The 72,089-nt window shown below is 39.7% G+C and overlaps 1 protein-coding gene and 5 non-coding genes across 6 annotated transcripts; 1 reads left to right on the top strand and 5 right to left on the bottom strand.

Annotated features, from left to right (window-relative positions):
• Positions 1–50,520: 50,520 nt before the first annotated feature.
• On the bottom strand, positions 50,521–50,594 carry Trnai-aau. Its single transcript has one exon. It is a non-coding gene; the product is annotated as a tRNA-Ile (tRNA).
• A 1,238-nt stretch (positions 50,595–51,832) lies between these two features.
• Positions 51,833–51,906, bottom strand: Trnai-aau. The gene has a single exon. It is a non-coding gene; the product is annotated as a tRNA-Ile (tRNA).
• A 1,291-nt stretch (positions 51,907–53,197) lies between these two features.
• On the top strand, positions 53,198–56,163 carry LOC124165617. The gene is made up of 2 exons (XM_046543080.1): positions 53,198–53,331; positions 54,906–56,163. Exons 1-2 carry the CDS (start codon positions 53,320–53,322, stop codon positions 55,857–55,859), a joined length of 966 nt encoding a protein of 321 aa, XP_046399036.1. The 5' UTR covers positions 53,198–53,319; the 3' UTR covers positions 55,860–56,163.
• Positions 56,164–56,943: 780 nt separating this feature from the next.
• Positions 56,944–57,025, bottom strand: Trnal-aag. Its single transcript has one exon. It is a non-coding gene; the product is annotated as a tRNA-Leu (tRNA).
• Positions 57,026–59,856: 2,831 nt separating this feature from the next.
• Positions 59,857–59,930, bottom strand: Trnai-aau. Its single transcript has one exon. It is a non-coding gene; the product is annotated as a tRNA-Ile (tRNA).
• Positions 59,931–62,538: 2,608 nt separating this feature from the next.
• Trnai-aau lies at positions 62,539–62,612 on the bottom strand. Its single transcript has one exon. It is a non-coding gene; the product is annotated as a tRNA-Ile (tRNA).
• Between the last annotated feature and the right edge of the window lie 9,477 nt (positions 62,613–72,089).

Here is a 72,089-nt window from a genome sequence, read left to right as displayed (position 1 = left end):
ATGAATTGCCTATTCGGGTACGTGTGATCCCCTTTGCGTTGAGTGCTGGATGATTACGTGAAAACCAATTACCCTTCCGATTTGTGTTTTCAAATATACATCGATACAAAGATATACTAGCTTCCGCTCGTTGAGGGGGGGGGGGCTACTCGTTGATGATGATGGGCTACCCCCCCCCCCCCCCCCATGGTCCCTCAGAAAAGGCCTGCGGCCTTTTCTAGTCACTATGTCAGTTCTTACAGTTTTTTTCTGCTGCTTTTGCTCCTAAAGTATAGTTTTTTTCAGAGATATCTAATCTACTTATATTGAATCATAGGAATACAAAGAGTTCTCGGCTTTCAGACTTTCTGACTGCTACAAGGTGCGGACTAATAGCTACCACAAAGACTTTCGTGCCATTAAAAAGTGTTCCCGTGTTGTTCAAATTCTTCATTACCGTCCATTTTTTACCCCCAAATTCCCCAAAAAGCAGAGGCATAGAGGCAGTTGGAAACACTGTAAAAGATAGAATATGTACGGCCGTATTCATAGATTTCCGCTAAAACACGCTAGTAGGGCGACTAACTTAGTCGGCTACTAAGACCTTTTAGTCGCCTACTAAGATATGGTATTCATGGATTCTATTGCGTGAGCTACTACGAGCTACTAACTTAGTATGCTACTAGCCAGCTCGACAGCCGATACTCGGTAGCGATTTGGGTTCAACCCGCTAGGCTACGCTTGACAACACTGCATCTGACTCCTCCGCGGCGCGGAAAATTCGTAAAACTTTCAAACAAAAGCAATTGATTCAGCAAAATGCATTGAAATTTTTACTTCATAGCGGATAATTCGATGCGATATCGCATTGCAGACATATTTTTTGATTGCTGTACACAAAAATTATGCAATACAATTGGGAAAGGGTAGATTTATGAGTAATACAGAAGCATTTGTATGTTTGAGATGCAGTTATTGTTGTACAAACGGCCGTGTATTCATTGATCATATACATTAGATATTGTTTGCACTTCCGATATTTGTTTCCATTAGTGTATGCGTGATTAGTATGGAAAAACATAACTAGCAACGTCAGTATTATACATATCTGTATTCGGAAAGCAGAAATACACCTCAATGTCGGAGTAGAAACGAAAACTTTTGCAATGGAGAAATGAAACGTTAAGAAAATAACGTTGAGATAAATGTGTGAATGATACACATTTATTATGTTACAAACACCTACGTGCGAGCAATTAGTAACATCTGTTTGGAACTCCTAAAATGTTAGTCAAGGAAACAACAATCTGCTTCGCTACATTTAAATATTTCAAATATTGACAGCGTGCGGAAATATACGACATATACTTTACTAGAGGTGGTTAATGTAAAAAACAAAGCATAATTAACGTAACTTGTTTTACTTATTTATTGCTGATCATATCACAAATAGCACTACAACACACACAACATTTCACTTCACATTTCACGAGCTGTCTTTATGACACTTATAATCCGTACATTCTGAATCAACTGGTTCAATGAAAAGCTTGACTCACACTTAATTTAAAACACTATAACGTAACTCTAGTAAACAATGATAATCAGTTTTCCAATCACTCTGCACACACCAAAAGAATTTGCACTCGTTGACGTTCGAAAGAATTCTTCACATCTCACTTCCCACTCATCACTAATGATTTAGAATCAGTTGATGTTATTTCACATTACCAGACAATGAAATAAATAGGCTGAAACAAATTTTTAAACCAGAAATTGTAACATCAACAAACTTCCAATCTCACTCTCCACTATCACTCGTACCGTAACCAAAACAAAAACAACAGCGCAGCGAAATACGCGAAATGTAAACACTGCCGAAAACTCACGATAAAGTGACTAGAATTAGGAATATAATCAAACAAATTATAAGCGTACAAACGAATGAAAATTTATAATTGTTTGCTGTATCCCTGAAGAACAACTGCTTCAAATATAAAACATATCCCCTTCGCAACAGCTAGTAGATACCTTTGATCGAAATGGTTAAACCAGTATGAAAGAAATAAATAATTTTGTCGAAGCTCATACACTCACAAATCACTTCACTTGTCGCTTCACTCTTTACTTCATCGTCTATATGCAATCAATTCACTTAGGGGCGCACTGAATGTACAAATTGTGTTCACTTACACTAGAGGCACAAGTTCATTGCAAGTCGTAGCTTCCTCGCAGCTACGAAAAACTTTAAATTCCTGTCAACAATTACACTACATACGTTGCCTGCCTTACTTGGAGAATGGATTCTCGTATTCCATTTTGGCACAAATGCATAAAAACTCTATAACAGTATACAAATAAAACCGGAGTTCGATCATCCACAACGGTCCGCCATATTTAGTAGCTCCCTTAGACAAGGCCGGAGGGCGACTAAGAACCGGCTACTAAGATAGTAGCATACTAAGCTTAGTAGCCCTTACTAACGATCTATGAATACCATTTTGCTAGTATGCTACTACTTAGAACGCTACTTGGGCGTTAGTAGCTTACTAAGGAAACTATGAATACGGCCGGTAGTGTTTCGACATTTTTTCCAAGTATAGTCTCTTTCACCCCAAAAATTTGTATGAGTCAGTCATTCAGTGATCGGAAGTGGATTTTATATTATATATGCTCCTTTCAATTAGTGCTTTCAAATGTGTTCTCAGAAAAATAAATATACAAAGGCTGAGCAATGTCCGTCCGGTCTAGCTAGAATACTACGTGAATGCACTGTCCACTGTCTCCGCTCAGGGTCACAGTCTTCCGCCCGTGACAGTGATGCGGAGTCCTCACATTTCTCGACGACATCATTTCTTTTGTTTTTTTTCTAATTCGCTAAGCTTTCGATCGTCCCCGAAGGTCAATCTCTTTCCAGTCGCTCGCTCGGTGACCCAATGCCTTCGTTGAACAGTCACGCGCCGTGCACACTTGGGTTCGTGAGGGGTTATCATCAGCCGCGTTCGCAGACATTCATGCGCTTGGCGAGGATAAAAAAGACTCAAAAAGCTGTGCTCGCGATATCTGATTCGATTTCTTCGTTGCTAAAACCATAAACAAAAAACAATTTTATGAAAACGGCTCGAAACGGAAGTATCGGTGGCGGCGGGGTAACGTCCTCGCCTGCCAAGCAAGAGGTCACGGGTTCGAGTCCCGCCAGAGTTCATCTACATCGACATAATACCCCGCAAGCCGCCAAAAAGGCGTGTGGCAGGGGGTGTTAGGACACCAGCCGTCTACGTATAAAAAATGAAGTGCTCTACGAAGTTGGGACTAGCATTTATTAAAGTCCTTTATGCCTCGGGGGAAAAACGAATTCCCATATCTATCCGTGCGGCAAAACATCTCTCTTAATTCATCTCTTCTATCGGAGCTGGAAATACAGTGTGGCTCTAATATTATGTTCTCCGTGTCACTCTTAAAGATATCCATTCTCAATGGTTCAAGCAATCTAAGCATAGCGCGCAGCCTCCGAGTTTCCAGCGGCTCCCAGCCTTATTCGCTTAACATCTGCGTAACGCTGTCTGTACGCCCGTAGCAGTTTTTGACGAAACGCGCATCTTTCGGGTAAGTTTCCCCTGTCCAGGGCATGGTTGTTTGTGTACGTGTACTTGTTAAATTTGTTGAATACCCCGATGTCAAATGGCTAATAGGAGCTGCATTCGGTGTTTTTTTTTAGAAATAAGAAAGTCAATGTTGTGGGTCGGTCCACTCCATTGATGTTCCGCCGCCGCTGATTAGCTGAATAAGGTAGTTTCCTTCATCAAAGAAAATGAAAGGCATTGTTTGCGATTCGTTACCCACCATTAGTGTATTCATAATATACAAATTATTTGGTTTTAGAAATCCCAGTTCAGACGAATGGTAATGGTCAATTTTATCCTCATTTGAAAAAGGCCAGATTGGCGCCAATGCGATGCCACTCCACGAGACGTCACAGGGACCTAGTTTCTATACGAGTAGATAGGAGTTTTACATCGTCAGAGGTTACCAATGCATGCATGAGGCACATAGCTCAGGGAAACATCTCTTAATAACCACCTATCTATGTACCTGGTAGCAAGGTAGCTTTTTGGTCCATGAAAACCTATGGCTGGAACTGTCCTTGAGAGAGAAGGAAAAAATGATATTTAGGCTCAGGCGATGAATGTGTGAGCGATAATAACATCTGCGCAAAGTAACGTGTATTTACTTTGAATTAACTGATACGCTGGTGTCAAAGATAAAAGCATTGATAGCCGGTGAAGAAATAGTATGTGAAAAATTGAATTGAAGTGGCAGATACTTCGTGGAGATCCATTATAAGATAGTCTTGATAATGCTGCAGTGCAATGAAACATGTCGACTCGGTTGAAATAAAGTTTTATGAGGAAAATTTTTTATGTGACGCGAAAGTGCAAAGCACCATCACTTTATATCTTAAATAATATGCGGATGAATTGTTTATACTTTGAGAGATTTAATATGTATTTCTTCATCTGAATCCTCAGAAAACGTATTCCATCTACATTTTAATATTAAGCTAGGAATGTATCAAATTTCTTTTATAGTTATGTGTATGCGTGTCAAACACATATTGTTTACATTCTTCATGTTAGGAGTTGCTAATTACTGCAGACAGTTCACTTGAATTAGCAAGCAGATACTAATAGAAGATTCTATTTTGACCGCAATAATTACTTAACATTCGACGAAAATAAAAAAAATGTGGTGCCTATCGCTGGAGCTATCATTCTGAGGGACGGAAAAAAATGATCGTCTGATTCAGACTTGAAGAAAAATTGGTTGTTGAAGAAATTTATAATAATAATTATGCATATTTACTCCATCACTGTTCACATCATTTAAGTACAAATAACTCGGAGCTTTAGGCAGCCTACAAAGGTACAAACACCTGATCAGATTGATTTTCGACGAGTTCATTTGGTGGAAATTCATCGGTAGTAATAAAACAAACAGCTGCAGTGATTTCTCAGACTTCATAATTTTCTCAATCGGTTCCATTCTTTTACATCACTAGTGACAGCTCTTGATAATAATGTGAAAATATTGAAACCGGTAGAGCAAATTTAAAAAAAATGGAAAATTACTACAGCTGTTTGTCCTATCGAAGGAGCTATCATTCTGAAGGATGCAAGAAGTGGTCGTATGATTCAGACTTGAAGAAAAAACAATTGTTGGAGACTTTTATAATAATGATTATATAAATAATAATGATAATGTATATTAACTCCATCACTGCTTACATTGCTCATTAAGTACATTTGACTCGGGCCTTAATGCAGCCTCAAAGTTACAAGCCCCTGTACAATGTACATAGACTGCCTCCCGTAAATAAATACATGCCATTGCTTGTGTTGTTGTACGATAACTGAAATTATTGACGGATGTCCTCTTAAACAGACATTCAATACCGCCGCCTTTATACGATGACCTTCACATTAAAAAAGAAATGAACATCAGGGCGAGTTAAGTAGGCACCTTCCGTTTTGTTCTAAGCGGTCGATTCCATCTACGTAATGGCATTATCTCGAGGCTTGTATGTTGCCCTGTTATGCACGCAGTCACAACGTCACGTCGCTCGCTCGCTTCACCCTCACGACCACCAACAATGCACTTTTCCACCCCCACCCCCTTCCTCGCTATTCACGAACGAAGCGTCCCCGAGAAAACCTTGGAAGCCCAGCAACTCCCCCGCTTGTGGAGAAGGATCAAAAGGAAGGGAGCGAATAGGTGGTGGGAAAGATAACAATAGCCAAGCCCTCTGTATAGCAGAAGATGAGTACTGTCATCGCGAGTTTTCACGTCCCCGAGCCACGTAGTACAAAGGAGATATTCTGCATTTCTGACTTTGGGGTCTTTCGTAGACGTCATAGATTTATCCAAATACGGGCGTTGATTGGAAGTCCAATAAGTGACGGCCTAGAACGCGTTCGCATAGAACTCACCGTTCACATTTCGCTGGAGTAAGTCAATATTTGAGTGAGTCATTGTTCAGTTGAGTGAGTCAATGGTAGACTAGTGATGAGTCGCTCGCTCGCGGACACCATAAAAAAACATGGCGTCGTGGGACTGCCGATGGAAGTGAAAACTTTTTATTTTAAAAAATTTGGACGTTGATTGATGCTAAAAAATGTCACAAGAAGCCTATGCTACTAACTGGATTAGGAATATAAACTCGGAAAAGCCAAGTTACTCGCCAAAACTCAAGACAATATGTTTTATAACTATTGCTATGAACAAAATCGACTAACTATTGTCAACACTAAACGCAGCGATCCTTTCTGCTTCAGAGTATATTTTCATACCTGAGGAACGAGCAAATTCAAAACTATTTCTCTCTTTATTTCCCTCTATTTTCGTTTACAGCGAGGCGGTGACGAGTTTGAAGTGACGTTCACGCAAGTTCAGAGTTTTTTACCAATCTGAAAAAAGTGCCTAAAGCGCCATAAATAGTTTTCACTCCAAAAATTTTTCTCCACGTGTTTCCTTTTTTATATATCTACAATATACAATTGTAAACACTTCACATTTATAAATTAATTTTATGGCACAACATTCGAATAGGCTACTCAAATTGAACGCATAAAAAGAAATTGAGTTATATTGTACTAACCTTCGCTATGCTTGTATCGGGTACATTCTCCTGCAAGAGTATGGACTGGTGACCGTGATGCGAGTCTAATGGTTTGTACCCCTCCACAAGTACTGTGTATATAGCGAGTATACTGTGTGTATACAGAATATACAAAATTAAACATACATGTAGTAGCGGTGACGTTGACGGTGTCGCGAGTCCAATGTCTTTAACCCATCTACAAAAGTGCTCAACGCACCAGAAGAAGTTTTCACTTCAAAAATCACGAATATAACACAAGAGGATCCTCAAGTGGGCCTCTAAATGTGTTGTCAACCACCGCGCATTTAAATGGGTTCACAGAAGTCGCCACTCGAGTCGCTGACGGACAAATTGATCCGAGTCTCACGGGGAAATAAGGTATAATTAAGGGTGCCAACCGAAATTAATATACAGGATGATTTGATCTATCAAGTTTAATACTTTTCAATCCTATTCCTCTCGATTACAAACATTGAGCTGCTAAAAATTGGAAAATGGTGAATCGCATTGCATACATCACCGCGCCGCGGACATTTTTGAAAACCGATTAAGATGCGATCGATGTGGCAACAGAAATCAGCCTTCTGTGGCAGAGAATTGGACCTCCGCTATGCAGTCTCCTTGAAAAAAATCCTTGATGTGTGAGTTGTCCAGAGGGAAGGAACTGGCCCCCTTACCCAGAATGCATTTTAACCACACTCCTGGGGCTAAGTCTGAGGTGAGCTCTACCCTCACCTATCCAAAACCAGCCTTCGGGTTGATTTATTGAGTGATTCAGTAATTCGGAATGATTGAAGGTTTCAATAATTCGCAAGAATTATTGAAATTTCGGTCTCACACCTTGCGATTTATTCTTATAGCGTTGTTTATCTAGACAATAAATTCTTGATCAAAACCAATTAACACTCTGCCTGCCACGGACATAGTATTACGTCTTAGTAATATTACTGTAGATTGCCTGGTACGTAATTTTGCATGTGAAACAACATTTTTTATGATTTCCTTCGATAAAATAGTTCATATTGAGCATATTAAAAATTATAATGCATTTAATGGCTGTAGATCAATTGTTTCAACTTCTTTATTCTTTCAAAAACAGTATGTTAACGTAGTTACATGCTATATTTAAAAATCAGCAAATAATTTTATACATAACTCATTCATAAAATAAAACCAAAGCTCATTCTTATTGAAATACTCCTCGTAATAAATGTTAATTTTCTGCTGATGTCTGAAAAAAATTATATGATTTCAGTCAAAATGTCCAAATTTTTCAGAAAGGCTTTTCAATTATCGTCCGCCACTCAAAGTGTTAACGACTGTGATACATGAAGAAATAACAGTTATTAACAAAGCAATGTTTGGATAGAAGATGAGGAGTTTTGAGTCGAGGGACCAAGAACACATTGAAACCTATTAGTATGAAAAAAAATTGTTTGAGACGACAAATTCGAAAATTAAAAACATGAACTGTTAGTAATTCTGTTTTCATATAAACCAAGCTAAAACCTCACCATTATTTTATGATAACCCTGTATACTACATCAGTTACTAAGCCGTTGCCAAGTTTTGGCTTTCCATGCGAGTAGTCGTGTCGCGGTCCACGGTTACGTGGAGCGATGCACGCTTGGTGAGAGGTTACTCCTCCCTCATGAATAAGCACGTATTATTTTTGCTGCTATGTGTATGTGTATTTAAGACCGAGTGGTTTGCATCTGGGGATCATGTTGCACGCTGCAAAAGTTTTCGTGAAACATTATCAAGTGATTTATTTCTCACTATAGATATGTCGTTCCATCAAGTGAAGCCTGAATAATTATGCATATCTAGATAATATAATATTATTGCATGAAGCTATTTTTGATTTCATTGTATTCTGTTTGTTTCGTTGTAAGACTATTATAAAATTATTTTGCTACAATAATTATTTGCATTGTTCTGTTAAAATGAAATGAGCTGCTACAAATTCCGAAATAAATTCCTAACCACAGACATGTCTTCGAGGCTACCTTTATTTTTGTTCTCTTACTACTTGAAAAGTACCTGAAAATGTCGAAACCGGTAGAGTTCTTTTATAAATACTGTGTGGAATTAAAAAAGTTCATTTTTGAATCTATCGTGTCACCATTCCACGAAGTTAACTCGCAAACCATTGACTTGCTACCTAAAGCTGCCCTTGGACGTTAAAAAAAGCCAGAGAATTATTTGTGAAAGTTATTTTAGTGTTTTGGGAAGTAATAAAATTTATTACTATTATAATTATATAGACGTAGGTTGCCCGAAGCATAAAGACATTGGAAAAAATACGGTCGTGAGAACAGCAGGGAAAGAAAACTGAGAAGGATTAGGAGGGGTTAGCATTAAATATTATAATCGCCAACGAAGCGGGCACGTGCACTGCGCCACCCGAGGCGACCTCTATGTGACGAGATGCGAAGGTTGCAGAGGCCAACGGGATGTTTTCCCTGTGCTGGACTACACTGAGGTTCCGTTCCCACGGCAATTACGTGCAAATGCAATCAAAGGAGCGAGGAGAAGATTGAAAAGAAGCGAATGAAGATATTCTTCCACGCGATTAATCTAAACCAGTAGAAGATAATCGATCATAAAAGCTTAGTTAACGCGTGGAAGTTGACCGCAACAAAAACCGTTGATGACATAATAGTAATCGGTGAGTAGTATTTGCGGTGATATAAATTGCATTAGAAGTAGGCGCATTAATATTTTCGACACTGTTCACAGTATATCAATACTTACTGTTCACACTGGGTAATACTAACAATAATTTTGTACTTTCTCATCAAATTAAATTAGGACTATACGGTCCTTTATTACAATGAAGTTCATGAGCATGCACATACATCCATGACAAGGATAGTGGAAAATCCCTTCAGGCGAGATTCGTATCGCATACCCTTCCATTAACAGGCAAGGACCTCGCCACCACCGTGGCCGGCAAAAATAAGCTTGCAGATGACATCGAACCCGGGCCCCAGGGCAGTAGGCAACAATTCTACGGACTAGGATAATCGTTCCCCTCGCTTAGCTGACGAAGTTGACTGGTACAGCGTTTTATTTCTGCTTAAATCGCCTCCACGAATCACTTCTCCATTATTCTTCCAATATATTTCCTGTTTAATGACCTGCAGGTTGCACAATGAAGGAAAGTAGGTACAAAAATATGTGATACACTGCGCATTACAATTTTTACGACGTGGAAAAAGGCATTGACGATGTGATATTAATTGATGAGAGTATTAACGGTGATACAATTTCCATTAATACTTACGACACTGCTCAGAATACATTAAAACCTACTGTTCTCAGTGGATCGCACTTCCTGACCACACAAACGAGTCGAAACGTAAATAACTTGATAGTTAAAAAAAACTCTAGAAATTGAATTTTTTCATTGCTAACAAAGGCTACTAGAATATTGAAAATTTGCTGACAATCGTTGAGGATGGGATTAAATATGTTACGTTCTTGAGTCGAATTTTCGAATAACCAAAATATTACCAAAACACAACGGAAATGAAACCATTGTAACGTCGATCACTAGTAGCCATCTTTCGACATTATTTATTTATTTTCATTTGTTCAACAGAATTATTTCCCAAAAGATTAGTCTTCCATCTTTATTTTTTTTTTAATTTCCCTCCTCCAAATACTAAAAAAAAAACGTCGGAAACACAACATAATCACGTAGCTAGTCTTTGAACGAAACCCCACCAATGCAAAAGACACAACAACGCAAAAGAGCTGGCAACTTCGACGTCCAATAATAAGTAGTCAAACGTTACACCACCAATAATTGTAACATCATGAATGTGCCAAAATCGAAACGGAGGTTGCTGCAATTTCTTTTAGAGACTTCCGCTACATGCAGCAGCTCGAAACTGTGTGAAAATGAACAAAACACAATCGACACAACTTCCTTTCATTATTCCTTTCCAATTTACGGATTCTTCCTTCTCTCACATAACTCATATTTGCTTTATTCGACAAATTCCCAAGTTATCACGATTTCCCGCAGAAAAAAACTTTTACCACACTTTCCGTTCTTTCCTCACTCCTACGAATCCCCATCACAACTCTTTCCGGCTCGGTTAAAAAAAAAGAGTTGTAACTTTATGAGGAAACCAGAGAAGTTTCTCTCAAACAGAAATTTTTCCCATCAAAGTCTTTTTCTCTTCACCTCTTACATATTTTCACCCTCTTTCAGAAATAGCCTCATCCCAAAACTTCTATCCAGACTTATCCTCTTTTCAAACCTGCATTCTTCACCGTTTGCCCTGTTTACGCAATATATGTCAAGTAGCAATGCTGCTCACTGGAAGCCTTTCGGAATATAAATTTGAATGTCTTATCAACAAAGACACGGACCGGCGCGGCATCAGAAACGTATGTACACGCACCTTATTTTCATGCAGTCAACTTTTTTCCGGAGAGATATCGTGGAATAAAATGGTACACAAAAATATCGTACAGTCAACTTAAATTAATGGTTCCATTAAATTGAGTTAAATTAAGTGGACAGTATGATATTTTTGTGCATTATTTATTTTAGAGGCAAACGTCTGGAAGTTAAAGTTCTCTCCTGCACAAAGGCAAATACTAATCCCAACAGCTTTCTTTCCATTTGTTAAAACATTCCCGGGGGCTATTCTGCAGTCCTAACTCCTCACACCCTCCGCCCACCCCTCCCACCTGAAATATATAAAAAGGCAGCAAAAACCAATCCCAACATTATTCCCTTGAAAAAGTGACCAGCAGTTGGTCGCGAAACGTCGGGGCAATCTCCAGTACGACACGCGGCATACACCCGTATGTGACTTATTTTTCATTATATACGTAATTGTTTAGCATAAAACATGCTACAATCAGGTGTAATTAAGTTATCTACTAGCTCGAAAATGTAGCATAGTTTTTACCTTCATAGTTCAATATGCCGATGCTGGTAATGTGGAAGCACAACACTGGAGTAAATGTGGAAACGTTTCCCACATTTCCCTCACCTAAATGTTTTCTGTCGACTATATCACCTTTTCACTCGTTTCAGAAGCCGATGAGGATTATTGGCCCCAAGCTCAAGTGTAAATGATGATGGGAAAATTGGGATGTCCAATGTATGATAAAAGCAATTCTTTCCGTAAGATAAAATAAGAACATACTTTTTTGCGCCATTTCTGAAAATGAGAACTACATTTGTGACTTTGCAAGTGAATATTTTATTGATAATTCCTTTTTTTTAAGCCTTCGCGTTGATTTTTCAATAAATAATAAGTAGATGATCTGATACTTCACTTTAATATAGTATTATAGCCAGAAGACAAACTTTTCCACATTACCAGCACATTTTGAAAATCTAATTAAAGTGTCAATTTATAATTTACTATTATTTTTCCGAAATAAACGATAAATTTAGCATAAAACCAAAATCTGTTATAAAGGGTAGTATCTTTGTTAGGTTTTTTTTCATGGATTAAGAAAAAATCCACTACAAAACAAGGTAGTTATAGCATAATTTAAAACAGGGTTTCCACTTTTGCATCCCTTCCTCTAACATATAATAATACTTAATATCCTAAAGAATATACGTCAAATCGCTCCTTGCTGGATCGGTCCGGGGCCGTTGGACTGTGTGTGAAGGGGCATATACATCGCAAATGAGGCATCATTCACGAGTTCGTTTACACAAATAATGTTGATTTAAAATTTAAAGGTGTACCGCTGAGCAATGCTAAGAGTAAATTTTTTTTTCAGATCTGTGCCTGTCAGGCACATTGCGCTTGAACTCAGAAATTCCAATATGGCGCTTGGCGAAAGTAAACCGAGCTTTTGGCGATGGATTACTAGCTTTAAAAATATGCTAGCATCTTGAAATTGCTATATATATTTGCTAGCATCTCAGGGTGTTATGAATTAGGCCCCGTTCAATATTTTCCTCCAAGAAAAATATTAAAAAATTACAACGTATATAAATATTCACCCCGAATGAATCCTTCTCCTGTTTTTGACTGTTTAAAAAACGAACGAACTACTAATAGGCTAGTGATACGTCAATTCAGTAAGACGAAATACGTCCGTTTGAATGAAAGTGGCGGGTTTTCTCAATCTCGACCGTTTGAATAAGCGTACTCGCGACTTCAGCGTATTAAGAACTGGTGTCGTTTCGGTTTCTCAGCGGCACGGAAGCAGGCGAAGAACGAGAAGGAAAGGTGTTCGCGATTGAGCAACAAGGAGGGGGTTTTAAAGTAGCCCAGTGCAACCAGTTCCATCCCCGTCCCCGTCCATAAATAAGTTTCCTGATAAGATGCGCCGCACGAGGAGGCAATGTCGAAAGCGAGATTCGTGCACGAGAAACGGGCGATGGGAGACACTCTCACACAAGGAAGACAAAGCGAGATTTCTTTGGCATCGCGTTAGTTATACAACAGGCTACGAATACCTCCCGCTCCGACCGTACTTATGGCGATGGATTGATACCTTAAAAAATAAGCTAACACCTTGAAATGTTCAGGGTGTATTAATTAGGCCCCGTGCAATATTTTCCTCAACGTCAAATGTTTAAAAAAAAAACATCGTTATAAAAATAATAATAATAAAATAACTATAATAATTATTATAGTGTCGTACATACACCAAAGGATGAAGTTCACCATGAAAAAACCAGTTCCAACACCAAGCCTCAGTGGTGGAACTGGTTAACACGTCTGACCGGCAATCGGGAGATCCGGGTTCGAATCCCGGCTATGTCAAATATTTTTTCACGATGAACTTCATCCTTTGGTGTATTTAACTTTGCACCCGTGCGCGTGACTGCGTACTAAGTCACTTGTTCCTGCAGTGCATTATAATGTCGTCTTCATTTCAAGCGAATTTAGGACTATTAAGTCCTTTCTTACCATTTTACTTGTTTGACAATCACATACACCCATGCCCTGGATGGTGATAAATCCACCCATCTCTATAGAAGCCCGGGACTTTATCCCGGCGCCACCGAGGCCGGCAAATCGTAGAGAATTTTCAACCCGAATGAATCCTTTTCGGGTTTCCAACCGGGTTAGGGCCGGCATATTGTAGGCTGACGATGCGTGGGGAGACTTTGTCGATATCTTTAAGACAGAATATCAAATAAAGGCGTTGAACAAGTCTCCCAACGAAACGTCGGTCTAAAACATGAAGATCATAACCCAATTGGAAACCCCAAAAGAGTTCACTCTAATCATTTACCGGGGAAAACTCAGATACCTCAATGTTTAACCCATTTTCGCCCACCGTAGCCACATGGCTACATTTACCATTCTGACCATAAGAGGCCATTGAAGAAAACCAGCATTTTCCTTTTTGATATCGAACTGTCTCAATACAGGATATTTCAGGAGGAATCTGCAATACTTCGGGAGGTTGTGGAGGACACAATTATAAAGATTTTTTTGTCAGTAAACATGGGGTCGCAACTCCTTAGTTACTTAGGCAATGCAACGCAAACATATTTTGATGCACTCAGCAGTTGCCATGAGAACGTTTTTTCTAATGTATTCAGCGATGTTTTATTTAATACTCTGTATTTTTAAGGACGTTATATAATTAAGAATGGATGAAAATTATAACTGTCTGAAACAATTAAATTACCACAAATGTTGAAACGGCTGAATACCCAAGAAAACACGTCTTAATGATAATTGCATGCTTGCGTTGCCATACTTCAGTAACTAAGAGGTTGAGACCCCATGTTTATGGACAAAAAACGCTTAAAATTGTCTCCCCCACCACCTCTTGAAATATTTCATATTCCTGCTGAAACAACAACAGGAATCAAATACGATTTAGCGTTTTAGGCCAGGGTCCTCGCCCTAGATCCATGATCTTCCACGATAACCGGTTTTGTAGACTAGATAGAGATTTTTCCCTTCCCAGAGTCACCTACTGGTCATTGCATTGAGCTCTGAGGGCTGTGATCGAAGCTTTGCTACCGTTAATCCCATTTCACCCCCCAAGGTATGGCCGTATCCGCTTACAAATTTACCATCCTCCCTCTTTTCCCTATCACCTTCCTCCCAAACCCTATCCCCAATCAACTCTACCTCCCTAACACTGCCCTATCTCCTGACAAACCCTAACATAAATCCCGATTTCTCCACTATCTCTACCTTACCCTTCAACCAACAGCTCTCCGAACCTAATTCCCAAAGCCTAAGTCCGTTGGACCAATGATTTGGGACCCTTTGGTCTTCGGAGAGCTGTCGCAAGAGCGAAGGGGTGGATAAGGGTACGACGATTCATTAGCTCCAAACTTTTTCTTTTTATCTCTCCCAATTCCCTGTGACTCCAGAACCCGCCTTCGCGATAGACTATCTTCCGAGGACCAGCGCTGGAACGGTGTTTACAATCTACTCGAACCAATGGGCGTTTTTATCTTTCCGGGAACCCTTTTAATCAAATGAAAGCTTAAGTTGGTTCCAGGACCTGGTTCCCTATAATTCAAGACGTAAACTCACACTTGAATTAAATATTTTTATTGCCTACCTCATGCGTATTAGATCGATTGTTGGCGAGTTCACTAACAATAATAGCCCGGTCAAAATAGACATTGACCCTTGCATAAATTCCCAATAAGCTGAAAATGTACAGGAATGATAGGAATGCCACTCTTATGATATCCTGAAAAGTCCCCATCGATCCCGTGTGCGCAAAATATTTTATTCAAGGACAAAGGTCACAAAAATGGGTTTTTTGCATTTTTTGGCCAAACGGTTATTTTTGCGATAAAAATTGCTCTGACCAAAATTGTAGATCAGGAAATTATCTACAAAATTGTTAATGTACTCTTTGCTCTGATATATACCATTTCTGAGAAAAAGTCATTCGAAAGTTAGCTGGAGGTGTCCACTAATGTTCGGAGAGAGCAACAATATAGTCATGCAAATTACGGAGAATACTAGCCCAGCTAACTTTCGAATGGGGTTTTCTCAGAAACGGTAAACCTTATAGAATATAGTACCGTAGCAATTATGTAGATAATTTCCTTGTCTACAATTTCGGTAAGAGTGATTTCTGTCGTTAAACTAACCGTTTGGCCAAAAAATACGAAAAACCAATTTTTGTGAATTTTGAACTTGAATAAAATTTTTTGCACACACGGGATCGATGGGAACTTTCCAGGATTTCATAAGAATGGTATTAGTAGCGTTTTTGTAAATTTTCAGCTTGTTGGAAATTTATGTAAGGGTAGCCCTATTTTTTGGGCTAATTTGACCGGGATATAAGTGGAATATCATTGTACGTAATAAAAAACAAACAGCTGTAGTAATTTTACAAACTATTTTATTCGCTCCACCGCTTTCAACAGTGCTGTAGTTGGGCCGTAACGGCGAACCCCCTAAAATCCAAACTCGTCATAGGCGTACTGGTTAAACTACCTTTTCAAATCAATAAAAAAATAGCCCTACTGTAAATTGTCCAACGGATTTCAGAAAGAAAAATCGGAAATGATTATTTACTTGTTCAGAGTTATCTCGCAGCACAACTTGGAAATAACTGGGCCCATAAGAATTGGGAGTTTGACATTTTAATAGCGCCCAGATGTATAATACATGTTCAGCTCAGCTGAAGAAACAGCGTGTCGAAAATGTGGCCCACTCAACGAAGTCCGCAACGAGTCCACCTGGAAACTCCATAAGTGATTTTTGATGATTACTGCCTAAAAATTTTTCCCAACTACAGCACTGGCTTTCAACGTTTACGTGTCATTACCAAGGGCTGTCTCAGTTTCTGATGCTAGTTTTCGCGGCGTTAAGGATCGCAATAGTTAGGGTAGATTTCCGAGCTCCATCCGCGTTTTCATTTTTGATGGCGACGTTTCGCCAACTGTGCTAAGGAATCATCCTGTCCGCGTCAACGTCAGTAGGCGTTCTCAGGCCAGTTGCCTGAGGACGCCTACAGATGCTAACGCAGAGAGACCCGAAAGTAAACCCGAAGAGAATGCAGAGATCATCTGATCAACGCCGCGAAAATCTTCGAACCGCAGACAGGATGATTCCTTAAAATCTATTCTCTTTTTCCCTTACGAGAATATTGGCGTCCTTCAGAATAAAAAAGCGAAAAGTTTCGTCACAACTTACGAATCGTGACTGAAATGAAGTGAAGATAAATCACTTAACTACTTTCCGGGGTAATTGAAGTCAATTCACACATTTACATGAAAATGGCGCTAAAATCAGCAGAAATAGCTGAAAAAGTGGCACCATCAAAGATAAGAACTGATGTATTCATTTTCTCTAGGTCTTGACCTTGCCTCAACACATATCATTTATAAAGGAAGACTTTTATTTAACAATATGCAGAACGTGATTTTTTCGATCCTCGGAAGTCGCTAACCTACCTCCTGGAGGATGTCTAAGCAGTTTTTAGAATTCAATGCGCTCAGTTAAAAAAAAATGTGAACTTATACAGGGCACGGTACAATTTCCTAAAATTTCGACAATCCTTCATTGACTACATCCGAAAAGATCCAACCTTTTCGATGCTGTATTTAATACCCCGGATTTTTAAGGACATTAAATAATTGAGGTTGGACGAAAACATAAAGTTATGATTGTAGGAAAAAATTAACCCTTGAGCTTAATTAAACGAGAGCTTTGAGCGTGTATCAACAATACGACTACGTAATCTCGGCTATTTTGAGATGAATTGTTTCAGACAACAATAATTGCACATTTTCGTCCAACCTTAATTATTTTATGTCCCTAAAAATCCAGAGTAATAAATAAAATGTCGAAAAGGCTATATACCCAAGAGAAACCGTTTCCAAGGTAACTGCAAAACTCTTCCAAAAAATGTTTGCGTTGCCATGACTCAGTAACTAAGGCTTTGTGACCCCATGTTAATGGACAAAAAATGCTTAATATTGCATCCCCAACGACCTTCTAGAGTGCTGCATATTCCTCCTGAAGCAAACCGTACACATCCTTCGGGTATAAAAAAAAATTCCGACAACAGCATCATAGTCAGCGAAAATCCAAACACTCACTCGAAAGCGAAGACTTGGCCTAGCATTGCAACATAGTGATGTGCCACTACCGCCATAAAAGAGGACAATTTATGAGAGCAAACATCCATCTGTTTCCATTGAATGAGTGTAACTCCCGGTCAATCAAGAGCATACTCAGAGATCGTTGTGCGACAGTACCTAGTGCAACTCAGCGCTTAAGGAAACGGCACAAACGAGTTGTCGGTTAACGTCTTAATCCTTGAAGTGCGATTTGACCCGAGTGATGGAGGAATGTCGGTGGAAATCGATTTTTAATCGAAACGAAAAGCTCGAATTTTCAACTAAAATCGAGTTATGAATCAAAATATCGATCAATCGAAAAAATCATCGACAAATTTTTAAAATAAAAAGTTTGTACTACAAAAACACGTTTGTCATTCATTTGAAAAACACTCGAAATACACATTTGAGTCGACGAAAAACATCAACTTGGAATACATGCATTAACGATAAGAAGTAAAAATTTACAAATTCATGCACATTAAATTTTTGGGATCACCGCTTGGAACCATTCATCTTCCATATAATTTTTAAGAAAAATTTAGTGAACGAGATTCTTTCTTGATGATCGAGGGCATGCCTAACCAATTTAACCGGCCTTAAGAGTCTTTCAGGGATGGGACGGATGACGTTATGATAGTAGTGACGATGCTTAGATCAAACGAAATGACAAGATCGATGCTGAAAAGTCGAGTCTGGATCGAAACTCGAAGATTCGACTCGAACGATTTTTGAAAATTAAAACTCAATTTTCGATTTTTATCGAAATCGAATTTTTTATCAGTTGGTGGCACAGGGGAAGGAACTGGCCCTTCTAGCCTGAATTTTTGAAATTCACAAGTATGTCGCTTAGTTCGGGGCGAGCTCTACCCGCACCTATTCACATAATCCTTCGGGTTGAATCACCAAGTGAGCGAGAACCAATTTTTAACAATGAACGCAAAGTATCTTAATGATTATTCAGTTACACATCGAAAAACAACAAAAAAATAACATTTTTCAGACGCAAAATTAAATTCGATCAGCAGATCTTCCGAGTTTTATTCCGCGTCGACCCGTATTTATACTCAGGAAGAAAATTTCCCCGGCGTTACAGTGGGCTTATTCCGGTCACTGAAATATGGACCAATACGGAATAAAGCCCGGAAAATATACATATTCATTTACATCAGCCCGCGGAAGCCTTCACAAGAACCAGTTCAGTCAATGAAGATGGATCTAAACATTTCTCATTAATTATTGGTTCACGTTAATTGGCGTTTTTGAGATAAATAAACCAGCACTTTTCCATGCAATACAAAGCACGGCAGTGTAAGGAATGACTTTCAGATCACACGAAAAATCGACGCGAAATCCATGACATTTCCAAGAATACAGTGAACTCTTCTGGTCTACCGAGATACACATCCTAAAAAATGAGGCAGAAACCACAGTTCAAAATACCCTAAATAAAAGACTAAACCATAGCAGCGTATGTCACGAACGTAGTAGAACAGCATTAAAAAAAAGTTTTTCCTTAGAATATTCGTCGAATGCAGCAATATTTCAGCAAACATTCGATAACTTCAAAGAGAAATATCGACGGAATCTATTCAGCACAAATAAAAAAAACACAAAATCGTGCAGGTTTCTTAAAAAGGCGACTCAATTGAGGAAAAAAATATTTCTTGCTAGTAGAAATGAAAAGAAGAGAAACTAGAATGAATCTTTGATCGGTTCCATTTCGTCCCACAAAAGACTTTATTCTCGCAAAGTTAGTGAAGCGACAGAGATTCAAATTCAACTCTTTCGTGCTCGAGCAATGATCATTTCAAAGATTGAAGCAGACATTTTTTCCGAGAGTAACGCCCATTATTCACGATACTCGAGTTTTGTGAACCCAGCGAACCGGCAATGACACGAAACCTCAAGTAGATTAAATAATAAGTCCGTCAATGCATGAAATGCATACAATAAGAACGTCAAAAACTGAAAACAGGCCAGGAAAAGGAAAAAGAGATCGGTACGTTTAACATCGATTTCCTTACTTCATAAAGGAAAAAAATACACTGGAAATATTAAAATTGGATTTAAGAGAGAAACAGTCGAAGTCAGAAAAGCGTAAACACGCCTTCCCGAATGTCTCCCACGGATGGCCACTCAAAAATCAATTTCAAGGTCTTTCATTGGAAAATATAAACACCAATAGTGATTTCCACCATGGATGGATATTTTTTCATGGATCGTTTTTCTACCACGTCATGTCTGCCTTGATTTCATACGTTAAAATTCGTTGACTTGTTCAGACCATCAAAAAAAAGATAGTGTCCGGCGTGATACGATGGAAATCTTTGATATTCAGCTTAGTAAAACCACTTGCCTGTTTCCACACACTTTTATTTAAACCCACCATGGTTTCGGCAACTCGAGCCATTATCAAGGCAATCAATAATGGCACGAGTTGCCGAAACCATGGTCGGTTTAAATAAAAGTGTGCGGAAACAGACAAGTGGTTTTACTAAGCTGAACATACCATCAAACTCTTTTTTTTCATGTTCCACTTTGATACTACGCTATCTACCGAATGATCATCCTTTCACGGGTAAAAAATGGAAGTAAATGCAAGTCAATCTTAAACCTTCAAATAAATTTAGAGCAAAAAAAGGGTAAAAATGAGCTTTAAGAGTAAAGCAAAGAAACCTGGATGATATTCTAATGCATCGAAAGTAAACTATAACGTAATAAAGAAATATATCACCCTTAAAGTTGCATTAAATATGCTTTGTCATCCTTTTGTGTAAAATTCGTTTGAATACCATGACTTTCCAGAAACAATGAAATGTATTCACGTTAAAGGTTTCCTGAAGGACGGTCTTCCTCCACATGCTAAATATTATCGTTGTCTCAGTCAAGGCATTTGCAGACCTCGAAAACCTCGAAGGGCCATGGGAGTTTCCTCCGTCGAAAAAAGCAAGAGAATTCTGCCAATATAAAGAAACTTCTACAATGTATTTTTTATTTTAACTTACCTCACCGCAACTCCAAAGGATAAATACCCAGCAAATACGTTTAAAATAAATGCATGGCACCAATGTTATTAGAACCTTGCATCCTTCAAGCGATTTCTCGGACTACGCCAACTAAAAAAACCTTGCTAATAAATGTGTTGAAGTGGAATTCTATACCTGTCGACTAGTACGCTCGACTCGAGAGTAATGACAAGAGACTGCAAAAAGAATAGGAATCGCTTGAGGTTTCGATTCGATCTATGATAAAAGTTGAACCAGATCAAAATGGAACGCACAAAGAGTCGATAGCAACCAATCCGCAAAAGGAAAATGTTGATTTAACTGCGAGTGCTAATAATATTATTATTATATGGTGGAGGCTGATGCATTGTGGAAATCCATTGTAAGATATGAAGAAATGATACTTCGCACTTTATCACATAAATTAATTTTAATATTTGAAATACAGGCAAATGGCGAACAAGCTCTACTTTGTATATCCGGTAAATGTTACGATGAGGGCATAAGTTTTAGGTGGGTAATCTAAATCCAAAAATACTGGTCGAGAAGAAGGTAGGTCCATGTAAGTTTGAAACGATAGAGTTAAAAGAAAATCATGCCGAGAACTGTATCAAACCGGTCGTAACTAGCGATTACTGACTGACTATCACATTAGTACAGTAAAACTCTTTTATAACGACCACGCATGAAACGAAATTCCGCCTATTACGCGGAGAGTCACCGATCCAATGATCACCAAATTTAGTTTTCCCGCATTTAACGAGTTCGGATGAGACAAAATCCCCGCTATTACGAACTATTCATTGATCCTTAGGGGAATTATTCCCTGATTTATAAATAAATTAAGGCCATTTTCGCTACCCAACCGTTACTTAGATTATCACCAGTTGTTTTAACTCGGGTCAGCACCATATAGTTCTACTGTCGATCTTAAAATCCTTCCTTCCCTTTACAGCCGTTAGATAGAAAGGGTGGGACGATGCTTAATTGTTACGGATCTGTTGATTACATAAAGACGATTTGCGGAATATTAGCCGGCAATCCTGTGATCAGGGATGGCAATAGAAGCTAAACGAAAGTCAAAACCAGTAAAATTTTAATTGTTTCGTTCCCGGGAACGAAGTGCAGAGACGAAATGAAAAAGATTAAAACCCGGGGAGCTAAACTCGGGGTCGAAACGAAATCGGAGTCAAAACTACATCGGGTCGAAACTAAACTAAAACTCTGGGACGAAACGAAACGAAACACAGATTATGTGGTTTCGATCCACACACTGAGTGCGAAGCATGGTTGAATAGAGTAGAGGTTCGTTGTACCGTGCATGGGGAACTTCTTCAATCATAACGCTTAACGCAGTATTGAGTCGCAATATGATGAAGCTAAAGTTTTTCATCCTTCTACATTCTTTCATGAAATGGGTTGAAACTATTCCCTCATTTCCCCTCTACTCAACTTCTGTGATCGAAACTAAACTATGAGTAGCGGATTTTCGATTAATATAGTTTCGTCCCCGAGAGTAAAGTTTCGTCCTGGGTCGAAACTAAACTCCTACGTGATTTTAATTTCGTGCGGGAACGAAACTAAACCTAGGCCTCGTATTTTCGTTTCCTTCTGTGTCGACACGAATCATTTTGCGTTTCGTTTCACTTTCCATCCCTGCCTATGATGTATAATGCAAAATACTTAATTCTCAATAAAACGAAATCCCGTTAATAGCAAAATAGAACGACGATCCCCTGAAATTCGTTATTAGCGAGTTTCATGTATTCGATTTTGGAAAAATTATTTTACTGTACGGTCACCTAAACGATAACATGGTCTTCAAAATTCATATTAAGTCTATACGAAGGAAGTTCAACCGTACTTAGATATTCTCGTCCAACAATCTGCCTTGCAAGGGCGACTCAGGAACGGACGTTGTAGGCAGAAGGAGTTTTGGATTGAGTGAGGGAAGTTCTCCATTAAGGGATGGATGTATCTTGAGACTCCCGCGGAGGAAACTGGTTCGGGGCCGACACCACCGCCACTCCCGGCGGCAGATGGAAGTGGGGAAGCAGCGGGAGAGAAGTAGTGGGGTAGGAAAGGCACACGGAAGCCCTCTGTAGGGGGGCGGTGGAGGTGGGAATTAAGATCATTCGTACGATCCAGCTCATTTGATTCGGATCATGAAAAAGATTAGATGTTTCATATTTTTCGTATAGAACGGTGTAATAACGAGAGTTCGAATTGTAAAAAAAGAGCTATTCAGGAAATTAAGCCAAATACGCGAATTCGAGCGAAACTGCGTAGTAGTTTGCTAATTTTTTTCCACAATATTTTAGAACGTATCTGAATCTCTCATGCAAAGTAATTTTTTCACGATTGATGAAACCTGAATTCTTTTCTGCGTATAAATTCTCTTTAATGGCCAAAACAATACGAATTCCTTTAAATTACCCTTATTTAATCTATTGTAGAATGTGAAGTACAAAATTTTTCCTGACCTGATTTCTCTGACGTTTCCATGACTTCCAGTACCGATTATTACTTCCCTGACTTTTCCACGAATTCCCTGACCGTTAAAAACCCTGAAAGGACGAAAGGGAATGGGCCTCACTAGAAATTTCAATTAGGTGCAGATACATCCAAATACTACCCCGCAAGCCCCAATGGTCCAATACGTAAGAGTGCTCGGACACCAGCCGATATAACAAAATAAATATATAAATAATAAGGAAAAGGACATGCGGGTGCTGATTCATAAAAGGTTAGTTGGCTTGTAGTGCAGCCTACTAACTTATGTATTCCTTCATACATGTTTATGAATTTTCCTAGTATATCAGACAGCATGGTTGAATGTTCTAGCTTCATAGGCAGATTGCATTCATGATAAGTTGGCAAGTTTTGCCTTTGTACGTATGTGGAAGTATAATTTGTTCGTTTGCGCAACATTTTTTTGTGCCGTGTGGTGTACATAATTATAATAACTCGTAAATAGATTGCATGATTTGTTGTGTAGCCTACTAACCTATGTAAAAATTAATGCATGTTTCTTAATTCAATTATTATTTCTAACAGCATATAGTAGTATAGTTTGTTAGTATACGTGACGTTTTTTGGACGGTGTGGTGTGCATGTGGGAGTCCAAATGCATGCAGGTGATTGATCACCCCCTGCCAAACACCCTAGAGGTGAGAGTTCTATTGCTGCCGTTATAATCTCTTATTGATCGTGGAAAAAATGACATTCGGAATCTGTCTGTTCTGCAATCTATCTCTCTTATTTTATTTATATGATCTGATCTTCCGTAGTACGTTGGCGTCCGCAATCGTCCGTCCGTGATCGCTCTAGTGATCATATTTCTGAATCACACGGTCCCTCTCGCCGTCGCGTCGCCTTTCGCATCACTCCGATATCACAGCTCGTTGTCATAGGACCCGCATCACGAAAATATATAGCATGTTTGTTTATCTATGTCGTTCCCACGATTGTCGAACGTTGCGCTGCAATCGCTCCATACGGGCAAGCGTTCTGATTGGCTAATATGGGGTTTTAGTGACGGTTTTAGCGACGGAAAAAGCGACCGGACGAGTGATGAAAAAAGTGATGGGAATCCTCATCATTAGAGTGATCGCGGAAAACAATTGCCGGCGACGATCATTTGCGAGTGATCACTCTAGTTATCGCGGTAGTGATCACTCGGAAATGACGGATAAAATGATTGTGTTATTCAGGCTTTAGATGCCAAAATCTTTCAATTTAGGACCCTAGAAGTCAAGGGATACAAGTGCAATTTTTATAATTTTGGAAATAAGTGCAGATTAATGGTTGGTGGGGTACACGATATTGTTGTGACAAAGATATAACCGAATCACTGAATCTACGTATATAACGAGGGTCACTCCGTAACTAATGCACCCAAATTCCCTGACACCACAGCCTTTATTCTAGAATACACCCTCTGCAACCATTCGTGAATGTTTCCAACCGTCTCATTCTCGTGACAAAGAAAATCAATTACAGTGCGTTGCTTTTCACGGGCATTAAGTGCATCCGCCATCTTATAAAACTGCTGCTGCTGTGCCACGATCGGTATTGCGTTCAAATTAATTTTAATTTAAGCAGAAAGTATGCTCCTATGCTTTATTAATTGGAAGTTCCTAGAGTAACAATTGCGGTGTCAGGAAATGTGCGTGCATTAGTTTTGGAGTGCCCCTTGTATATACTTATCAGCAGTGGCGGCGCGTGCGTATACGCATGTTAGCAAGTGCACACCCAAAGATGAATGAATTATAAAAGGAAACTATTCCTTTGCAACGAGAAGGATAAAAATCCTGTCTGCATATGCAAGAGACATGAATCTCCGAACGCTACAGCTATCTCCTTTTCGAATTCACCGCTCTACAAGTGTGCGATCCCGTGGCATCGCGTCGGGAGCATTTTCGGTTTATGCGATCGCTTGTGGGTGCTCTGGCGGGACGAAGTATGCGGGGGGGTATGTACAGTTCAAATGGGTGATGGGAGCAGACTCAAAACCATGCGAGTGCGCACGCGCATAATTTTGGTGAGTGACTCGCAGGTAGTGTAGTGGTGTAGCCGCCACCTACACTACCTGCCCCCAGGATCCTATAGTCCATTTACAGAGTCATCTGTATGGCCGTTTTCTACACTACTTCCTCATAGGGTGTAAGGAAAGGAGAATGAATTTCACCTACCGTCACTTGTAAATGTGTGTTTAGAATAATTATTTTCATGTATGCTAATATTATTTCTGTTCATGCAATTTTAAGGGTAGAATATACCAGTGATATGTTTTGCTTGCTTTGTAATCTATTACGACGAAATATGATGCTCATGGATTAGTATTAACATAATATAATTAAACCATCCTATATCTGCTATAATGCACACCCTAGATAAATTACCACCAGCCGCCACTGCTTATCAGTGATTCACTTGCATCCATTAGCCACAAAAATATTCTGTACTTCACCATCTTCACTTAAATCCGATATCATAGAAATTGCACAAGTATCCCTTGGCTTCTAGGGTCATCAATTGTACTGTTCGCTGTGGAATTATTTGTAACAACAATGAGGGTTATCCATTCAAAACTCTAAATCAAAATTCACAAAAAGACTTCACTCTCGTGTTAAAGAGCTCTCGGCAGGGATGGAAAAAATAAATGTGTGATTCAGGCTTTAGATTCTAAATTCAGTTTAATTTTGAAAAATGAAGAGACATATGCATTTCAATTTTTAGGTCCGTAGCTTACTTCCTAAGCTATTACCAACGACATCGAATTGAAATTGAGGACCAAAACCTTTTCCAGGTTAGTTGATGACGACACGAACTCATGTCGAGCGGGTGGCCGCCTCTCCGCTACTCCTCTGCTTTGTGCATTGGCCACCCGTGCTTTGCTGGTGTTTACACTTTTGTGTACGAATAATTCCCTCAATGAAAGGTTTTTACTGAACGATTAAATGGACCATGACTCTAATGACGTCACATGCTCTTGAAAAGTGGGCGGACTTACGAGTTTTTTTTCTTAACCTTTCGAGAGAATGGCCGAATGGGGAAGATTCTTACTCGTCGTGACTTAACTTTCCCATCTTATCCACCGTAATCCTTATAAGCAATTTCGGCTCTGATCGAAAGACCCAATTATACTCGACTGGAATTTTTTTGGCCAAGTTTCAGGCATTACATGCGTACGTAGGTATACGAAGTCCAAATCAGATGGGATGGGATACGAACAGCACTGGCGTAGCCATTGGGGGGGGGGTTTCCCGGTTACAACCACTTAAGGCTTTAAAAGAAGCGCCAAAAAGGAGTAAGATGGCCTCATTAAAAAGAAAACTTAATAAATCTCGTACAAAATTACTGCTTTTTGAATCCTAAAAATCATGTTTTTAACATCAAAAAATCCCATTATTTTCCACGGGAGACCTCCCCTTTGCCCTGGGGTGTTTTCTACATACTACTGAAGAGCCCCATAATCACCGGTAAACCCTTCCATTATTTCAAAATCCTGGCTACGTCACTGAGCAGAAGGTTCTAATTTTTGCCTTCATTTTTTAAAAACTCATTAGTATCATTTTCCGCTAAGCTTCGGCTTCTTTCCTGCAACGACTAATATTTTTTCACATCTCCGCCGTATCTGTGATAATACCTTCCGTTCCCTTTCTCTCGACATGCCTTCGGGGAATATAAAGAAAATATGAATCTCGCGAAACACGGAATAAATCACCCCGTCAGCTATCGCGTCGAAGCTCTTTCGATACGCCAAGCCTTTCTCCGGAAGATATAAAACAGGGAAGGGGAAAGATGGCCGCTTGTTTATTGAAAAAGGAAAGGATGATTTACCGACGTGTCTGGATTCTTCCCATCCGTTTGCTTTAAAGGTCGGTACCCATCCATTTCCTACGGATGCACGGCGAGGATATATACATGGTTGAGATCTCGGGCAAAATTGCTGGGAAAATCTTTCATGAAGGTGCCAATGATGCTGTGAGATCTCTAAGGGCATATCCTCAAACAACTTTCTCTCTTAAATTTTACGGAATGCACTAGTTATCAAATGACGCTTGATATATTCTTCCGTAAACTTTGGACGCATATATTAAATATTTTTAGGTTCGAAGATTTTCGCGGCGTTGATTAGATGATCTCTGCATTCTATTCGGGTTTTCACCGCGCCCGTGGTGTTTTGGCGACAACAGTTTTGCTGACATTGCAGTCACCGTCTTTCGGCCAAAGGTGAGGTAACTCGGAAAATCGGTTGGTCAGCCATATCTGAGCATGATTGGAGTGAACTTGGACACAACATACCCTTTTAAGACGCCAGAATAATAGCAAAAGAAAAGAAATACTTCCCTTGCCTGATCAGAGAAGCTACTGAGATAGCAAAAACGCCGGCGAATTTCAACAGGGATCAAGGCTACAGCCTCCATATCGCATGGAAAAGGATTCTCCGACCACCAACAATGGTCGCGTTCAGCAGATACTCACCGGGATCAAGAGTGACCGGTCGCTTACCGGTGAGCGACCGGTCGTTGCGATCTGCTGAACGGTTGCTGAGCAGTGATCAGTCACGTTACCAAACAGCAGAAACATTCAAAATGGGCGGTAATGCGATTCCTGTAGAAGCGCTGGCGATTTTAATTGCAGGAGACGATGATACTGTGAACAATTTGTTCCGTTTAATTCAACGCGAGACGGGATTCTTTAGAAGAGGTCCCTAAGCCGTAAGCCTCAGAAGAAATAGGCCGCGGAATGAAAACTAATACGAAAGGATAGTCCCTCGTTTTCAGGACGATAGCTTAAGTCGATGACAAACCTGAAGCCAGTTTTTCTTGTTTTTCTTCAGTAAGCTGTATTTCACACGTCATTCCTCCTTACGCATATCTTTTTGCAACTATAGCATCAGAAGACGTGGTAGTACTTGGCGCAGCCATATTGATTCTCAACATGTTCCAACCAGTGACCCTGCACCACCACCAGCACCACCCACCAACACCACCTGCACAATTAGTTGGATGCGCTATTATTATCATTATATGTTGTTAACCCTTTCCCTTGGGCTACAACCTTGTCGCGGTGGAAAGGCTTGCGCGTTCCTATGACCCTAAGAGCTGCGCTGGCGGGATTAATTCGCAATTATTCCCTTTAGGGCCACCCATGCCAGAGAGGTCGAAGGGTAGGAGCCAGACGAAAGGTAGTCCACGTGATGGTGTCACGTAAAAAACACTGTTGGAATGGAAGTGGGAAACCCTACCAACTATCTCTTCCCTGAAAACATGGAGTTTGATCAAACTAGCCTCGGATGGAATCGCGAGACCCAGCCCTTAAGGGCGGGTGTCGTAGGTGGCAACGAGATCGGCAAGGTCCTCGGGGTCCGTATCATGCGAAATCCTTGCAGAGACATATCATCATTTTCAGCATCAGCAGTAGCATCCCAGGAGCAGGACAAGAAGACCAAGAGGATGGCGAAGAAGAAGGCATCGGTGAATATAGGGACATGGAACGTGAGAACTATGATGAGGGCGGGGAAGTTAGAAAATATCAAAAGGGAAATGGATAAAGGGAGGATAGATATCTTAGGATTATGCGAGGTGATGTGGAGGGATGGCGGGGACTATTGGAGTGATGGGTATAGGGTTATATATAGTGGAGGGGAAGAAAGCCAGCGGGGGTTAGCTTTAGTACTAAACGGGAAGATGGGTAAGCGTGTGGTAGGTATAGACCAGGTAAGCGATAGGATTCTGGTGGTAGAAATTGAGGCGCGGCCCACCAACCTTGTGGTGGCCCAAGTTTACATGCCCACTAGCAATCATAGGGAAGAAGAAGTAGATGAGATGTATGAACAGCTCGAGGAAATAATTAGAGACACGCCGGGTAAGAAGAATCTGGTAGTGATGGGGGACTGGAATGCCTCAGTGGGGGAAAGGAGGGATGGGCACGAAATAGGAGATTTTGGTCTAGGAACACAAAACGACAGGGGTGAGAAAGCAGCAGAATTTTGTAGGAGAAAAAAATTATTCATCACAAACACGTGGTTCAAACATCATAAAGGGCGAAGGTACACATGGAAAAGTCCAGGGGATGTGGGGAGATATCAAATAGACTACATTATGGTAAGACAGAGGTTTAGGAATTATGTGAAAAACTCGCGCAGCTTCCCCGCAGCGGATGCGGATTCGGACCACAATCTAGTGCTCATGAAATGCAACGTAAGATTCAAAAGACTTATGAAAGTTAGGAAGGCGAAGAAATGGAACGTAGAAGCCCTGAAGGGGAGCATGAGGAGAGAATATCAGGAACTAGTGGACATTAGTATACGAGAGATTGAAAGTACTAAGACTGATGAGGAAAGATGGGAAAAAATTAAAACGGGAATAGTCAAAGCGGCGGAGAAGTCAATTGGTTACGTTGACAGTAGAAGGATAAAGAAGCCGTGGGTAACGGAGAACATGATAAGGGAAATGGAGGAGAGGAGGAAGTGGAAGGACGTGGACACAGAACAGGGAAAAAGAATGTACAGGGAACTGAATAATCGATTACGACGTGAAACTAAGAGGGCAAGGGAGGCTTGGTGGAAAGGACAGTGCGAGGAAATGGAAAAGTTCCAGAAGGATGGAGAAGTAGGCGCGCTGTACGCCAAAGTTAAATCGCTATCGGGCGGCAAAGAGGACAAGCCATGTCTAAAATTAAGGCTAAAGATGGGAGGATGCTAACCGAGCGAGAAGAGGTACAGAGTAGATGGAAGGAATACGTGGAGGACATGTATGACAGAATGAACAGACCAGAGAGATTGATAGAGGAGGAAAGTGCAGTGGAGGAGGATAATCTTGGGCCGGAGATATTAGATTCGGAAATAGAGAGAGCACTTCGTGATATGAAGGCTAGGAAAGCAGTAGGCGTGGACAATATCCCGTGTGAGCTTCTGAAGAATCTAGGGAAGGATAGTAAAAAAAGGTTTTTCGAACTAGTGCGCAGGATCTATGAGGAGGGATGTTGGCCGGAAGATTTCGTAAAGACGGTTTTAATTCCGCTTCCGAAAAAGAAGAAAGCTGTGGAATGCGGAGATTATAGAACTATCAGCTTAATATCGCATGCGGCGAAAGTGGTGCTGAGGATATTGAACAGACGAATGGAGGCAGGGCAAACGAGTATTTGGGCGAAGATCAATTTGGTTTCAGAAAAGGGAAGTCAACTCGTGATGCAATAGCAATAATGAGGTCCCTCGTCGAGAGGAACCTAGAATATGACCAGGACGTATATGCGTGTTTCGTGGATTTTGAGAAAGCGTTTGATAGGGTGAACTGGGTAAAGTTGATGGATATTCTGAAGAGAATAGGTGTAGATTGGAGGGATAGACGACTGATTCGTAATCTTTATATGGCCCAGACGGCGCAAGTGAGGGTAGCGGACGGAGAATCTGGGTGGGCAAGCATTGGCCGAGGTGTGAGGCAAGGCTGTCCTCTATCGCCGCTGCTCTTTAACGTGTACGCTGAGGAGATGGTAAGGGAAGCGTGGGATGAGTTAGAAGCTGGGATAAAAGTGGGAGGAATGATGTTCAAATCAGTGAGATTCGCGGATGACCAGGCGTTGATCAGCCAGTCAGCGAGGGGGCTTCAGGCTCTAGTGGATGCGTTATACGAACGTTGCGAGGAGTATGGGATGAGGATTAATCACAAGAAAACTAAGGTTATGCGGTTTTGTAAAGCATCACGAGCGAGGAATGTGAGACTCAAGATAAAGGTGGGTGGTGAAAAACTTGAGCAGGTTGAACAATTCAACTATTTAGGCAGTACCTTAGAGGAAAACGGATACAGTAGTAAGGACATCAGGAAGAGAATAGCATTAGCGAAGGAGGCGTTCATGAACAGGAAGGAGCTTCTGAGAGGATCGTTGTGTAAGAGTTTAAAGAAAAGGCTGGTGAAGAGTTTGATTTGGAGTGTAGCTCTCTACGGTGCGGAAACGTGGACACTGAGGAAAGAAGACGAGAGAAGATTGGAGGCATTCGAGATGTGGGTATGGAGAAGAATGGAGAGGGTGAAATGGACGGAGAGGAAAAGGAACGACGAAGTGCTGTATATGGTTGGCGAGGAGAGGCAGCTTTTAGATGAGATACGCAGGAGACAGAAGGTATGGATGGAGTTTGTGCTTAGTGGTGAGGGGATGCTGAAAATGGTGTTGGAGGGTAGAATGTTAGGTAAACGAGGGAGGGGAAGGAAAGGAATAGGATTTTTAGATAGATTGAAAGAGAGTAGACCTTACAGTGAATTAAAGAAGGCAGTGCTGGAAGGAAAGGGAGGGTCCCAGATCACCTCTTTAGTACTCCATGGAAACCTACCTTAATCGGTAGAATACTATAATAATAATAATGTTGTTAACAACCATGTAGTGTGCATGTACCACATTGCATAGAGAATCTTGGTATTAGTCACTCCCCGCCAAACATCCTTGACGTTGCTCGCAGCCTATTATGGCGATTAAAAACAGTAAAAATAGTGTAAACAACATTCATTGAAAGGTTCATACCACTTTTCCATTTTCAATTTCCGTAGTCTTTGCCTGATTTCCGGTACGATTTTTCTTAATTATCCCGACTATATACCAAAGGCAAAGCAGTCATAAACAGGAGTTTTTACAGAAAAATACAGCAAGGTGTACTGTGTAATTAAGAAATGGAATCGAAGTGTTATATTGCGAAGGGTTTCGTGCATTATTTGCAAAATTCATTAAAAATTTCTATTATTTTTCATTGGTTTAGTGCCCAGGAGATAGCAACACCTACGTTACGATCCTGATCAATTCATGATTTAAGTGCCCAAACCCATGCTCCCTAATGCCTAATGAGTTGGGACACACCTTAGCAATATTGCGCAACTTATTTCGGTTCTTTCAAAGGGCCTGTTCTTGGGGGATTTTTCTGTTACTACCCATTTTAAAGCGTAGGTATTTAATTCTTTGCTTAGTAATATTGATCCACTTCTTCCCACCCCAAATTGTTCCATCAAACTTGCCACGCCCCATCTCCCAGGTTAAGAACAAAATACCTCTCATTTCCACTGTTTCCCCTTAACTTTCCCCCATATATAAATGCGCATATTACACATGTGGAATATTGATTTTTATTGCTTTGTTTTCTTTGTTGATTCATTGTCACTGTATCACTTTAAAACGGGAGTAAAGCCGTGTGAAACAAAATAAATAAATAGTAGCAATGCGTACCATGAAAATCAATTTGCGATTCAATGCGATTCGTTTAAGACCAAAGGGGCCAGGGGCTCTATCCACTAAGGCAATGTCTCGGATAGTTCGTGGTTGGTTCTCGGAAAGATGTCATAATTTAGGAATGAGCAATTCACTAAGGTCTATCCGAATTTTCCGACTCGGAAACTCGTCCGAGAGCGGCCGAAATGACGGAAGGTCTCGGAAAATGACTTTCCGTTTCTCGGGATCGGAAAGTGATGCGCCAGCTGATAATTAATGGAATATTTTTACCGCGAAAGTGGTGCTGCTGAAGCCGATAAGAAATAACAAGTAAATATGCAATACTGACACGGAATATGTACTATAAATCATGGGGAACGGATGATTATGTACGGAGCTAGGAATCATAAAAAGTTACAGGTAATACCAGTTGAAAGCGTTGAAAAGCCTAGAAAAGCATTGTCACTTTTCAACAATGCAGTACGTTTAGCATGGTGGATGGCAAAAAAGCGCTACCGTGCGACGGAAACGGAAAGTTCGATTCCGGAATCTGAAGACAGAGGTTTGTCAGGGATTTAAGGTGTGTTTTTCATCTATCCAAACAAGGAGGAGTGGGATGAATTGGGAAAGGGGATATTTTGGCTGAGCGGTGGCTGGAAAGAGCAAAAGCGAGAATTCCGAGACATGCAAGGCGGAGAGGAATTCGGAGAATCTGCGCCCATACAGACGAGGCCGGAGGGAAGGGATCAACGACCACAAAGACATAAATATGCCGAGACAAAACGCTTCGATGAAAATCACGAGTGACAAGAGCGGAAGGTGAAAGGGTATTGAGAGAGTAAACTACGTGGAGGCGACGAATTTCCCCACCCTCTGGTGGTAGAACGCCAAAGGGCACTGACGCGGGAATGTCGAGGAGCCGACAAGGGTCGGGAAAAAAATCGCCCTCATCCCAAAAAGCGATCGCGCACATTATGACACTCGTATGACATGGTATCAAATTCCATGCACAGAGAACAGAGCGGTGAGATTTTCTTCATGCAGCATGCTGGATTTCATTATAAATAGTGTACGGTAGTGTAGTCGACTTTTCGCAAGTCGCCTTTTTCCTGAAAATATCATTTAACCCTTTGAGTGCCACGCAACGATATATCGTCGTTTGCAGAATGCGCCAGAAGTGCCAACGACGATATATCGTCGTCTATTATGAAGCCCGCTAAAACAATATTTTTGTCATACAATCAATATTTTTTATTGTGTATAATACCAGAATGGTTTCTTTTTTATCGCGTTGCATTATAATTTGAATTGTTAATTGCAACGATCAACATGTTTTTTAATTTATATGACCATATGAGGGATGGAAATTTCCGAGGACCATTTTAGGTCTTTACGAAACAGCTTCTTGATGTTTTACTTGATAAGCCACATTGTTTGGTCACCTAAAATCAATTGACTACCATCTTATACACCCTATTTTGTAGTTCTACCAGTTTTATTATTTTTTGCGAACACCTATTTCTTTTTAACTTATTTGAAAAATGTTCTCCCCTGCGAAGCGCGTCGCATTCTTTTTCACAGCGCGACGATATATGATCGTTACAGGAAGACACGAGGTTTATATCTCTGCTCAGTTACTTCCAAACAGGTCATTTGTAACTCAATGTGCCATTTCAATCGTGTTTTTGATATTTAGCACCGAAAGAGAGAAGAGAAGATACTATGTAATTGATACCGTGCTATCTCTCGCAGCATGTGTATCGGTCAGCTGGAGCGCTGAGTCGACAATGTGACTCCGATTTCCAACCTCGTTTTCATGGCATCTAAGACAGTAGTAATTGAAATATGATGATGGTGAGCATAAAACAATACATTGTATGCCGTCTTTTGCTATCTTCTACACAATGACATTTCCCCACCTATATAAAGCTCACAGTTCTGTTTGCGTAGCCAGAATTCTTCTGCGACGAGCGGGTTTGTAATCGCATTTTGCCTCCTCGAAATTGAAGAAGCCCATTGATTCAGTAAATGGCGTCAACGTCGAGAAATGAATTTACGCTTGGTGTCGATGATGACCGACTAGTTGAATATATAAATTCGCTAAGTGATGGTGACGACAACTCTGTGCTAAGTGAGGACAGCGCCCATTCTCGTCGAAACAAGAGTAAAGAGGAACTGACATCAGACTCAGATGAAAGTGTGATATTATTTGCTAAGAAGAGACCGGCAAGAATTGATTATAGTGATGATAGTGACAGTTCTGATGAACTTGAAAGTGGAAGTGGAAGCAGTGATCTTTCTCCTGAATTTGTTGCAGTTAAGGACAATTGTGATTTACCCCAGGCTCCAGGTTTTGAATTTTTGGAAACTCCTGGGCCCAAACGTCTTCCGCCTCAAAATTCTCCTCCAATCGCATACTTCGACCTCTTCTTTACAAGAGCATTCTGGAACTTGGTTGTGAAGGAGACTAACAGGTACGCTGAACAGTTTTTGGCTTCACATGATGGACTGTCACCAAATTCGAGAATGCAGAAATGGCGTCCAGTCACAGTGGAGGAAATGAGGGCTTTTATAGCGGTGTTCATGGAAATGGGTATCGCGAGAAGAACATCCATTTTTTCCTACTGGTCTACTAACTCTCGCTTTATCCCTTGGTTTGGAAAGATGTTTTCCAGAAATAGGTTTCAACTGATTCTGAAATTTTTCCATTTGACAGACAATACGAAACTATTTCCACCTGGTCATAAACTCTACGATCCCTGTGCTAAATTTCTTCCCATTGTTGATCATGCTAACTATGTTTTTCGCCACCATTTTACCCCTCATCAGTACCTAAGTATAGATGAGTCATTAGTAGGCACTAAAAATCACTCCCAGCTATTGCAGTATTTGCCTAACAAGCACCATCATAAATGGGGAATAAAATTCTGGATGCAATGCGATTCTGTGGTGAATTATTGTCTGGCATTTTATTGTTATAAAGGGGCAAAAACCAAAGAAGACAGCGAAAAAATAAAAAAACACGGCTTAGGGCATGTAGTAGTAAACAATTTACTGATTGCTGGAAACTATTTTTGAAAGGGTATCATGTTGTAGTGGACAATTTTTTCACAAGTATAGATTTAGCTCGTGATTTGAAAGAACATTTTTAACTGGTACGTTGAGACGTAATAGTAAAGGAATTCCTCAACCCCTCAAAGAAAAATTCAGCGTGGGTGAAAAAAAGTACGTTAGATGGGAAGAGCTTCTCCTCCTTGGATACCGAGAAAACAAATCACAGAAAAATCCAGTGTTATTACTTTCAACTAACTCGATAGCCAAAAGCAATTACGTTGTTCGAAAGGGTCAAACATTGCCAAAGGAAAGGCCACAAATCATTGAGCAGTACAATCGGTAGATGGGTGGGATTGATACTTCGGATATGATGCTTTATGGTTATTTAGATGAGAGAAGATCGATGAAATACTGGAAGAAAGTAGTTTTCAATGTAGTTTCTAGAATGGTACTGAATGCCTATGTCATCTATAAATCAAGCAATCCTGGAAAAAAAATTCAAGATTGCAATTTATGTCTGAAATAATAGACAGTATTGAGGGTGAATGGTTTCTCACAAAGAATAATCTGTCAACTCCCAGCGCAGTGTCAACGGGAATATGCGGGATAAGGAAATTGCCAGGGAGGAGGGAAAAAGTTTGTGTAGTATGCAGTAGGAAAGATGGCGGCCCCGTCCACAGATCTAGAACAGTTTGTGTTAAATGTGGAAAAGGTCTACATGGACTGTGTGTTTCCTATCATATTTGTGAATAACGTTACATTCATTTATTTCATTTGGAAGTAAGTTTGAAATGTTGCAATTTTTTGTATGAATGTCAACTAACATACGTTTAATAACTTTTAGTGTAACTGTGAATAATTTTTTTGTAATAATTACCGCAAAGTTTTGCTATTTTTATCCAGATATCTCTGTCATACAGTTTTCACATGTTTAAGACTCATGGGTGAGAAAATATTCGTATTATAATTTTCTTGATATCTCCTGAATTATATGCAACTGTCATTGCAAGAATAAAATGTAAAAAAACTATAAATTTGTGCAATTTTCTTTGCGATTATGTGATAATTTTCTAGGAAAACAATGAAATTTTATGTCTACTCTTGTTTTGTTAATGTAGAAAGGATTTTACGTCTCGATTTTTGGGTCAAAAGTGAAAAATTAAATAATTCAATCTCGTAAAATCAAGATTAAGCTACAACAATTGCGTTTTACCAAGAAAAAACGGGCAATATTTTTTAATTTTTATATGTAAGAAAGAATTTACTCCTAAATACAAAAAGAATTATGCAAAAACAGCTATAAATAAGCAAATTATTAAGTTTTGAAAAAAGGCCTACAAAATTAGCAAAATACCCATGGCACTTCTGGGAGTACCCACCAAAAAGCCGGTGGCACTCAAAGGGTTAAGCTTTTATATCCAACGTATTTATAATCAATACGAATGTAAATTGATAAAACAATAAGCGGAAAACATGTACAAACATTTGTATAGCAGATATTACGTCCATACTTATATGTGTAATGAATAAAGTAAGTCAATCTTTAATTTTTAAGACATTTTTTAACATATTGTTTGTCTAATGATGTCGGCTAGATACGTATATGAGTTGAGTTTATATAAACAAGCATTAGCTTAAGGTTTTTATCGATGATTTGGATAAATACCGAATAAGAGAGTTATAGTAATATTAAGAGCTATAGAACTAAGTAGTCCCCATATGAGTATAAAAAGATAAACTTTTTGCAAAGTTAGTTTAAGGTCCAGATTCATTGTCGTTATCTGAGTGACGACTTTTTGTGCTCTTTTGTGTGCTCTGGTGTGGATGAAGCCTGGGATGCCAAGAAGAATGAGGACGTTTTTCGCTCGAAGAAGAATACGTATTTATTATAAGTTTGTTAAGAGACTCAAGAAAAAGGCTAAATTTCATAGAAAAATTAAATATACAGAACTCCCATTCTTGAAACCAATAATGATGAATCATGGAATAGAATTTAGTAATAATGATTAGGATGATCCTCATGATGAATCCTGATTTTTATTTGAGTTCTTTTGTGACCAATGAGTAACTGACACAATTGGGGCAAATAAAATGCATAATTAATGTAGGCTAGCTTTTCTCATTATTTACAACAAAATGTAACTTTTTTCAGTGAGGAATCTTCACTTTCACTTATAAGGATTCTGTAGGAACATCATCCCTTACGTCGATATGAATAAAAGGCATAATGCACTCCAATCATGGCATGGGTGCATGATGACTGCAAAAATAATCGAATTTGATAGCGAGATGTTGCAGCATCAAACTTAACAGGCTAGATTTGACTCCTTGTAACATATTTCTTGGCTGAAACTTGAAAAAAAATTATATTTAAGATATTATTATACGTCGAATGATGACATCATTTCTGACACAAATATACATTTTCTGAAGTCCAAGCAAAAACATAAATGTTGGTTGACTTTAAAAAATAAAAAAATCTGGGTTACGTATTTCTAACTTAGGAAGGACAAGGTGGAAAAAAATAATAATATTCGAGGAAATGCTACATCTATTATTTTTCCTTCGCCGAAGTTGAAAATAATAGTTTTAAGTATACCGGGACTAACCACGGTGACACCTTTTACGGGAGTCACCCGCAATGCACAATTTGTGCGAAAATCCACAGAGAAAAATTCATCCTGGTCAAGGTGAATGATTGGGAAAAATTAGTAAGTAGTTCTCTGGGAAACTATTTCAAGCCAAATGAGGACATCACCGAAAAAAATATCTCCGTATCACATTCAGAAGCTGCCTCTCCTCACCCACCATGTTCAGCACTTTGTCGTTACTCCTTCTCCGTCCACTTCACCTTCTCAAAGCAGAAGGGAGCGATTAATTTAAGTAATTTATATTTTTTTCTCTTTCATATCCTTGACCGATTCTATTTCTCTACGTCGTGGGCGGAGGTAAAGGGGGAGGGGGGAGTGGGACTTGATAACAGGAGAATTTGTAGGGGCGGGTCTTTAAAGACGAGGAGGAGGAGGAGGATGGGGGAAGGGTATTTTCATTCCCATCAACCCCTTTCCGTTGCGTGCGGCCGTGACGTAGGAGCAGTGCGCCCCAACCTTTTTCGGGCGTCGTTCGTCTTTTATTTCTTTCCCTCCTCTCGGTTGGGGAGGAGGAGCTAATTATAGCGCCACGCACCGCTCAATTTTTTTCGGGAGTTCCCTGGCCTCCTCCATTGCAACCCTCTCCAACACAACCTATCGCGTTCGCTGCTTGTGTGTACCTACCACTCTATCTGTCCATACTTGGTCGTGAATTTCTCCGCCGCGGTCTTCCCTGAATCCGTTCTACATCTACATAATACCCTGCGAGCCACGCCCAGGGTGTCTGGCAGGGGGTGATCAATCACCAGCATTCAGAATGCAAGAGGATTTCCGCATGCACACCATACGGTCATAAAAATGTAACGCATACTAACAATTTATACTCACACATTCATGCTAAGGCAAAACTTGCCAACTAATCATGAAGGAAATCTGCCTATGAAGTTAGATAATGTAAAACATGCTGATAGAAATGCTAGGAAATTTCAGAAATATGCATTAAGGAATACATAAGTCAGCACAATACAAGTAAACTAACCTATTAGTAAGTCTTAACGCTGCCGTTATAGTCTTCGTGGAAGAAGTGATATTCTGAATATGTTCTACAGTCTATCTCTCTTATATTATTTTCAAGATCTAATCTAACGTAGCATGTTGGCGGTCGTGAGATATGACTAACTTCGTCGGTAAATAAACTGCTCTGAATTTTCAAAATAGGTTTAGTCTAGTTTTCGGTCTACGGCCTGACAGAGATTCCCATCAGAGCTGTTCTAAGTTGTTCACTTAATGAACCATGGACGTGAAATAGGTAATAGGGTAATTATGTCTGATGGCCAGTCAATAGAACATTTAAGCTCAATCAAGTGTTAAATAACTTTTGATGTAAACGAATTTGATGTTGTAATTTTCCATTATTATGTTTCCTTACCGTGAAGAACCGATAGATTTAATGTCATTTTTTCCGCGTACAATAATGGGCCATTACATCTGCAATAGTTTTCCTCTACGATAGCTTGACTCGGACTAGGCAGAATCGACTTTGGATGTACCTATAGTTAATAACGCATTATATTTGTACATGCAATGTAATTTATATGCATTTTTTAATGTCATAAATAATGCAAATATCACTTACTACGCGAATTTTTCGTTTTCTATTTATAAGTAATGTTTTTTAGAATAGAATCGCGTTCTTGTCCTTAGCACACTCTTAGTCTGACGGCGTGTCGTTGTCCTGTGTGCTTGGCTTATGTCCGGCAAGCCAGCGCGTTTCCGATTAAAGCTAGGATGAGTGCTGCATGCCTGGAATCACCCTGTGCCAAACACCCTGGTAGTGGCGGCACCTCGCAGATACAATGATCGCAGCGCCACCTTTGGATTTTGGTGGCCATTTTTGAACTAATATTTATCAATATTAACTTTAAATTCTGAATAAAAATCGATATGCAGTTCGAATCTAAATAAAAGGGTTAGATATTGCAATGCCGTCAGGTTCTGAGTTATCCTGAAATTTTCATCCGGATAGTTAATTGGAAAGTGGGTTAAAATTGAGTTGCATGGTTTGACTCGGACAAGATGATAAACAACAAAGTGACTTATATATATATAATCGCGGCATCGCTTTTCTCATTTGTTTATTTTTTTAATTTTCATTGCGTCCGTACCATTTTGTTAAAAAAATGGCAAACTACGATTTTTCAAAATACAGATGGCCTACAAATCGTAGGATTTAACGCGGCGTAATATTACGACCATGGCATGCAAGTGTTAAATGGCACATGCTCAAATTTCATATAGCCTAGAAGCGACACGGACCTACAAAAGAGAAAAATGTCCCCGAGCAATAAAATATTTATCAATATATGTATCGATCAATCAAAAACAGACCGTGGGTACTCTCCCGACGATGCCACTGCCGGCGATGATAATTCCGTTAACTGAAAAACGCCCAAAGTTGTCGACATAGCCACGGGCGGGAAAAGGCACGAAAAGTGAGCCATCGAGAATGGAGGTGGGGATTGTGGAACATTCTCCCTTCAGATTAAAATTAATATGGGCGTGCACAAGGCTATAATTACACGAGGAAAAGAATGGACGGAGGCTATAAGAAATGTAAGGGGATGAACGTTCCGTTGAGAGTGGTCTGGAGGGGAAGAATGCATGGGGCGATATTAAAGGGGTGCAGCGACAATGGAAGAATCGAAAAAGACTAAAGTGTCTTTCTCAGGCGAGCACAACTTCGGCAAAAAAAATTGGCAGAATTTTATCCAAGCACCTTCTCAAAATCAATGGCGGAAGGGAACCATGGAACCATTGATAAGATCTTGTCCTTTCCCCGCGTTTAATTCAGGTAAAGTCTTCTCGGGTTTTACACCGAGTGAGTTCATTGTAGGTCGACGTTTCGATGCCCTGGAAATGGAAGGGGATGAACGCTGGGCGGAGTGTTAATATCATCCCTGAAGACGATGGGAGAGGCAACCATCGAAACGTCGGCCTACAATGAACTCACCCGGTGGAAAACCCGAGAAGACTTAACCAGCGGGGAACCATTATTTCCCACATTTTTTCAAAAGGTGTGATACCTTAAACCTGTACTGCCCTGCTCGTCGTGTCGAATGATATCTCCTCTCATTTACAATCAGATCTACGGGAATAAAGAACTCCTGAATACACACAACTATTAGTGCTGGGAATTAATCGAGTAAAAGTAATCGGATTACTTGTAACGATTAATTTTGCAGTAATTTGTACTCGTAACGATTACTATTTACGAAATGTATTTTTACTAGTAATTTACCCCTTACGGCAAAATAGGAATAGTTACTTTGTAAACGTTACTTGCTAGCAATCGACGATTACAGATTTGCCTAGGCCTACAGATAGCATCGAATCCCTAAGTACCATAATCTACTAGTATAGGCTCAGCCACTCTCATGCTGTAGCCTACTTATGATGGGTACAAAATAACTGTTGCGCCCTGGTTCTGTTCCTCAACTGAACTCATATTTTAAGACCAGGATTTACGCTCGTTAATCATTTATATTATTTGTTGTCATCAAAAATATCTATTCAGGCATGTGTTCGTTACGATTAATGTTAAAGTTTATATTCTTGTGTTATTGGTATTGAATGTTTTCCTGTGTAGTTGTCCAAACATGTCTTACCTGTTAAGCCTAGCTACGATGTTTTCAAAAGCGAATATTTGCTTTTTGTATAGCCCATGTGGTATATTTTGTCCAATTTATAATTTTCAGAGACGATCATTATACGTATTTTCTTTTCTTTGATCTTATAGGTTTTTCCTAGGGCAAAGTATTAGTCATTCATTCATATACCTGGACCGGCCTTCCCAGTCGTGGACTAGAAATTTCTATGGATTTTAAATGAAAAAAGATCTGATGCGAAGATTTTTACGAAATGTAATTTTTACTCGTAACTTACTCCTAACGGCAATATAGGAATAGTTACTTTGTAAACGTTACTTGCTCGCAATCGAAGATTACTTTACTGATTGACTTAGGCCTACAGATAGCATCGAATACCTGCACAAGAATATCATCGAATAGCATCGATGCATAGGTCAACAATACAAAGATTGGTTTGACGCAGCTCTCCATTCCTCTCTCCTGTCAGCTAGCCTTTTCGTAGCCAAGTATTTCATCTCTTTTGCATCATTTATAATCTTTCCTATGTGACTCATTCGGGGCCGTCCCTTGCCCTTCTTCCCTTCCACCTGTCCTTCTATGATTGTCTTCATCAGACTACGGTGTCGGACAGGTTGAAGGAAAGAAGGGCAATGGATGACCCCGAATGAGTTACATAGGACAGTTTATAAAGGGTTGTAAAAGAGAAGAAATACATCGCTATGAAAAGGCTAGCGGATGGTAGAGAGGGATGGAGAGCTGCGTCAAACAATCTTAGGATTGTTGACCTAAGATGATGATGAACTTTCCAGTTTACAATTATTAAAGTTAGAGTTTATAAGCTGGTCTCGGAACTTTGTTACAGCACAGCCAACTTAGCCCCTCTTGTCTATATTTACTCCGATATGGGATCGGGTTGAAGTGGAGGCGAGAGCGTTGGCTTCCCGGGTTCAAATACCGGAAGGGGCGGAGATTATTAGGACACTGCCCGATTCCTGCTTAAGTGGAGGGAACTTCATGTACAGAACTGCGTCTGTCGGATGGGATGTTAAGCCGTGGTCCCATAGACGTCTTTCGTTAAGAATAGGGCCATGACAACTCCGGATTTCTCTCCACTCTTCGTTTACTATCCTTCCCTTCATTTACATCAACGAGGTGTCGAGCAAACTACCGTCAGGGCGTGTGGCACGGAGTGATTCCACACCCGGCATGAAGCACTTATCAGAATTAACCTTAATCAGAATTCCAGGCACATAGGACAGCGAGATGCGGCCAAACCAGAAACTAGGGGGGTACTATGGACACGAAAATCTTACCATAAATTACTTGAAAAGCGAGTAAATTACTTGTTAGTGTTGGAAAAATAAAAAGTTAGCGAAGTAAGAGATTCATGCATGAGTTACAACATGCCAAGAAATGCAATTCCCTACTGCGCAAATGATCTTATGACCATCGCCATACAATCTTTGTCGCCATACTATTGGAATTAATTCTTCTCTTGCTCCATAAATAACTATTAGATACAATATTAAGGTAAATAATGATCTAATTAATCCCTAAGGCGAGTCTTTAAGTATACACGTCGTCGTTGTCTCTTTGACTGATTGATCTTGTCCCGTAACTAATCAACAACTCTTGACCCTTGGCAACCCTTTTGCTTATTTCTTTTAATTTACATTACCAATTGATTAATTCATTAACGTCAACACATACAAATGCCATACAATTATCACAGGAAATTATGTAGATGGCCAGGTCTCTTACAATGCACCTCTATCGACGCAAATCGACAAGAGAGCAGGAATATCGGCTGTAACGTTGATTTTATGATTGGTATTATATCAGGAGGTAAATTCTATGACAGTGGGGAGGAAGATATAGTATGGCTTGTATTCTTTTCCTTTTATTGTTGAGATTACGGCTGGGATGGGGAAGGGAAACGTAAAACTGAAGTCTCGAGAGAAACAATGGGATTTTGGGCCTTTGTAATACGGGTGGGGGAGGTTTTTTTTTCGGGGTTCACGCACGTCTAGGGTGGGGAGGAAGGAAGGAAGGGTGGGTGGTTGAGTGGGAAATTGGATTTTTGAAGTAGAGGGGTGGAGTTGCGAGCGTGATGACTGGCGAATGCGCCGAACAATGGCGGAGAGTGTGAGCTGTCTAGAAGACGAAGCCCCCAACTTGAGGTGGCTGAAACGGTATAATCGCTGGTCTCCACAGAGTACATATTAAGAGTACGCATTCCTTCCTCTCCACTTCTCGTTGCTGGCCTCGGTGGCGTCGGGGTAATGCCCTCGTCCGCCAATCTGAGGGTCACGAGTTCGAATCCCGCCACGGACATTACGTATAGTCTTGGTTTTTATTGGATACTGAAGTCTCCGGGCCACGAATATTACAAAAGAGGATCCTCAAGTCGGCCTATAAATGTGTTGTCCCCAGGGATGCAAAGTGAAACGAAACGAAAATGTTTCGTGTCGACCCGGAGCGAAACGAAAATACGAGGCCTAGGTTTAGTTTCGTTCCCGCACGAAATTAAAATCACCAAGGAGTTTAGTTTCGACCCGGAACGAAACTAAACTCCCGGGAACGAAACTAAATTAATCAAAACTCCGCTGCTCATAGTCAATTTTCGATCCCAGAAATTGAGTGGAGGGGGAAAAGAGGGAATAGTTTCGACCCATTACGTTTGACATATGTGTGGATAGGTTGAAACATTGAGCTTAAAAATCGAATGGCCAGTTTGCGTTCACCGTTCTGCTGGTTGTGGTCAAAAAAGGAATGCCCCATGCATCTAATGGCGGTAAGCGGAACCTCTGCTTCATTCAATCATTATCCTTACTCGGTGTGTGGGTCGAAACTAAACGGTTTGAGGGTAAAGCACGTGGTCCCTCCGGTGCGAAGCATTATCTAAGTTTCGTTTCGTCCCAGAGGTTTAGTTTAGTTTCGACCCGAAGTAGTTTTGACTCCGATTTCGTTTTTATTCAGAGTTTAGCCTCGGGTTTAAGACCATTTCGTTTCTACATTTCGCTCCCGAGAACGAAACTATTGAAATTTTACTGGTTTCGATTTTCGTTTAGTTTCACTCGCCATCCCTGGTTGTCACCCACCGCGAGTTTTAATGGGTTTCCAAGAGTCGCCACTCGCTGACGGACAAATTGATCCGAGATTCACGAGGTATAATTAGGGGTATTATCCAAAATTTATACGCATGATGATAATGATCTATCAAATTCACAACTTCTCCATGCTAATTCCTCGCAATAGGGTGGTTTCCTATTATTTTTTTATTGCTTTAATCGAAAGATTATTACTCCTGGAGTACGTATTTCACGCTTTTAGATTTTTAAATGACAACATCTATTTTTCGCGATTAAATGAAAAGTGAAAATTTTCAAGCGCGCGAAAACGCGACGCTTAAGTATGAATGCCGGGAAATATCTCCGTACGTCGTATTTCTGGTTCCCCCTCCCGCCCGGTGAGGTGACCTTGAGGCGAGGCTTAGCGCTGATACGTCGCAGGATGCTAGCGGATAGCTGAGTACCTTGCTGGATGGTAGCGCTTGGCTTAAAAAAGGTTTATTAATACCTTATCAAACGAAGAAAACTTTCCGAACTTAGCCAGTTTTAATAGGTGATTATTATGACATGTTTCCCTGAGCTCTGAGCCTCATGCATGCATTGGTAACCTCAGACGATGTATAACTCCTATCCTCTCGTGTAGAAACTAGGTCCCTGTGACGTCATGTGGAGTGGAATCGCATGGGCGCCAATCTGGCCTTTTTCAAATGAGGATAAAATTTGACCCTTGCCATTCGTCTAAACCGGTATTTCAAAAACCAAATAATTTGTATATTATGAATACACTAATGGTGGGTAACGAATCACAATCAATGCCTTTCGTTTTCTTTGATGAAGGAAACTACCCTATTGCACACATTTTACTGCAAAACATTGGAAAAAAGTTAATTTCATTGCACTAAGCCGCGGACTTTTTTTGAAAATCGATTGAAATGCAACCGAAGTGGCACCGAAATCAGCCTTCAATGGGATGGAATTGGTCCTTCTCTAAGGAGACCCAGTGCTCCTAACTTTATTGCTCCCTGGTTACAGTGTTACGCCCTTGCGTTCGTCAATATTTTTAAAAAAATCGTCACATGTTTAAAATATATTCCGGTCGGCGGAATCTGTCCTTTAAAGATGTCAAAACATTTGTGGCTTCATTTTCGCTAGCTGCCAGCTCGTCAAAATATTTTGTTGCTGCCCTCGTTACTATTTCTTTTATTGCCGTCACCTTGCTAATATAGTACACCGCTCGGTTGCCCAACTCTTGTCTGATTTTAAAAATTTGTATGCGTAGACGGCTGGTGTCCTAATACCCCCTGCCACACGCATTTTAGGCGCCTTGCGTGGTATTATGTAGACGTAGATGTATCCTGGCGGGACTCGAACCCGTGACCTCTCACTTGGCAGGCGAGGACGTTACCCCGCCCCGAGACATCCGTTTCGAGCCGTTTCCATAAAATTGTTTTTTGTTTATGGTTTTAGCAGATATGTAAATAAGGTTGTTGAAATATACTGGAGGGGGCACCACTGTTTGCGAGCGTGAAGCGAAGTGTGGCCTATCCCTATTGGGGTGATTGGGTAGGATTAGCCACGCCTACTTTGACCAAAACGATGACAATCCCATAGTGGTCAATGCTTATTATTTGGTGAAATTTTTTGTCGTAACTCGTTAATACATTAAATAACCTATGGAACGCACAATGCAAACCTTTTTTTCTTTCTTCATTGGTAGGCTTCGCGAAGTTATGACTCAAACATGTTTCCCTCGGAAAAATTATTATCAATCACCACGGTTACGTTCTACAACCAGCTAAGCTGAAAAAAATTTTCCAGTGTAAAATATTCATTTCCCTACACTAATAATGGTATTTAATTTATAATAGATTACAAATTCAGAATGTCTTTCGTAATAACGGCAGCGTTAGAACTTATAAATATATTAGATGACTTGTTGTGCGGCCTACTAACTTATGGAAAACTCAATGCATGTTTCTGAATGTTATTATTATCTAACAGCATGTAGTAGTATAATTTGTTAGTATGCGTGTCGTTTTTTGGACCGAGCGGTGTGCATGTGGGAGTCCAATAGGGTGGTTTCCTATTATTTTTTTATTGCCGAAATCGAAAGATTATTTCTCCGGGAGTACGTATTTCAAGCTTTTAGATTTTTATATGACGATATCTATTTTTCACGATTAAATGAAAAGTGAAAATTTTCAAGAGCGCGAAAACGCGACGGCTAAGTATGAATGCTGGGAAAACTCCGTGTGACGTCGTTCTGGTTCCCACTGCCGCAAGTGAGGTGACCTTGGGGCGAGGCTTTGAGCGCTGATACGAAGCAGGATGCTAGCAGGTAGCAGAATAACCTGCTAGCTGGTAGCGCTTGGCTTATATAAGGATTATTATTCCCCTATCAAACGAAGAAAACTTTCCGACCTTAGCCAGTTTTAATAGGTGATTATTATGACATGTTTCCCTGAGCTCTGTGCCTCATGCATGCATTGGTAATCTCAGACGATGTAAAACTCCTATCTACTCGTATAGAAACTATATCCCTGTGACGTCACGTGGAGTGGAATCGCATGGGCGCCAATCTGGCCTTTTTCAAATGAGAATAAAATTGACCATTGCCATTCGTCTAAACCGGTATTTCTGAAACCAAATAATTTGTATATCAAGAATACACTAATGATGGGTAACGAATCACAATCAATGCCTTTCGTTTTCTTTAATGAAGGAAACTACCTTATTGCGTGCTGCACGCCAGTGATTGATCACCCCCTGCCAAACACCCTTGAAGTGGCTCGCAGGGTATTATGTAGATGTATAGGCAACGGAAATTTAGCAATTAATGTACAAAAGTATATTTTCAAGGGTATCCCCACAAGTAAAGTGGCTAACAGGACAGAGAGTTTATACAGAAATAGAAGTATCGCGAATGATGGAAATACTCTGATGACAATTACTGGCTAATTACTGGTGATTACGGTAGTATTTTTCACCTAATGTAGTGTATTTTCAGGACAAAACTTAGCCACCTTAAAATATCAGTTCGAGACTAAGTCCAAAAATTTTCAAACTAAGATGGCGGAACTTTGACCACGCTAAAAACTCGGAAACAGCGCCTCCAGATATTCACAACACCCTTGTATTTAAGTCCATCGAATTTTCATGTGCGAGTTACGAGTAGCCCAAGCCAAAATCTTTTTTTTTATGATATCATCTCCTAATTTGTGAAAGTATATTTTGGAGCCGCTATCGGCAGAATTTTCTTACACTCAAGAAGACCGGAAAAATGATAAATAGTTGGGGCCCGAGAAAAACGCACGAATATTTTTCCTCGGAATCAAATAAGACAGCCCGAACTTAACTCGGGCTTGGGTCCCTGGCAGAAAATATAAATCCGTGGTATTCTCGGGCTTGGGATTCAAAGTGGTAAAAGCTTGTTTTCAGTTCTTCAAAATATGTAAAGATAAGAGTCGAGTACGCGTTAATTTCATTATTTTGACGCTCCAAAGCTGAGAAGAGATATTTTTTTCGTTTAAGTTCTTGATTCAAATGTATCGCTAATTTTTCTATAAATCGTGATAGGGTAGTTTCCTGCAAGTATTACCGAATAAAAAAAATTATTTGTGTTTAAACATTTACAAACAACGGTTACTTATAAAAAGGTTAGTTAAGAGTATGATCTGGAGTCTAGCGATTTGCGGTGAGGAAACGTGGGCAATAGGGTAGTTTCCTTCATCAAAGAAAACGAAAGGCATTTATTGCGATTCGTTACCCACCATTAGTGTATTCATAATATACAAATTATTTGGTCTCAGACATAGACAAAGCAGCCAGCAGCAGAATCGTTAATGAGTGAGCAAAGGCTTAAGAATGCAAACGAAAAGAACGAGAAAGACGTTGATGGATTGAGGCGTTACTTTATGGAATTTATTCATATTGGATGAAAATTAGACTATGTTTTTCCAAATAAAATATTTATCACATCACTACCACGGTTTCAGCGCACTGTGCTATCCTCAGGACGCAGTGCGTTGAAACCATGGTAGTGATCTAATAAATATTTTATGTGGAAAAACATAGTTTAATTTTCATTCAATACGAGAAAGACTATGGGAGATAGGGACGGGCAACGATTGTGATATGGGAGTGGGTGAAGAGAGAGAAACAATGGAATAACGAAGAGCGAATGAGGAGGGGGAAGCGGAGACGGAGTGGGATCGTTGACCTTAGATACGCTCCCTCCGATCCCAACCCACCCCAAAAGTCACCCCCTCCCTCCTCCACCCCCGCCGGCCGTATTCCAGCTGATCGCCTGACCTTGGCGTGAGCCGTGTCCTTACCCCCTTGGCTGACTCGGAGAACAAAGGCCGGACGGACGGATATAAGGGGTCACACTCACACAAAATGAGCGGATTAACTCGGGAAAACTTGGCCCGAGGTAACACGTTCCCTTGTGATCCAATGAAGCGCGATTCCGATAGTAATTTCTTCCTTTTCTTCACACCGATATAACCACGGGAGGATTTCTTCAATGAAACAATGCAAACGGCAAACCCTATTAGCAACTATAGCTTATAGTGATCACCTCCAATCAATGGCGCATTCACGGCATAAGCTGAGCATCAATATAGCTCACAGATTTAGCAATGTGTTATAATTTAATAAATGTGTCCATCTATTACCCATTCTGGTAATTTAACTGTGAAATCAGTAAGGTTTAATTTAGAAAGTATAGCTTCGGTCACCTTGCAAGAAAAAAAGCAATGCAATCAAAAGTAGTCGCTACTGATTCCAAAGAATGTGGTTTATAATCTTTAATTGTTCGGCACGTCCTAAGATTCGCAATATAAACGAAAACAGAAAAATTTTCATACGAAATTTCCCTCAAATTTTATCCTTGTGTAATATTATATGTGTCATACAGTTAGGCCGAAGTAAAAGCAGAAAATATTAAGGAAGAGCATTACAGCTTGTATCCATGAACTACGACGTGTGTATGATTGGTAATGAGACTGACTATTGTGTTCGACCTGGCAACACTACTATCGATGCGAAAAAAGGGTAGAACGCTGAACTTTAAGCATTGTTACAAAATTCTCCCGAAGCTCCATAGGGTCGTGTAATATATCGTTTTACTCATTGTTTATTCAACTACAGCAATGCATCATTAAATATCGTTTAAACGTAAAAGTTTAGCTTCTACGTTCGAAAGAGTGAAAAAGAACACGCGAAAAACTATGAGAACGTCGAAACGGTCATCTTCTTCATCTCGTCGCGGACAAAAGATTTGATTGGTACGTTTCATTGTATTTTTTATAGAGAGAACGACATCTTCGCGTTTAAATAGCTTTTTAAAATTAAAATTTACCCATTCTATAATTTTTCAAATGGACGAAAGTTAGATTTCAATTTCCGAGGTGTACAAAAGTACATAAATACTGAACTTACGTAGGCTACATGAAAAAAACATTTCCATACTATTCATCTAAGAAATTTTTTACAATTTTCCTCTTACTTAAAATAAACCACAAAAAAGAAAATCATCTAAGTAGTGTGCATAGCCGTAGTAGCGGGCTTTTTTTGCAGGGACGCGGACTGAGCAAGTTCAACTCTGTTGCGCAGAGGATAAGGAATTATTTTCCATCATTCGTTCACTAATGTTCACGTATAAATCGATTTCACATGATTCTTCGAAGACTGCCGCGAACCGCCGCGAAGTTGTTTACAGAGGTTCACTTCTTAGAAGGAATAAAAAAAGCTACTGGCCCATGGGGGGATCGAACCCACGACCTTCGCGTTATTAGCACGACGCTCTAACCAACTGAGCTAATGGGCCACATTTAAGGTACTTCACCGCTATCAAGGAGATTGGACATGAGCGAAGTTAAAAGGTTTATACTTGAGGGGGGGACTAGCGATCCTGCCGGGGATTTTGGAGCTATGGGATATCCCCCTGAGAAACGGGGAGGTCCCCAAGGCCCTCCTCTGGAATATTCGTTTGAATAAGTGTCTGAAATCAGCATTTACTAGCACAGCACAGCAAGTTCTATCTAATTGTAACACTAAAATTTTGGCACTCATACAAATTTCGTACTTTTTGCAGACAAATTACCAATTAAGTTGGGGGCCCAGGCTCCCTCGGACTCCCCCTCAAAACTCCGCCCATGAAACTGGATAAAGCATGAAGGAGACAAGATTGCATACTATGTCAGCAAATGATTTATGAATAGAATATGACACGAGTAAAGAATTATAGGCGATAATATACAAATTTTATGAGTTAATTAAAAAATGTTCAGTGTTCACATATAAATAAATTTCACATGATACTTCGAGCACTGCCTCAAGTAGTCACAAAGTTGTCTACATAGGCCGTTTTTTCGTCAATTTCATTTTATCTCCTAAGACTAGTTAATGAGTATGCAGAATTAAATTTGAATTTCAAGTAATTACACAGAATTCAATATTTCCATTCCCTCTATAAAAAAATTGGGACAAGCAACGGCCGCAACAAGTAATTTAACAGAATTAAATAAAATATCATTCCGTCTAAAAAAAAAAGGTACCAGCAATGGCAACGTAACGTCGGAAAACAAAGAAATCCGAACGTACACCCGAAAGCATTCATGTGCGATAGAATTAAATTCGCCCCTTTGTGACGATGTCATTGAATATCGCTCACGAACTGCCCAAAAAAAAGACTGAGAATGTATTGATCTAGAGTACAGGACATCGACAGCGAAACACGACGACTTCGTTTCCTAAGCACTTCATGAAAACGTTTGTGGCCTACTGGGGAATCGAAATTTTTTGCCTATATTTTCCATTTAATTAGCAAGCATCTGCAACAAACAAACGTCAGTATCAGAGGCTAAAAAAAAGGCTGAAACGGAAAATTACGAATAAGGTAACTCATATGACCACAGAAAAGGAACTTTTTTCAAAGCAACAGAACAGAGAGGATTTCTAAAGAATGCGATAGGGAGAATGGACTAACCCATCGGGAACACTAAAAACTGAACGCCTATAAATAAGAGTACGCCTGTATGGTCGACTTGACATGGAAAAAATATTTGGCCCATGGGGGGATCGAACCCACGACCTTCGCGTTATTAGCACGACGCTCTAACCAACTGAGCTAATGGGCCACACACCATTCAAGCGCTCAACTACTATCAAAGATGAGAACAGAGAAAGCGGGCAGGAGGCAAGGTTGCACACTGTATCAGCAAATTATACGAACAAATTATTCACGCAATTTTGTACAAATTTTCGGAGAGAATTTGCGTGGTATTAGCCTTGAAGTACAAAGTATTAATACCAAAACGAGGACAAATAACCCATGCCCTCAATTTTGTTCAACTAGTAACGTAAGTACGAGCCGACCAACCGACCGAGCTAGTAGGCCTCGTATTTATAACGGGGATAGTTATACGGAGGTCCATGTAACACTCAGGGTCAACCGTCGCTTGCTTTAAAAAAAATCATTTCTCCACGTACCTACTCATTAGTTTACAATAAAAAAATAAAAAGTCGTTGCCCACTTTTCATGAGTTGGTGACGCCATGAAAGTTCCAGCCAATAAAAACTAATTCAGCCACCATCGTCCGTTGAGGAAACGAACCGCTCACAAGTGAGTTGCGTTTAAGCATTTATGATTATGTAAATTAGAATTATTGATAAAAATTAAACGCCGTGATCGTACAATGTAAAAATTTTAAATTCTGCTATAATCTATAGAGATTAATACCGGAGAAAGTGTTTTCCAGAATACCTTATCATCAGGTATTATGTGAAAATATCTTTCCCATGTCTTGTTTTGTGCATTTAATTTGCAAAAATTTTCATCAGTAAAAATTTAGATACTTAACATTATTATAATTATTCTAACGTAAGGTATCTAAATAATATACTTACTAATTATTATAACCCTTCTTTCATCTTTGACTTCGGTAAATCTTTTAATATTTGATCGTTTTGCCAATAAAATTCAAAGCGATGACTGTCAATGTGATTGTTTTTCGGGTTCATTCCGCGTTGACTCATATTTTGCGGACAACAGTTTCGGGTCCCGTCTTCGGGTCCGGGAGCTGAAACGCGCCCGGAACTGTCGTCCGCAAAATATGAGTCAACGCGGAATGAACCCGAAAAACAATCACCAATGAACTCACCGCGGAAGCATCCTCCTCCGTAATAGTCTGTCAATGTGGTTTAAGCTGTTTTTGCGCTTACAGTTCCGTTGGCGTTACAAGCATTACGTATCTCACGTTAAAATTTGAGGCATGAACAATCATTCTTAAAAAATATTCTATTCTTGAATCTATCTCTGCCTCAGTTCATATTCAATCTCAAACCCACATGTGAGGAAATGCGCAACGCGACCATTGTTGATGCGAGCAAAATGTGAACAATGCAGTCACCTAGTTACTGGATTTTAGTAGGGCGTGCATCGGACTTGGATGGGAACACTTTTTGTCTTCCTCTTAACCTGTGCTGAAAAGGAAGACTTATTCTTTCACGAAGTTAGACTAAAGGAACGGTAGCTATCTAGCTCTGAAAGCATGGATGCTATAGTAAGTACTAAATTACTCAGTAATTTAAGAATTCAGTTTAAATGGCCGAACTGATGGAAAATTCACTCCGCTGGTGCTCGGGAAATTAATTCACGTAAATATTCTAGATAATTCATGACGTTGCTTCATTCACTCATATAGAGTTTCTCATTTAAAGAATAGTACGGTTGTTCCTTAAGCATGAGTTGATGTGTTTCCAGGGGGAGGTTTCGGTACTTCCACGGTTTATATATTGAGTGAATTTTCTCTCGACGCGACAGACGCCGTGAATGCGAACGCAGAAATGAAAGTGTTAGCTCTTATGACGTGACCTATGTTTAGCAAAATTCAGGGTTGACTAAAGTGGGAAAATGGTGAGAGCAGGGCGGCAGGGAAGTGAAGAAAAGTCTGACTTCTCGCCAGGGTTAATGAACACTTTGGTTACCGGTCTTCCAATCACAGGCTTAAGGTCAATGTGTCGTCATGGCACACATACCAAAAATGGCGCTTCTAATATACGTGTGCAGATAAATGTGTGGACAGTGTCTCCACGTGACAGACCTTGAAATGTGATCGACATATCGATTTTTCTTTCGATCTATCGAACGTAGTTCCGCAATCGAATTTGAGCGAAATTTTTTAAGTTTTATGACGAAATTCACGGCTTTTTCCGCGTTTTTTCACGGTAGACGAAATTCACGGGTTATTCACGGTTTTAAAGTTTTCACGGTTGACTAGGAGCCCTGTTCCACCCCCTTTATCGGTCTCCACCAGCAGTAGTCCCACCGATGCCTTTGGCCAGCCCCAATTAATTAATTAATTAATCATTATATATATTTCTACTGTATAGCTACCTTTTTCTCAACTTATACGCAACCAAACTCTACAAATGAGGTACCAAATGCACAGAATTTATCAGAGAACATGCGACGGCATATCTTACTTCCTAAATATTGCTATTTTTACCTAAAATGGGTTTTAAAAAATGGCCCTTGATATTTCTCTTAGGGGATGAGGCGAACCGCCATCTTGACGTCACGCACTTGCTCCATGGTGCAGAGCAAACCTTTATTTCAGGATATTTAATTGATACCAATTTAGTTTCAGATACGTATTATTATATTTTTTTTCAATATAACGTGCTTTCAACATATTATTTCAAGTTAACACAGTCTTGGACTGAACACGTACTTAGTCTATGGCGAACCATTTTCTGTCTCTCTTTCTCTGGCACCCTCTTTTCTTTGTGTTCGTATCTTGGTTATGTTGGAATGTTCGAGAGGTAAACCGGTAAATATTCCTGAAGTTAACGGCGCACAAACTTATATATTTGTTTAAGGAAAACGCTAAACAAGTATTAACAGAGGATAGTGTAATTACTTCCAGTGTTGTGTTTAAAGAGGTCCTCTGACCTCTATTTGTACATGAACATTCCAATTAAATTTGTACATAAGACCCTGCCTTTTTTTCTACATTTTAAAATTAGAACCGCGTCTATTCCTCTGTGGACCTGCATTGAAAAGAGCGGGGGAAGCCCGCTGGGAGCAGGCGCAGCACGCTCGTAAACTTTATTTCGCCTATCCTGTTTCCTACAGATCGACTTCGGTTGCGATGCGGTTGAAATCAATCGGATCTTCACATGTCCCGGTTGCAAGTTGAGGATAAATCCACCCGTCAGACAGTGTCGCCGCGGTCACCTCCTCTGCCGTAAGTGTTTCTTGCGCGCGAATCGCTGTCCGGTTTGCAAAGGACACCTCGACAGGGAGAGGAACTTCACGATCGAGAGCCTGGCCAGGGTAATCCGTTTCCCATGCTCGTACGCGGATTACGGCTGCGGCGAACCGTTCATGCCGGCCAAAGAACGGGTCTCCCACGAGTCGACCTGCCCCCATCGCCCTTTCAAATGTTTCGTTCACGGTTGCGAGTGGATGGAAGAGGTGAAATCTGAGAGACCTTGCGATCCTTCGACGGTCGCGGTCCTGAGCAAACACATCGAGACAAAGCATCCCAACTACCTGCCCTTCTCGCGAGGCGGTAACCTGAGCCTGAAACTCAATCCGTCCCAGGAAACTGCCACCGTCTCCTCCGCCGTCGTCGAAGACCGAGAGTCCGATAAAGAAGAGGAAGATGAGCCCCAGAACAAACTGTACGTCCTGGACGAGGACGGCAAACTGTTCCTGGCGAAATTACACCTGCAGAAGTGCTTCGGGGAGGTTTTCCTGGTTGTGTCCGTCACGGAGCTGTGCAGGCCCAGCAAAGAGTCGCCTGGTCACCACTTCAGCGTCCACGTACGGGGAGGAGATTGCGAGATGTTCCACAAGGCTCCGGTGCTCTCTTACATGCTCTCGCGTGGAGAGACGGAGAGCAGGCACAACCTGGGCTTGAAAGCGTACCAGGGCGTGATCTACTCCGGAAAGTACACCAATACAGAAGGGGATCTGTTCCTGGACTTCAACCTCGTAAAGGCGCAGAAGAAAGTGGAGAAGAAGTCAATCGAAACCAAAAAATATGAGACGGTTGACGATGAACAAATCATTCATCTAGAATGAATCACGTTTATCGCCCTTTACATCACTTTAAATGCACTCTTTTTTTTAAACGCACTAAATTGAACGATGGCCGCGGCTTAAAATTGATTTATTTAACGAAGATGCAATTTGGGAGGAAATTCAAACCACGGAACCAATGTTTAACACTATTTATTCTTCATTCATATAAAATTCAAATACCATTTCAATAATTGTATCTTCATTATTAAGTTGTGACTAAATTTTTAGCCGCTTCTGTCTAATGTTTTTTGGATCCTATGTTCATAATTATCCTTCTTTTTTTCGGGTCTAAAAAATAAATTCAATGTCAAATTTTCGATTCCTCATACATGGCATTTTCCTCATTATTTCATCTCACAAAGAGTTTTCTCGCAAATTCCAAAGTATGAAAGCGACGATTGGTATCTAATTTCATTCATGTTGTAACATGTTGTGGTCGAGAAATTTTTTTATTGTCTATAACTATTTTAAAAACGCTTAATATCAAATAAAGAGCTCAAATAAGCCATTGTATGTCCAAGGATAAAACGGGAATCAGTTTCTGGGAGCACCATCAAATGTTTCTACGAGGCGATGTCGAGACTAAACAAAGAAATCATTATTTCAGCATAAAAGATCGCGAAAGGAACCGCGACATGTTCCACTTGTTCCACTACGCTTATATAATCTGATTTAAAATAATTTCTTCAGGCTCTTGGGATCTTACGTACTGAAAGTATACCATAATTTACACTAAAATAATTTGTTCTATTTTGTCGATGGCTCCCTTGATACACGCCAGCTATGCTTTTTTCTTGTCACTGCCTTGATTCTCTTCTATCAAGGGCTTAATTTGGCTGTGAAGGTATTGAGTTGAACCACAATAACCACTATCATTAACTAATTTCACACTTTTCCGGTGGTTGACATATATGAAGATTTCTCGGCTTACGCAGAGGTGAGATCATCATCAATCCATCATGGATTTAAGTTTGAAAGATTATAGATAGGTATAACGATTAGGCCACGATAAAATTCCGACCACGGATAAAATTCCAACCATGGATAAAATTCTACAATAAAGAATGATAGGACAGAAAAAGTTTGGCAGCGGTGGGATTCGAACCCACGCCCCCGAAGAGACTGGTGCCTTAAACCAGCGCCTTAGACCGCTCGGCCACGCTACCACTTCATCGCATAAGAGTGAAGTCAAGGAAGAAAATTAATAAGAGCGATCGATTTTGTATAGCAAGTGTAAGAGAAGAAAGTTCTGTGGCACCGACGACCGTTTCCGCAGAATTTCTTACATTCTTAACAAATTACTCTAATGGTTTTGGCTCGTGAAGTCATCGACTTATGCGAAAGGGTTAAAACTGTCGAATTTAGCGACGAATAGCTCCACAAGTGGGCGACTTAAAATATGAATCCATATGAAAATTTAATTTATTTTTTAAAAGCACAATAGAGAAATTTGAAATACCTAATTATTGACTATTATGGTATTATGAAAAACATGCTTGAGTGCAAAATTTAAAGCCGATCCGCCAATGGTAAGATGTTTAAAAACCACGTAAAAGATTCAATCCATGAAACACAAAAACAGACGGAGGAAGTTGAGAAAAATCGTGTAAAAAAGCGTGTATTAACAAGAAAAAAGAGATGACTTTTCTACGAATATTATTTATCATTTACCTTTTTAAACGCAGCAACTAGGGCTGGCTCTGTACTCAATAAGCACTTGGATGGTCGATGCAACGGATCGAGGGATATAAATAAATCCGTGGAATGGCTCAGAAACGTCCCGCTGGCGAAAGGACCCAGTCCATCTCTCTGCAGCGAGAGAGTATTCCTTTCCCTTCGGAGACCGATCGTACCAGGCCCCACGAAAACAGTTGGCCTATTATTCGAAAACACGAAATCCCAAGTTACCGAATTCTCCCTCAATAAATCTTTCCCTCTCGCAGACCAATCGGGGCGGTTTGTCTTTTTTTGGGGTTCCATCTTAAATAAACTAGACGATATTTTTGAGGCATAGTATATTCGAGAAAATTAGGACTATATGTGGGCACCTGGGGAATACGAAACGTTTACATCTACATCCACATGATTCCCTGAGAGCGGTGCTTGGCAGGGGGTGACCAATCTTCAGTATGCCACACGCAAGAGGACGCCCTCAGGCACACCAAATGATCTTAAAAATTCTAGGCATACTAACATATACTTCCATATTCATGCAAAGACAAAAATTGCCTACTACTCATGAAGGCAACCTTCCTGTGAAGCTAGAACATGTAAAACATGCACTTAGAAATGCTAGGAATATTGTGAAACGCATTAAGGAATATAACGTTTACAAATATACTTAAAAAACGTTTCAAAAACACATTTTTTCAGTATTGTAGAAAAAACGAGAAAAAAACTGTTTTTTTTCAATTGATGAACTGTTCATAGTTTATCATCATAGTACATTTGGTACCCTGAATCTAATTATCATTTTTTTTCAACCTTTTACATGCATCCATCAGTTCCTATGTTAGTTTCTCAATAAGTCCCCAAGATTGAAGCAATTGATATTTGAGTTAAATTAACAACTAATCACCCATTTCGAAACTAATTGTTTCAGACAATTATAATCGCACACTTTCATCCAACCATAATCATTTTATGTCCTTAAAAATCCCGAGTATTGAATAAAATTTCGAAAGGTTAGATACTCGAAAAAAAAACCGTTTTCAGGTGCTAAGTGCAAAAGGAGAGAGGAATGGAGAGCTGCATCAAACCAATCTTAGGATTGTTAACTTATGATGACGACGTTAAATTGTCACCTGACTTTCTAGTAATTACTGGTTACATTTTTTAAAAAGCGTAAAACTGATCTCCCGCAAAATTAGGAAAACGGACATAGTGTCCTTTACCTCAGATAACCAGAGAAACAGATATACATAATCACAACCTAATGACGCGAACGTTCTCGTCGCGTGTAACGTTGTGCAATCCCTTCTCTTCTGTAGAGGGTAGTTGGAGGAAACAAGGGCGATCGATGGCAGGCCAAGAGGGTCGCGTTGAAGAGGGGTGGAAGGATGGAGGGGTAAAGGGTTGGGGGTAGGAGAGGAGGGGGTTGATATAAAGCGCGAACTTCACCTGATTTTCTGTCGCACGAGCCAGACGAGACGGTTGCCATTGCGACCGAATTAAAATAACCTAGTTCTGGGGAGGAAATAGACAGCGGAAGGGATCACACATGGACCGTGTTCAGCTCAATACTACACCGCAAATGGATTCGTAAAGCATTAGGCAGGGGGTGTTAGGACACCCGCTGTGAAAGAATGAAGAATAACTGTGCCCAAGTAAGTCCCACCAAGTACGGATTGACCTCATTCTTTATAAAATCGAATTCCTATTATAGGTACCGATCAGTTCGGCAAAATATCCGTTCCTGTTCAATCGTAAATTCATTTACAAATTTTATAGATAAAAGAGAAAAGGATCATCTACGACGAAAGATAAAAATATCTCAATTAAACGTTTCTTTGCATGAGTGGGGTAGCCAGGAATTTATTTCCGGGGAGGTCAAAAGCAGGGGGAAATATAAAAAACTGGGTATTGAGTAGAGGGTTTTAATTTGATTTAAACACATATCATGACCGAAAAATGTCCTCCAGGTCCACATGTCATGACCGAATATGTCCTCCAGCGGTTAAGGATGACATGGAATAAAAATTCAAAGATCGCAGTCAATTTTTTGCCAATATTTTTATACTAACCAGCTTCGGCAATAAGATATGAGTTTCTCTGACTAATGATAAGTACGAGACAAAAAAATTACGAAATAAGGCAGCCCATTTGATCATAACAGATATACAACTTTTTTCAAGCAATATAGCATAGAAAAAATTGCATTTCAAAAGCTTGCATTGCAGTAAGCATGTAGGAATCATCCGACCATTCCTGAACATTAAAATCTTAAGGAACAATAAGTGACCTCCCCGCACGATTGGATAGACACGGAAAAAATAAATGGCCCATGGGGGGATCGAACCCACGACCTTCGCGTTATTAGCACGACGCTCTAACCAACTGAGCTAATGGGCCTGTTGTGATGTTAATGATAAACCATAACAATATAAATGTAGGAGAAAGATAATCCCGGCCATCATGATTTCTATCACATAATCATTTCCACCCACGGTGATCCATACTCGACCGTGATACTGTGACGGTATATACGACAAGGATAGCCGTAGATATGTATACGCCGTAATTGGGTCGTGTGCATCCGCCGATGCTACCTTGTCTTCTTCTACTCTTCCGAATTCCTCCTCATTTCTTTTTGTTATATTGTAATCTGATTCATTTGATGGGTTTTGGGGAACCACTGTATAAAGCATAAGTTTTCTACCATGGATTAAGGTTGCTATTATTTATCAATTGTTATATATGACGCCATATTTAAAATGTTCTGCATACCGCTCTTCATTGTGAATACGTGACACATGTTTTCTGAGTAATCTTTTTGTTATATGCACAACCTGAAATGTAACGCTTTTCGTATAACTACTTCCTCAGAGCCAATTTCCAATGGTCTAACAATGGTGCGCTACTTTCAACGGTATGAATTCACGAATGGATTGAAAATATCACACATCGATTTTCGTTATGCAATTAATAGAATTAAAACGATTCACTTATCCAACACGAAAGCCTTTTGGGCAAAGGAAAGAGTGCTGGTCTAAATTATGGGGGGAATACAATAGACGATGATCTATTCGAATTGAAGTTACTATGAAATTTTACGTAGAAAAAAACGTGGAAGAGCCTACCTTTTTAAAAGACAACCCTCAAGAAACACTAATTCTTTCGGGGCATAAAAACTCTTTCGATCTTATTTATCTTACCGTTAATTAATCACAACGAAAGAATGGTATTATCCTCTGAATATATCTTGGAACTTCAAAAGAAATATATGACTCCACCGCATCGTCGAACAAAATATGTACGCCTATTTTTTTAAATATCATTTCATCTATTCAGAAAAACCGGGTCTCGTCAAGAGCGGGGATGTTTTCAAATTAATGAAAGAATGTGTGGCTTTCAATCCGCCGCTTCTAAATAAAGTGAGCCCTTTCGCTATGCTTCCAGCCTCTGGATCGAATCCACGTATTCTCCGAGAATACGACATCTGTCTTTTAAGTATTCAAGTAAAACGAAATTCAAGAGATAATGGGCCCTTTGTTCACCACCGAAGAATAGATAGGGGGAATTTATGATTCGAGCTTGAGCAGGACTGGGCATAGCGGAAAATTATGTATTGGGATACGATATTTTATTTAAATTTATTAATCAAGGTTGCGATATATAAAAACGGGTCAATGGCAATCCTCTTACTGGAGTCCATAAAATATTTAGTCCAGTTATAAGAACCGATGTTAGATTTTACTCAAAATAAAATAGCACGCTACATTGGAATAAATCGTTACATGTCATACTTAATGTATGATAAATCGTGATAACCCAATTGGGCGCAATATTTTGATTTTCGTGATGTGACGATGAATCATAATTTCATAGGACAACTATATAAAACGCCCATTTTCAACATTCAATATCAGATTAGCGATAAATTTAAAATCGATATATTTCCGGGTGTTCTAATACATCGGCCAGAACTATACCAGCCTGTCTTTAGTCGCCAAATTCCCTTAATACTTCCCTTCTCCTTAATTCATAATAATGCACTTACAGTATTGGTATGTACCAAAAGTCAGATAGATAAGTTCAGATTAGTCACGATATAGTAGATAAGATAGAAGTGGGGAAGATAAGGTGGTATTTTCCATTATTCGATAATAAAGTTTCAAGTATAAATCAATTTCACGTGATAGTTCGAAGACTGCCTTGAGTTGTCAACAAAGACCATGCATTCGTCGTTGTCATTTTATCTCTTAAGACTAAAGCGCCGACAGCATTAAAGTTCTCTTTCAAGTAATTGCACTGAACCATTAATTAAATTTATTAGAATTAAATTTCCACTTCCTCTAAAACAAAGTGATCAGCAATGGCCTCGAAACGTCGGGCAACGATGACATACGAACGTATTACAGAAAACTTTTATACGCAAGAAAATTTCATTTGTTCCCATGCTATGATTTCATGGAATGCAAAAAATTAAACTAAGAATTTATAGTTGAAGAGTAAGATAAAATCGCGAATTAAAATGAGATTGCTCACTTACCACTTTATGAAAAAGTCACTTTCGTAGTTTTAGAAAATTTAAATATTACCGATAATAATTACAACTCACCCACAGCTAATAATCGACCATCTGTAGCTTGTAAAGCGTACAGAAACTTTACTCATAATTCATTATTAAAATCGGGCGTTTGGACCAAGAAAGAAAACCAATAAACTGAATATAATCTCACATTTGCATACTTTTTTGCCTATATTTTCCATTTAATTAGCAAGCATCTGCAACAAACAAACGTCAGTATCAGAGGCTAAAAAAAAGGCTGAAACGGAAAATTACGAATAAGGTAACTCATATGACCACAGAAAAGGAACTTTTTTCAAAGCAACAGAACAGAGAGGATTTCTAAAGAATGCGATAGGGAGAATGGACTAACCCATCGGGAACACTAAAAACTGAACGCCTATAAATAAGAGTCCGCCTGTATGGTCGACTTGACATGGAAAAAATAATTGGCCCATGGGGGGATCGAACCCACGACCTTCGCGTTATTGGCACGACGCTCTAACCAACTGAGCTAATGGGCCACGCAGTTTGAAAAGCTGTCAACAACTATGAAATACGAGTACAGAGAAAGGAACAAGACCAGGCAGGAGACAATATCTGCAGGAAGATGCAAGAAGACAGGCACACACAATCAAATTACAAAAGTGAATTCTTTAGGTAATGTTATACAAAAATTCGGAGACAATTTGTTATAATTATCTTTAAAACGTAAGTATTAATAATGTAGTTAGACCAACTAACGTATGCCTCTTCGACTCGTAACGATAAGTACAAACCAACCAACCACCCGAGGTAACCAGCCTGGTATTTATAAAGGGAATATTTATATGGGTATTCTTGTAATATGAATAGTCAATCGTCTTTTGCTTTGATAGCTCTATCCACCGCGTCTATGGTAATAAAAATAGACAAGGCATGTAATTGATCCGCAAGGAGCTCCGGAGAAAATAATTAATAAGTTCAATTTCCCATCTTGCGGGCATCCACCGCGTGTTTTGGAGATTTTTGTTGGGGAGTTTTGTTTTACGGCAGTTACATCCGTGATACCAGTGGCGTCTGCCGGTCGAAGGCTACTTTTGATTATTGGAGTATGTTTACCAGATAAAATTTTTAAGCACATTACAGTTTTGACCCTCCCAACCTACCTGAGAATCCCCCGAGGAGAGACTGTTGCGTCACTACCACACTCTGTAGAATTGCAGATTCTTCCCGAAACGCTTTGTATGAAGAATATGGCTCTGTGGGCCGAAACGCGTCGTACGCATTAAATATTTGTGGAAAAGTGCAACTACCTTTTCTTAGAACATGTCGAACTTCCACTGTAACGCGCCTGAAACGGTTGAAATTACTTCGTACAAGAATCGATAAAGAGGGTGGAAATTCATATACGATTGGGCGATCGTTATTCTGTTGTATTGTACTGAGAACAAGGGATAAAACCTGAATGTGCGCAGCTCAGATCAAGGCTAGGTCCATAGATAGGTTGTACACATGCTACGTTTGACAGTGGACAAATGAAAATGGGTTAACAGCATACAGAGGACGGGGTGGCCTACATTACGGCTGCAATTCAACTTGAGGTAATACATACCCACTTTACTGGATACTTTAAAAGAGAAAAATACTAAGGCAAGATGGAAACATGGCTGAAGGGACAGCATCGTTGACCGTACTTATACATTCTCAGGTTTACGCGGAGTAATTGATGATTCTCCATCTTTCGGCTGACCAGTACGTGGGAGTTTTTAATTGACAAAATTTCGACCGGAAGACGCCAAAAGACAGTATGCTGATTGCTTAAACTACTATTACTAATACTAGAGAATATAGATACTAATGTCAGAAGAGAAATACAGCACAGAAGTTCACAGGTACCAAGATTTGATCATGGGCACAGACGTGTCCCTTTAATGATGTAGCTCTTCATACTTCGGCGAACAAGTTACACTTTTCCTCAACATGACGGCTAAATGGAAGTTGCACTCTTTTCCACAACAATCTAATGCGTACGACTCGTTTCGGATCACAGAGACAAAATCTTTATACTTGGTGTTTCAGGAGAAATCTGCAGTTCTTCAGGAGGTGGTATCGTCGTAACGTCCTTTCCTACGAGGTACCTCTAGGGAGGGTGGGAAGGGTCATAGGGGTGATGTGCCTCTTACACGATATTATGCGGTGTTCATTCAAATTTAAGATGCAAATTTAAATTTTATATGGAAAATATAATCCATAAATAAAAATTAACCTTCGATCGTAAGACACCTCTGGGATCACGGGCGAAACCGTTGTAAAACGAAAATCGGATACAGGATGTTTCAGGAGGAATCTCAAATGCTTCATGAGGTTATTAATAGTAGCGGGCGTAACTTGGTGGAAATCCATAATCGCAAGAATAGAAGGATCAACAACTTTGCTATTTCCACATAGTAAGGTACATGGGCGGATCCAGGATTTCTTTCTGGGAGGGGCACAAGCACGGCCGTATCCAGGATTTTGGTCAGGGGGGGGCACAAGGATACCTTGTTATACAAAACGAACGAAATGATAACGGGACCGTATTAGAAATCTAGCATATTTTTAAGGGTCTGGGGGGGCACGTGCCCCCGTGCCCCCCCCCCCCCCCTGGATCCGCCTATTGTAAGGTACCTTGATAATGTTACGCTGTAACGAAACCATGGTCGGTGTCAATAAATTAGTATGTGGAAATAGCAAAGTTGTTGATCCTTCTATTCCTGCTTTATGAGGTGATAGGGAAACAATTTTTAAGCATTTTTTGTCCTATAAACATGGGGTCGCTACTTCATCGCACTGAATTGGGATCTAATGAATTAACCATAATGCGCGCAGCACAAAGAATACTTAGATAAAATACACAAGTTCAAGGCTAGGTGAATAGGTTGTACACGTGCTAGGTTGGGCACTATGGGGAAAGGAAAATAGGTTAACGGCTTACAGAGTCGCACGGGGTCGCCTGCATTACGACTGCACTTCAACTTGAGGTAGTACATACATACATTACTGGGTCGTAACGCTAGGGAGAGAGAGAGTCGTAAAAAAACCATGAAATTGAAGCAAATCCTTCGTTGCTTTAATGTCCTCCGCAGACACCAACTCTCCACTGAACCGCGAAATTACCCCATTGAAGATAAAAACACTTGCTGAGAAGTGGCTCTTGCCCCTGGAAGTAAACGGGTTAATTGAATCGGTCATTCTATCGGAGAGATTATTCCACGTCGTTGGCACAGTTGAGACCTAAATTATGACCCGTGTTGATCGCGCCCACTATGACCTCATTAAATTAAAACGCAGAGTAGAAGTTACAACAGGCCTATTCGAAAAATGATTTTGAAAATCAAATCCCAGTGGCTAAAATTAATAGAAAGGCTCGATTAAGGGGTATAGATTTAACTTCATTGATGTTTTGCATACATTCTCTTAAGAAATACAGCCGTTAGGGCTTCGCATTTTTCTTTACATACATTTTTCTTTAGAGAGGATACAGATTTAATTTCATTAATATTTACTATTCATCAATTATTTTATATTTTTTTAAAATCGTCTTTTCGGCTCAACATTTTTTAAAAAGTACTGTTTAGACTTATGTTGCAGGGAAAAATTATTTATATATTTCTTGATACACCATTAGATTGAAACGTCAAGGTAGACACTAAACTGGTTGGTAAGAAAATGATAAACAAAATACTAAGGGAATTATGACTTTTTGTATCCGAAAAATCCTCTTTCATCCATCCTTTGAAATAAAGAGATGGTCAAATAAAAACGTTTTAAGTACGAAAGTTGTTACTAATGAGCTTACACTTTTCCTTATTATTTCTTTAAAATTATATTATATTTTCGTTAAATAATTTAATAAGTTATAACTAACCGAGTGGGCATTACGGCAGTTATCCTATCAAAAATAGAAAATCGATATAGGTAAGATTAACTCGGCCCAGGGCTATGACAAATACAAATGACATTCCTTCAAAATCAACCAAAAATCTCCAGCAATCAGAGGTTTCAAAAGTAATTTTATAAAAAAATCTACAGCTGCTCATCTCGTACCTTACTTGTCCAGCCATACGTTTAACCCGCTTAGTGCCATGAGCCGATATATCGGCTTTTCTCCACGGGCGAATATTAGTGATGAGCGGAACTGTGATTCTCGGATCACTTCGTTACCTGTGACTGCTACTCATCAGTAACGGTGATTCTTAACTGTGATTGCGATCACCGAGGTGAATCACTCTTAAGGGTCATCGGTGATTTGTGGCGCTGCTATTCCTGCTACTTTGTCCAATTCCAAGGAATGAGCTCTCCTCAATAGGATCAAATAAACTTATAGAAAATTTTAAAATTAGGCAAAATATCTTTTGAGGGAATAGTTCTAATTCCGAGTTTATACTACAATAATTAATTAAATTAGATGAGGTAAAATAATTGATAAGGGTCAATCATTTTTTATACATATTTATAATGAAACCATCATAATTCAAAGCTTTAGCTGTACATTTCGCACAGAATGTCTTATTTATCATGAAAGATGAATAAGACATCCTTATTTTACTATTGGTAGCATCATGGTAGCTTCCGAAGCTAACTTCACCGTATTCACAGTCGCAGTGATTTCGAGTATTTGGTGATTTAGTCACCGGCAGTGATCGGCTACTTCTCTTCAATCACAGGTGGCGATATATCGCATATCACTTGGTAGCAGCCAGATCTATATTCACCGAATCCAGTGATGGAATCACCGATCACAGTGATTTCGAATATCGAATCACCGACAGTGACTGCTACTTTTCAGTAACGGTGATTCAATCACAGTTAGCGATATATCGCTCATCACTAGCGAATAGTGCTTTGAGCCGATATATCGACACGAGCGTAGACTGAAGTTAAAATCGTAATAAATTAATTCATTTTGTTTCATTCTTCATCCAATGTATTAGAAAATCATAACCAACAACTAGTTCCTTCTTAGTAAAATAAAATAAAACTTTACAGCCATCTAAAATACTACTCCATACAAAATTCTAAATTTACGTCGGCACTTTTTCTAGTACAACTAAATTTCGGTGGCACTGAGAGGGTTAAAAAAATATCACGACTACGATGTCCCCGAGGCAATCGGAAGTTTTCATGCAAAGGAACTCATTCTCGCTACGAAACCGTACCCAGCACCACTTCGCATCAAACAGCCAGGGACCGCGAGCGACAAGACTCGAATGTAGGTCAACAATCGGAAGTGGGCCAACCCACATGCGCCTGGTTAAAGATTTTCCCATTCCAGGAAAGGAGCTGCACGCGCGAGAGGATTATTATTTTTTCATCTCCATGGTTTCCAAGGGGACAAAGCGAGGGCTCCACAACAGACCCTTCTATTATTTTTTTTTTTTCAACGTCTTTTTCCGAGCTCATAAAGATAAGTTCAGGACGATTTACCGAGACAATCCAGAAAGAGGCCACTTGGCAGATAGAACCCTCAAGCCAAATTTCCGAGAAAAATAACGGTTTTTAATTAAAGATTATTGTAACTGAAACTCACAGCAAAGGGAATTGTCTGGTTAAACTAATAAAAAAGCCATAGTGAATGGAAAAAAAGGAATTGACACATTTATTACAAATATACGTATTCACTCAATTGAGGTAGGTTTACAAGGAGCTTTTAAGAAGTATTCTGGCGGTCTCCCTCCCTTCATGGACTTCCCTCTTCAATTCACAATGAGGTAAATTCCCTTTCATTGTATCTAAAAATTCCTATTCTCTTCCTTCATCTCCCTCGTTTGCAGAATATTCTTCCCTCTAACGTTTTCAACATCCTTTCCCCGCTAAGTACTCGCTCCATCCTTGCTTTCTGTATCCTCGGTATCTCATCTAGAAGCAGCCCCTCCTCACCCACCATGTCCAGCTCTTCATCGTTCCCTCTCCATTCGGTCCACTTTACTTTCTCCATTCTTCGCCACACCCGCATCTCGAACGCTTCCAGTCTTCTCTCGTCCTCCTTCCTAAGTGTCCATGTTTCCGCAGCGTAAAGCGCTACATTCCAGACTTGACTCTTCGCGAGCCTTTTCTTTCAATTCATACTTAACGATCTTATCATAAGCTCCTTCCTGTTCATAAACGACATCTTTAAATACCTCTTTATAGTTACTTCATTCTCACCTCTTCCACTGAATAGGGTGGTTTCCTATTATTTTTTTATTGCCTAAATCGAAAGATTATTACACCTGGAGTACGTATTTCACGCATTTAGATTTTTAAATGACGATATCTATTTATCGCGATTAAATGAAAAGTGAAAATTTTCAAGAGCGCGAAAACGCGACGGCTAAGTATGAATGCTGGGACAGCTCCGTGTGACGTCGTTCTGGTTCCCACTGCCGCAAGTGAGGTGACCTTGGGGCGAGGCTTTGAGCGCTGATACGACGCAGGCTGCTAGCGGGTAGCTGAGTACCCTGCTGGCTGGTAGCGCTTGTCTTAAATAAGGATTATTAATACCTTATCAAATGAAGAAAACTTTCCGACCTTAGCCAGTTTTAATAAGTGATAATTAAGACATGTTTCCCTGAGCTCTACGCCTCATGCATGCATTGGTAACCTCAGACAATGTATAACTCCTATCTTCTCGTATAGAAAATAGATCCCTGTGACGTCACGTGGAGTGGCATCGCATGGGCGCCAATCTGGCCCTTTTCACATGAGGATAAAAATGGACCATTGCCATTCGTCTAAACCGCTATTTCTAAAACGAAATAATTTGTATATTTTGAATACACTAATGGTGGGTAACGAATCGCAATCAATGCGCTTTTCGTTTTCTTTGATGAAGGAACCTACCCTATTCCCGTTATCCCTTTCCCATAGAAAACTATATGAACGACTATCCATCTAAAAAGCCTATTCTTTTCCTCCCTCTCCCTCATTTTCCCATCATTCTACTCTCTAACATTGTTTTCATTATCCCCTCCCAGCTAAGAACTCCCTCCTCTCATACTTTCTGTCTTCTCCTTTTCTCATCAAGAAGCTGCCTCCTCACCAACCATATCCAGCACTTCGTTGTTCCTACTCCTTTCCGTACACTTTACTTTCTCGATCATTCTCCACACTCACATCTCGATCGCCTTCAGTCTTCTCTCGTCCTCCTTCCTGTCCATGTCTCAATAGGGTGGTTTCCTATTTTTTTTAAATGCCTAAATCAAAAGATTATCACTTTTGGAGATCATATTTCACGCTCTTAGATTTTTAAATGACGATATATATTTTTCGCGATTAAATGAAAAGTGAAAAATTTCAAGCGCGCGAAAACGCGACGGCTAAGTATGAATGCTGGAAAAACTCCGTGTGACGTCATTCTGGTTCCGGCTACCGCCGCGTGAGGCCACCTTGGTGCGAGGCTATGAGCGCCGATACGATGCAGGCTGATAGCAGGTAGACGAGTACCCTGCTATCAGGTAGCGCTTCGCTTAAATAAGGATTATTAATACCCTATTAAACGAAGGAAACTTTCCGATCATAGGCAATTTTAGTAGGTGATTATTAAGGAATGTTTTCCTGAGCTGTACGCCACATGCATGCATTGGTAATCTCAGACGATGTATAACTCCTGACTACTGCCTTTTTCAAAAGATGTTAAATTTGACCGTTAACATTCGTCTAAACTGGGATTTCTAAAACCAAATAATTAGTACCTTATCAATACGCTAATGGTGGGTAACAAATCGCATTCAATGCCTTTCGTTTTCTTTGATGAAAGAAACTACCCTATTGTCCACGTTTCCTCACTGAAAGTCGCTAGACTCCAGATCAGACTCTTAACTAACCTTATTATAAGTAACTGTTGTTTGTAAATGTTAAAACACAAATAACTTTTAATTCGGTACCTAATACTTGTATCGACGCCACCGCGTCATCACAAGGCACAAGATTGCAATTCGATTCCAGCGGTAAAAATACTCAAAATAATGGTGAAGGGAATGTTTTTTGTACTATGGACGGCAATAAAAAAAAGTTTGTTCAAAAATTGCTGCCCATAGTTAAAACAAGCTTTCCTTATCCCTTCTCCTCCCCGGACTCACCGTGTTCCATTCGCTGCATGGGATCACGTTTTTGAAATGAAATATCTTCCGTAAACATAAGGTTTGATAATAGCTTAGTAACGTAATATCAGTAAATATGTGCAAAGCTAAGGTAGGTCAAAAATTTTTCGTGTACTCTGTTCTTATGTATATATATTTTTTTAAATTATATTATTGTAAAAAAACTCTATTGTAACATTTATTTATGTAAAAATATTGTATATCATTGTATTTTATATTGTTCTCATGTTTCCTTTCATAGCCCTGATGATAGTTTAAAATAAATTGAAACGTTGTCTAAAACTTTTTTGCATCACATACATTGATCTATACTCCGAGAACTATTTTTTACCACGTAAACATAAGGGTGATTTTGTGGGTTAAAGTTAGATTAAGTCGTAAAAAAATAGATCACCCCCTAATATTTTATATTTAATTGTATAGGAATAATAATATAAACGACTGATTATCGCTGTATTGCAACGGTTATGCCCTTGCGCATCATTAATTAAACTGATTATTTCAATTTTCCTTTACCCGTTTATCGTGGGACCGGGAACTCCTGACCCTCTTCAACTCTCCTCAGTGAAGTATATAGTAGAGAAGTGTAAGCACTACTTATAGCTGATGTTTACAGGAAAAAAAAATTATTTGTACACGATTGTAAACAAAATTTTCCCTTAGATACGCCACGAATGAAGCTTGATAATATATGGCTGAGTTGCAGCACGTGCAGAAAAAATGCAGCGCGTGCAGCAAATAGCGTTCTCTTAAGACTGATTAGACTATTTAATTGCCAAGAAACATGGCTTACAGCAGAAACTGATATCAATCTTTATGCTTTGCCGCCCAGAACACCTTAATATTAATATTAGGGATATGTTGTCAACTGAAATATTTTCATGTGAAGTCGAAGTTATTTTCAGAGACCCACCATAATAGGTGGATCACATGGTAATAAAAAAAGAAGGAAAACAATGAGAGTGAGCACGTTGAGATAGAATTTTTCTCATTCACAATGAAAGACATCCTTTCAAGAATATTTCTCAACCAAAAGGCACTTTGGTGCTTTAAAAAAATATTCAATTCAGCCACTGTCAAATGGATATGCATGAAATTTGTTCAAGTCTTGGCGACTTGTTAAAATATATCCCTGTTTTAATTTTTTGTGCCCATATTTTCATGGCAGATTGTATTATGCATGCTAACAACAGCCAAATTTATGAACGCATTTATTAGCAGGCGCCGAAAAAAATCGAAGATGTGGTGTCGTATAGCATACTGCATAAATAAAAACTCCGCCCGCCCATAACTTCAAGAAACGTCGTAAACCCTAATCGTAAAACCCTGAAGAAGGCTTTCTCGCCTAGAGGGTTCTTCAGTAGCTAAATTCAACCTTGAATTTAATAGGCACTTTTGCACTATTCCCTAGTGAAAAAAAATCTGAAGATCCAAGCGCGATGGAGTGGATTATTTCCATATTGAAAAAACACATGCATAAAATTAACTCCGACCTAGGTTTCCATGTTACTGCACCATCTTCAAGGTACAATATGGTAGCAATATATATAAATTCAACATAAGGTCATACTCTCCCTGAATCCTGTATTTGCACCTGACGATGTAGCTTAGCGACGAAACTGATTGTTACAAAAATCATACGTGATATTTACAATTTTTTTTATTTGACAAGAAGCATTTCCACCAAGTAACGCCAAAAACCATGGATTTTAAAGAAAGGATAGTTATTGTCTGCTTTTATGGGAATTCATCAATGCACATTACATTATGTTTTATTCTAAAAAATAGAAATGCAATATCCACGTACTAGTTACGAAGTAATATAACCCGACACGTACTAGTTACGAAGTAATATAACCCAATATGGTTAGAATCAGGAATATATGGTACCATTTTCTA

This window comes from Ischnura elegans, chromosome 9 (genome assembly GCF_921293095.1).
Source record: "Ischnura elegans chromosome 9, ioIscEleg1.1, whole genome shotgun sequence".
Taxonomy (NCBI): Eukaryota; Metazoa; Arthropoda; class Insecta; order Odonata; family Coenagrionidae; genus Ischnura; species Ischnura elegans.
This window is presented reverse-complemented; position numbering and strand designations above follow the sequence as displayed.